The 72,089-nt window shown below is 50.4% G+C and overlaps 2 protein-coding genes and 1 long non-coding RNA gene across 6 annotated transcripts in view; all 3 read left to right on the top strand.

The window, feature by feature from the left end:
* The window catches only part of LOC142905906 (U3 small nucleolar ribonucleoprotein IMP4-like), an 11,826-nt gene extending 7,330 nt beyond the window's left edge, over window positions 1–4,496 (top strand). Inside the window, exons 1-5 of one of the 3 annotated variants that reach the window (XM_076053137.1) lie at window positions 804–864; window positions 1,145–1,228; window positions 2,139–2,200; window positions 3,501–3,624; window positions 4,144–4,496. In XM_076053137.1, the coding sequence (XP_075909252.1) occupies window positions 2,198–2,200; window positions 3,501–3,624; window positions 4,144–4,265 (249 nt within the window). In that variant the 5' untranslated portion in view covers window positions 804–864; window positions 1,145–1,228; window positions 2,139–2,197 and the 3' untranslated portion in view covers window positions 4,266–4,496. Of the gene's footprint in view, window positions 1–803; window positions 865–1,144; window positions 1,229–1,284; window positions 1,414–2,138; window positions 2,201–3,500; window positions 3,625–4,143 lie in introns of those variants that run through there. The other 2 variants (XM_076053139.1, XM_076053138.1) reach the window with 2 other exon arrangements.
* Window positions 4,497–34,507: 30,011 nt separating this feature from the next.
* LOC142905905 (uncharacterized) lies at window positions 34,508–38,666 on the top strand. Of its 2 annotated transcripts, XR_012929917.1 has the most exons (4): window positions 34,508–34,627; window positions 35,164–35,259; window positions 36,092–36,162; window positions 36,595–38,666. It is a non-coding gene; the product is annotated as an uncharacterized LOC142905905 (long non-coding RNA). The 2 variants fall into 2 exon arrangements; XR_012929916.1 differs by lacking the exon at window positions 34,508–34,627 and having other exon boundaries at window positions 34,635–35,259.
* A 28,852-nt stretch (window positions 38,667–67,518) lies between these two features.
* LOC142905904 (U3 small nucleolar ribonucleoprotein IMP4-like) overlaps window positions 67,519–72,089 on the top strand; it is a 6,543-nt gene continuing 1,972 nt past the window's right edge. The window contains exons 1-3 of the mRNA XM_076053136.1: window positions 67,519–67,865; window positions 68,168–69,267; window positions 70,524–71,278. Coding sequence (XP_075909251.1) covers window positions 69,217–69,267; window positions 70,524–70,697 — 225 coding nt within the window. The 5' untranslated portion in view covers window positions 67,519–67,865; window positions 68,168–69,216 and the 3' untranslated portion in view covers window positions 70,698–71,278. The remainder of the gene's footprint in view (window positions 67,866–68,167; window positions 69,268–70,523; window positions 71,279–72,089) is intronic.

The raw sequence follows: 72,089 nt of genomic DNA, 5'->3' as shown, positions 1-72,089 counted from the left end.
CTCCCCTCCCCATACCCCCCCCCCTCTATCTCTCCTCCCTGGCTCCTCCCCCCTTCTCTTACCTATATAGTCTCTTGCTTACAGCAGCTCTTTTGCCCACTTCAGCAATTGTTTCTTGCTGTGGTTTGTCCCACCTGATGATGGACGCTTGTGTTGTGCCCGAAGCATCGTGATTTAATTTATTTTATATTTTATGCCTATGTGACTTTACCGAAAGAACCAAAGAGTATAGCCCAAGGGAGTTTGTGTAGGTGGGAGCGGTGGTGTAGCACAGTAGGGGGCACAGGTGGTGCATCGGCCAGTCATCTCAGTCAAGCAACCAATGGCAACCTGGGTCTGTCTGTCTGTGACCTCCTGCTGCCAGCGGGCGTTCGACGCTTCATGTGACCTTAACCTGCACGTAGCCTGGCACGAGCGCCGTGGTGACATCACCACTTCGTGGCGAATGGCGGTTGTTGTTTATGGTCGTCTCACGGTTAGCGCTACGCTGCACTACGAACCCAGCGACCCGAGTTCAATTCCCGCTCACGGCCAACACTGGTGACGATTCCGTTCCTGGGCCTCCCCTTGGTCGACTCAGCCTCAAATGAGTACCTGGTGCATTGTGTAAACATCGCCACTGGGGAGATAAAGGCGGACGGATGTGGTGCTGGCCACACACCCCCCTTCGTGTATCAAAGGTGCTGCTCGTTAACAGCACTTGCACCCGACAGTCCTGTCGAAGGCTACATGGGGGATCTTTGTCTTTGTTTGGTGGTGCAGCTGAGCAGGCGCAACTGCACAGCGAGTACCTCTACCGCAAAGCGCACGAGGCCAAGAAGATTTTCATGGAGGAGAAGGCACGGCTCAAGAGGGCGCTCGATGGTAACGGGCAGCGAGAAGGATCTAGAGATGGGCTCACGACGACAAGACGGACGAGAGACAGCGAGACAGACTAGAGACGGATCTAGAGACAATGAGACACACAAGATGGACTAAGATGGGACAAGACGGTCTGACAATACAGGCGAGAAGAAAACCGCGCTTGGAAAGTGTTTCCGAATGAATCCATGCGTGCGCATGATTTTCCTTCCTTGTTAATTCTCCTCCGCCCGACCCACACCCACTGCCCCCCCTCCCCCGTCCCCTGACGTCGTCACCGTAGAAAACCTGGTGCTGCCTATGGACCTGCGGTGGGAGGCGCTTGAACTCCAGAAGGCCGTGGAGTTCGACGACCAGAGAGGGGAGGGTGAGCTCACATCCCTCACCATCGGGTCTCCTCGCATCTCTCTCTCTCTTCCTTCCTGCGAGACTCTCGAGGCAGGGGGATAAGCGTCGCGCGTCTCCGCCCGCTAGACACGCCGAGTCGGCGCGCATCCCCGGCTCGCCGTCGGTCCTTCCTGCCAAGCGGTGGCACCGTGTTTTGCCGCAGAGGTTCGCGGTTCGAGAACGGTGGGCCCTCAACCCCCCCCCCCCCCACCGGTTTAATGGGTTTAATGCCGCAGTTGCGTTGACCATAAATACCGCACGGCGATTGCTTCCCAAGTGGACTTTGAAAAATCCCGTGGCGTGAACGCGGAAAAGAGTCCGCCGTGTGTGTGTGGTGGCTGGCGTAAATTTTGGTCGAATGTCGAATGAAGGCGGTGGTCACCACATAACGTGTGCTTCTGGAGCAGTCTTCCTTCTGCAGCGGTCTTCCTTACAATATTAGGAAGCCATTGGAGCTTTGCACTTTTAAATCATCGACTAGATTGACAAACTCATTTCTTGAGAACTGCTTTTTGTGGTTAGTTTGTCACACTTCCGATTACCACGGTTGGCTATGTGCTGTAACAAAGAGGTTTAACATACACTGACCCACTCATTCACTCACTCATCATCTTACTCAATTTACCCACTCAACCGCCATATCAATCACCTACTCTTGCAATTGGGACTCTTCCAGGTCTCATTAGTGCTCAGCTGGCTACACAAAATCAACGTGATCACTGCAGAGTGATATTCTAAAACATTCCTGGTCGCTCCTTCCATCCACCCATACACACACCTTCACTCACCCGCACGGGGAAGTATGACAAATGATCACCTACCTTCTCTGTCCCCCCTGCCCCATCTACACCCTCTTTCTATCCACACCCCCCCCCCCCCCGTGTCAGTAGGAGTGAGCAGCCACATGGATGACGAATACCGCTGAGCTGGCGTGAAGGACCCACACATCATGGTGACGACCTCTCGCGACCCCGGCTCCCTCCTCAAGCAGTTCATCAAGATGCGGGCACGGGGTCACAGGGGCTACAGGGTTTGGGGTCACATGAGGAATGTGGGTCCTCGTGTATTGCATGTGTACAAACGCGCAAAGACAGAGGTCCCCCATATAGCCTTAACAGGCTCTTGGGGCAGGTGCTGTTTGCGAGGGTTTGGGTGGCCAGCATCACGACTGGCCGCCTTTATCTCTCTAGTGATGATGTTTACACACAGCACTAGGTACTCATTTGAGGCTGAGTCGATCTAGGGGAGGCCCAGGACCAGTTCATATAATCGCCACTGGTGTTGGCTATAAACAGAAATCAACCTCGGATTACCAGGTTTGTGGGGCAGCATGCTAACTGCTAAATTATCGCACACACACACATGTTCTCTATCGGCTTTAGAATCAGTTCCTTGCACCTCACACGAGCCGTGTCGACCAATCATCGGGCTTGTGCAGTGTGAGACAACTCGCATCCGTTGAGTTAACCTGAAGAAATCTAGTTATTGGTGAAAGGTGGAGGCTGTGTGGGGAGGTGGGGGGTCGTCAGTGGTGGAGCGTTGGACACTTTGGTTTGGTGCATGCAGCTTTTGTCAACTTCATTCCTCGCGATTCAGTCCGCCTTTATCCTATGATCGATCCTTTCCATTGATCGAAAAATGTATCTACTGTAGCACTGTACGCACGGTCGGTGGTCACGGGAAAGATGTACCATTGGGGGCACCACTGTGGCGAGATGTTAACTTCCTCACGTGGTATACAGGAGATCGTAGGTTCAATCCTGACCCTGATGCCTGCTGTATATTTGGAGCTGCGTGTCTCTCTTTTTGACGAGTCACGTGGATTTCTGTCCAGGTCTTCCTGTTTTTCCCTCTGCATTTAGAATCAACGTCCGTTTAAGAGTATTTGGCTGCTATAAATTTCCACATGACGATAAGCCACTTAGTTGAGCTATGATTTGTGGCCAGGTCGCTTCTGGAAAAGAGCTGCATAGCTCAGTGGGCCTTACCTGGTAAAATAAAAATAGTAAAGTTTTTCCAATGGCGCATCCCAGTTGTGCCAACACGGGGTTTGGCGACCGCGTATACCGGTACGGCTCGGCTTCCGCAATGGAAAAAACAAACAACACAACCCGAGTCGGATGCAGTGGGGGGGCGGGGAGGTGGGGGGGGCGAAAGCAGCGTGGCCGGGACGGACGCCGGTGGGAAGAGCGGACTTGGCGTGTGACCGCTTGCTGTCATGTTACCACACCACCCTCCCACCACCACCGCAGGAGATGAAGCTGATCCTGCCGAACGCTCAGCCGATGAACCGCGGAGGCCACAAGCTGGAGGCGCTGGTGCGGGCGTGCTGCGCCAACACCGTCACCGACTTCATCATCCTGCATGAGCACCGCGGTATGCCAGGCACGCGCACGCACCGCAGTCGACAAAGCTCCCCCGTGTAGCCTTTAACAGGCTGTCAGGGCAAGTGCTGTTTGTCGAGTGACCTACGAAGGCCGGCAGAGCACACAGCGGGGTGGGTGGTGTGGTCATTACCGCATCTGGCCCCTTTTGTCTCCCCACTGTCGATGCTTGGACACACCGGAAATCGAAGTCAGGTCACCGGATTTGTAGTGTAATGAGATAGCCACTCCGCTCCCGCTCCCCGGTGTGATGCATGGTGTGACGTGTGTGATGCGGTGCAACAGACAGGGGATGGAGGTGTATTTAACTGTGTGTACGATGTGCGGTGTGTAGTATGATGCTGCAGACGGGGGATTGCGGTGTCTTAACTGTCTGTGCAGTGTTATGTGGTGTGATGCCGCAGATGGTATGGCAGTGTGTCTAACTCTCCAGTACACTGTCTGTGTGACACCTGTGGTGTGTCTAACTCTCCGGCGTGCTGTCCATGTGACACGTGGTACGATGCCACAGACGGGATAGTGATGTGCCACCTGCCGCTGGGCCCCACGGCGTACTTGACGCTGTCTATCGTGGTGATGCGGCACGACATCCGGACGTGGACACGATGTCCAAGGCATTGCCACACCTCGTGATGCACAACTTCACGTCACGACTCGGAAAGAGGGTGCGTGCGGGCACCGTGCCAGTCTCACCCACATCTTCCTCGCCAATCCCCCAAGCACAAGATCCCTCGTATAGCCTATAACCCTTTCTCATTTCCATGATGTACATATACGTCATCGAAACGGAACCGTAAGAAAAACTCAAGTATGTCTTCTGAACCCTGAAGACATACCGAGGCTCCCATAAGGCCATGCGGGAGGGCGTGTGACATTGTTTTGTTCCATACAGTGCCGGTCGTGTCACTATGGTTCTCTGCGGTGAGGGCAATGTATTTTTAAAACAGCAGAGCTACACCTCTATAAATAAAATAAACGCCGAGCCGCTCGCGCGTACCGAGATTCAGCGGTGAACGTGACACCTACCACCCGGCAATTTGCAGATGTCTCGGAATGGGAAAGAGTGAGCAGACTTTTGGGCCAGGTACTGTGTGTCCGCCTGTATATTCGGAGTTTGCATGTTCTCCTCCTGGTCACTTTGATTTTTCTCCGGGTCCTCCGGGTTTTTCCCTACACATTTAGAAACTTGAATTTCGAGTATTTGGCTGCTAAACATTTTTTTGTGAAAAAGAGCTACATAGCTCAGTGGTAAAATAAAAATAGTTTCGTTTTACTTTAGTTTTTGAGTAACGGGACAGAGTTTTTATTTAACGCCATCTCTGAAGCTGAAGGCGCGTAATGTTGTTCATTTGTTAATGCATCCGCAGTTTTAAACAGGGTGGCCGCTGGCCTCTAACTGGCAAACGTCTGCGAGGACGCTTAATGAGAGTCCAGCGCAGTCCGTGTAACTTGCCGCATCCCCTCCCGTGACTTCTGTGCCCCCCCCCCCCCTCCCAACAGGTACAACGTCTACAAGCGCGACGGCAAGGACATCGAGTTGAAGGAGGTGGGACCGTGATTCGAGATGGAGCGCAAGTCTGCCTGACACATTGTTACTCGTCTCCACTTTACACCCCTGCAGAGGCGGTGGAAATTCCACATTCCTTGTGGACTTCCCTACGAAGTGGTTGTAAATTTTATCGACCCCTGAGAGGATGATGGGCTGAATGTAAGAGTCTAGCCTCGGGCTAGGTGGCCCGCGGGTGACTTGTAGAGCGGATCGGAACTTGAGTCGGTGGGGTCGCTGCTCTGGTCGCATTCGCTGTACCGTGACCCGACTCGCATTCCCCCACCCCGGATGCGATGTGTAAATTCAAAGATGATCGGACGTAATGCTGGCCACCCACACCCACCCCTTGGTGTGCCGTGCTGGCTTTCCTACATGCTAACACACGAACAGCGCTTTTCCCACGCCGTCTGTTAAAGGCTGCATGGGGGGGATCTTTGCTTTTGTGTGTCGCGCAGTCTACGAGATTAAACTGGGCACGCTGGACAACGCAGCCACCGCCGAGGTGGAGTGGCCTTGGCGACCGTACATGAACACGGCGAAGAAGAGGAAGTTCCTGAGCGTGGAGTGAGGGAGTGGGGCGACTTCCCCCCCCCCCACGGGCCTGGGGGGAGGGGCATTGGGGGGGGGTTTGTCCCTGCAAAGCCGGAGTTGGAGTCGAACCTCGCGGCGCTCTCCGCCGAGGCTCGAGACGTTGAGGAGAGGTCGCCGCGTGGATAGGGCACTGCGTGAATCGCTGTTCCAACCCTCGTCACACACGCGCATCATACGCGTCACACACACATTGCGGATGTACATTTATCAAACACAAACATGCACATCGTCGCATGCGTCGCACACAGAAGCACACAATTGCACAAAAAGACAAAGGTACTCCGTATCGCCGTTAACAGATTGCTGGGGCAAGTGCTGTTAACGGGTAGCACCTATGATGGCCGGCATGGCACAGAAGTGGTTGTGTGGCCAGCCCCACGTCTGGCTGCCTTTGTCCTCCCCAGTTTTGCGATGTTAAACACACCACACCATGTACTCAGATGGCTGAGTTCGTAGTGCGCTAACTGCTGCACCACCGCTCCCCAAACGGTATACATACACACGTACACAAAACGAAACATTAACATTTATTTAAGTAACAAAAAAGAAAATACCAAGTCAGGCAGATGGAGAAAGTCGCGTGTCGCCGTGCACAGCACCGCTCTCGTAGCTACTCACCTAGGGTGGGAGCTCTTGGCTTCAATGCCACCCGGGATGTTTAGATGTGAAAACCTGCCATAAATAATATTTTTGGGAAGTCACAAGCGCCTTAAGTTGCATCTCATCTCGACCATTTTAATGGGCACCCCCCCCCCCCCCCCCATAGCTGTCCCCCTGTGGACAAAATAAAGTAACAAAACTAATCTATTTTTATTTAACCAGGTAAGGCCCACTCAGCTGTATAGCTCTCTTTCAGGAACGACCGGGCCACAAATGAAAGCGCTATAAAGTGGCTTGTCACGCAGAAATATATAGCAGCCAAATACTTTTAAACGCATGTTTCTAAATGTGGAGGGAAAAACCGAAGGACCCAGAGAAAAATCCACGCGGTCACGGGGAGAACATGCAAACTCCAGATGTACAGGCGTCGGGATTTAACCCACGACCTCTATACCAGGCGAGGCCCCAAGGTGAATCAGCACTTGGCCTGCGAGCGGGTATTATTAGTCTGTCAGTAGGGGGTAATGATTCCGGATTTCAGTCTCAATTGAAACTGAAATCTGGAACACTTTTGTCATGTTTTGCTCGTATAAGTGTGTTCATAAAATACAAGTTTGGTCATTGAGAGAGTTATAAATGTCCTATACGCATTTCATGTTTATTGTGTTTATTGTATTTAATGTATGAAGAAAATAAAATTTTGTATATGCTACAGTATGTTTCACACGTTATTCAGTGACACTGCATATGACGGGCAATGTTTGGGGCAATCGGCCTTCAACATGGAAAATAGATCGAGGCCAAATGACCCGTGGCCACCGCCACTTCAACCGTGGCCCCACCACTTCAACCGTGGCCCCATTGGCACGTTGATGTGTGGCTCTGCCTTCACCTGTGGTGAGAATGAGGCCAGAAAAATTACAGGAGGTCGACTCCATATGAGTCTGTCACGCTCTGGATCTCGCTAATGGGACGTCGGATGAAAATAAAACATGGAAGCGACAAGTTTCTTCTCTGGCGAGGACATTCCCACAAGATTGGCGCCTTTCCCAATTAATGGAATTTAATGCCCCAACATCACCCTGATCCAAACCAGCGGGAGCTGAAATCTTCCAGAAGGTTCAGGATTTATTGGTACAATCGTTCGGATGTTGGTGTCCGCATGGACTTGCATTTTAAACCCCTGGTCCGCTTGACGTCTTTTAAACAATACCTGTGGTCGGGTCTGCTCCCCCACTTTTCTATCCCCTGCTGTTTTTTTTTATAACCGGTGTAGTATATGTTGACGGTGTGTGATCACATCGTGATGTTACCGGGCCCTCGAATTGCCTCAAGAAATGAATAAACAACACCTGTCGCTTTGCTGTTGTGATGTCACCACGAGGCGCCGAATGACGTGGGACGGCGTCGTCGCACTCGTCGAGTGGACAAGGGCTCCGTGAAATGACGGTGCGGATTGCGCCAAGCGTATAGAGGTCGCCGATTGCGCGCCCCTGTGGCTCGACCACTCGTGGGTCCACCTCAAAGTTCCTGTGCCCATTTGAACCTCATTGCCTGCGATGATGCTGCTGCTGCCATGGAAGAACACACGTGGCGCCCTCTTGTCTCTACATGTTGTCTTTCACGTCCCATCGCAGTTTTCAGGTCACTTGATGTTTACAGCCTCCGGTAAGGAGGCAGTGAGGTTCAGCCGCTCGATTTTTCTTCCTTTAGTGCACAGTACCGTACACGGATACGGGCACAGTACGACACCGTAGCTTTATTGATTGTTCAACGAAAAAGACCATCCCTCGCCCAATCTAGTTACCTATACGGTGTAATATATCGCGAGACATTTGTTAACGTAAAAAAAATGGAACTGTAATGCTGAAAATTATACTCCATGAAACTCGGGGTTTTATGGAGTATCTGAGGGCTTCTCAACGCTTCATGCCTCGCCCCCACTGATGCCCTCTTCTCCCCACTCCAACTACTGACGATTGTATGTAGGGTGTGTAGGCATTTACTTCCGACTGTTGTATGTAGGGTGTGTAGGGTGGTGGTGGTGGGAGTAAATGAGATTTAAAACTGGGTGCTCAACTTGAACTCACCACCACTCACATCATGTATGCACTCATCCGCCATCTCGCTCACTGACCCTGTGTTTCCGTGTTGATGGTGTGAGTCCGTATTGATGCTGTGAGTCTGTTTATCGTGTGAGTCTGTTGATGCTGTGAGTCTGTGTTGATCGTGGGAGTCTGTGTTGATCATGTGAGTCTGTGTTGATGCTGTGAGTCCGTGTTGATGGCTCGGGGGCACGGTACAGAAGGGCAGTACAACTGTAGAGTAATAGTTGTTGTCCAGCAGCGGCAACTGCGGTGGACGGGGAGTACACACGCCAGTGAGCCTCACGCGGGTTTGTCAGCAGGGCGGAGGCACTGGGGCAAGGATCACAGAGACCCTGTCTGGAAGACCCTGGAACCCGCTCGTGGGTTGAAGGGAGGCGCGGCCAGGGCGGAGCCAGGCCGCGCCGAGTCGGATAAAAGTAGCGGAGAGCGAGAGCTCGTGGTTGCAGGTTCTGGGAAGTGGAGTCGTCTCGTTGGCACTGTCTTTGCCGACTTGGTCGCTGCCGTCTTCACTAGATAATTGGGCGGCCGGATAGTTGTTGGCTGTCTCGGTCGATGCCGTCAGTGTAACATGGTGAGGGTTGTGTCTAAGCTAGGCTATTTGACTTGGGAGAAGCGAGGGCGAGTCTGTGAACCTGATGGTGTTAAATAAGGAAGGTGCGGAAGGTACGGGAGAGGATGAGGAAGATCGTGGGATGGATGGGGGAGGATGAGAAGATAGTGGGAGGGACGGGGGAGGAAGGAAGTGGTAGGGATGGGAGAGAAAGAAGGAGATATCGGGGGGGACGGGAGAGGAAGAGGGAGATAGTGGGAGGGAAGGGGGCGGAAGAGGGAGATAGTGGCAGGAAAGGGGAATGAAGAGGGAGATAGTTGGAGCGACTGAGGAAGTAGAGGGAGATAGTTAGGGGTTATTTGGGAGGATTAGGCAGATCGGTTAGAGAAAGAAGGTGATAGTGGGAAGGAAGGGGAAGGAAGAGGGAGAGAGTGCGAGGGATTGGAGATGCAGAGGGAGATAGTGGGAAGGATGGGGGAAGAAAAGGGAGATAGTGCGAAGGACGGGAGAAGAGGGAGATAGTAGAGCCAAGTGGGAGGAAGAGGGAGATAGTGGAAGGTACTGGGGAGGAAGTGGGAGATGGTGGGAGGGACGAGGGAGGAAGAGGGAGATGGTGGGACGGATTGGAGAGGTAGATAGTGGGAGGGACGCGGGAAGAAGAGGGAGATAATAGCAGGGACGAGAGAGGAAGAGGGAGATAGCCACTGATGTTCGCCGTGGCCAGAAATTTAAACTCGGTTCACAAAGGTCATGGTGTAGTGGGTGTTGAGGTGGCATATCCTGGCTGGCCAGGAGAAGGCAGTACAGCAAGTGGGATAAGCACCATCTCTGTCTGCATGGGATAGAGGGTTGCCCCCTTGCACGAGTGGGTTTTCTCTAAGTACTCCTGTATCCCCTCACGTTTATGAACGCTCAGTAATTGCCCAATTGAATTATTGCTATGCACCGCGACGTTCGTTTTGCTATGTCATGTGATCAGAATTTGGCGCCACGGTGGCGAGATGTTAACTATTTTGTAGGGTATCCAGGAGGTCGTGTATTAAATGCTTACCCTGACACCTTTGTATTTGGAGTTTGTATGTTATCTCCCCGTGGTCGCGTGTATTTTTCTCCGGATCCTCCGCGTTTTCCCTCCACATTTATTAAAACATTTTTAGAGTATTTGGCTACTAATGTCCACGTAATAAGCCAATTTGTTGAGCTGTAATTGACAAGGCAATGGCCCACCCGTTGATTTGCTCCATGAGGAACTTTTAGGGGGCTCGGGACCGTGGCGCCAAGAAGACCAGCTATTGGACCATGGAGGCACCGAAGGGGGCGGTGTCTCCCCCACACGTAACGCTCGCTATCTGGTCGATAAAAACGTATCAATAGGGTCACAGAGCTTGGGCAATCGTTGGTGCCAGCTTACCAAGTGGCTTCCTTCATGATTGTCTGTGGTTCCTCGCACCTCTAAGGCCTGCTTGATCACGTTATACGTATAAATATTGTTGTTATCAAGTTCTAAGTGTAAATAATAATTGTTGTTATTACTCGCCTGTTCTAAACATACGCCTGTTGTTATCATTCGCCTGTTATCATTCGCCTGTTTTCATTTGCCTGTTATCATTCGCCTGTTTTAATTGGCCTGTTATAATTTGCCTGTTGTTTTCTACCAAGTAATAAGTATAGTTATTGTTGTTGTTATCATTCGCCTGGTGTTAGTGGTGCACGTCTCAAATCCAGCACTGGGGAAGGCAGCGAGGGTTCGTAAATCACCGCACAATGATGTTGTGAAATCCTCTTCCCGTGGGCGTCGAGGTGCATAACCTGCCTCGCCAGGAGAAGGCAGTACAGCAAGTGGACTCATCGCCATCGTCACCTGTACGGTTTAAAATGCTGCCCCTTCACACACGTGGCTTTTCTCTGGGTGCTCCGATTTCCCCCACTTGTACAAACACTCGTTATTAATTAGCCAATAATGCCTCCATACAGAGTACCGTAGAGCCTGGACAATCGTTGGTGCTGGCTCACCACGTGGCTTCCTTCCTGCATGTCTGTGGCTCCTCACGCCTCTTGAGTCGTTCTTGTGAGCGCTATATAGCTTTAAATAATAACTACAAATACTCGCCAGAAGGTGGTGACGCAAGCCTGCGATCCAGCACTGTAGAAGGCAGCAAGGGTTGGTGGATCACACAGTAAATATTGTGAAACCCCCTTCTCGTGGACATTGAGGTGCCTTCTCCTGGCTGGCCAGGAGAAAGCATCTGACTGGCCAGGAGAAGGCATTATAGCAAGTGGGATCATCGCCATCGTCACCTGTACGGTTTAAAATGCTGCCCCTTCACATACGTTTGTTTTCTCCGGGTGCTCCGGTTTCCCCCCACTTGTGTAAGCATTCGTTATTCATTGATTGAAAACATCTTACAATAAAAACCAAATTCAGGACCTTACTATGACTCAGCGTGGCTTTCCTGGAGTAAGTCTAATTATTATTATAAAGAATTACAGGGGCTGTATGATGACACGACTAGAGAGCTGGCTTGCACTGCGGGGAGCTTAATAGTCAACTTGGATTCCGCACCCCTCAATGCCCTTTTTAAGTTCAGTTTGTGCACTTAAGACTCGCACAAACAACCATACTCAGAGAACCATAGATTCCCACTCAGACCCAGAACCAGAAACCCATAGACTCCAACAGAGACCCATACATTCCTTCAGACACTCAGACTCATACGGCGACCCTATATACTGACACAGGGATCCATAGACTCAGACAGAGACCCATACACTCACAGAGGCCCACAAACTCAGAAATCCATAGACTCGCACAGAGGTCAATAGAATTTAAATCTGAATATTTATTTACAATGGATGAATCCGATGAGCTACAAAGATCTGTTTTCACAGCCGTCCAATCGGGCAGGTCAGAACATAACAAAAAAATACAAAAAATGACAGGAAAGACAAACTGTTCAAAAATAAACAAATTAAACTAAACTATTTTAATCTTATTTGAAGCTTTCGTGAATGCAGGAATCCATACTCTTTGGTTCTTTCGGTAAAGTCACGTAGGTATAAATTAAATAAAATTAAACAAATCACGACGTTTCGATCGCAACACAAGCGATATTTTCAGGTGGGACAACCACAGCAAGAAAATGCTGAAGTCGGCGGGAGAGCTGCCTTGGCAAGAGGTTATACAGGTATGAGATGGGGGAGGAGGCAAGGGGGGAGAGAGAGAGGGGAGGGTGTGGGGTAGGGAGAGGAAGGGGGGCCGCGTGAGCGCTAGGAGAAGAGGACGTGAGGCTGGGGTGGGGGGGACGTGGGCGGGGCTAGCAGTAATCGGCAGGTAATGATGGAAACAACAACACAAGTTAAGGCATTACCTGGTTGATAACATCCTTCCAGTGATTGTTTAATTTGTATCCATCTTCTCGATTGCAGTTTTGTCCTTGGCCTCGGAAAATAACAATATCATGCGAGCCCACAGCGTTATAACAATGGCCACTACAGCAGAGGTATTGGTTCTGCCATGTTTCAGATCCGCCTTGTGTTCGCGAACACGGTCCGAGACGTGTCGTTTTATTTCTCCAACGTAACTGCGGCCGAAGTTACAACTCAGTTTGTAGACTCCAGGGTATAGACAAAACTTCAACCGAGAATATGGATACAAATTAAACAATCACTGGAAGGATGCTATCAACCAGGTAATGCCTTAACTTGTGTTGTTGTTTCCATCATTACCTGCCGGTTTTACTGCTGCCCCACCCATGTCCCCCCACCAGCCTAACGTCCTCTTCCTCTAGCGCTTACGTGCCCCCCCCCCTCTTCCTACCCCACACCCCTCCCCTTTTCTCTCTGTCCCCTTGCCTCTTCCCCCCTCTCTTAACTATATAACCTCTTGCCATGGCAGCTCTCCCGCCGACTTCAGCATTTCTTGCTGTGGTTGTCCCACCTGATGAAGATCGCTTGTGTTGCGATCAAAACGTCGCGATTTGTTTTATTTTATTTCTACCTACGTGACTTTACCGAAAGAACCAAAGAGTATGGATCCCTGCAGTCACGAAAACTTCAAATCTACTTTTAACACCCATACCCTCTAAAGAACTAACCCTCAAGACACCTAACCCTTAAAACACCTATACCCCTAAAACGCTAACCCTCTAAACACATAACACTCTAAGCCCCTAACCCTCTAAACCCATAATAAATATATTTTCGGGTTAGATCGTGTAAATATAAATGTGTCGTTAAACCAGACACCACCCGACACAGCCAATTAGTAAAGTTTGTCATGACAATAAAAAGTGCCATTAAGTGTTGGAGAGAAATCCAAAACACCTTTAGTATAAATAATATTAGTTGTCAAAGTCTTGGTGTTAAACCCTCTAAACTCCCAAATCCCAAAACCCCTAACCCTCTAAACCGCTAAACCCCATTACCCTATAAACCCCTAACCCTCAAAACCCCCATACCTCTAAACCCCTAAACACATACAATTATAACCTCCTCAACTCCTAACCATCTAAACCATTCAACCTCTAACAATCGAAACCCATACATCTCTAAACACCTAACTCTCTAAACCCCCAACCCTCTAACCCCAAAATCTTCTAAACTCTAACATTCTAAACACCTAATCCTCTAAACGACCTTACCCTTAAAACCCTAACTGTCTAAAAACCTCTCCCTCGAAAACCCCACCCATAAACCCCCAAAACTCTAACTGTCTAAACCCCAAACCCTCTAAACTCCGCAACCCCTAAAACCGTAACCCTCTCGGCACCTAACCTGCTAAACCCCTCACCCTCTAAACTCCTACACCACTAATAGCCCAATCCTCTAAACACCGAACACTATAAAGCCCTTTAACCTTAAAACCCTAACCCTCTAAACCCCTAACCCTTGAATCCCCTCAAGCGCTAACACTCTCAACCCCTAAACCCTCGAAGTCTATAAACCACGAAACCCCTTATCCCCGAAACACCCCAAAACTTCTAAGCTCCTAACCCTCTAAACCACTTAACCTATAACAATTGAAACCCATAAACCCATTAAACAGCTACTTCTCTAAACCCATAACACTCTAAACCCCTTTATCCTTAAAACCCTCACCCTCTAACCCCCTAAACCTCTAAACCCCTAAACCCATAACCCTGTAAACCTCTAAACGGCTCAACTTATAATCCTCTAAATCTCTAACCCTCTAAACGCCTTTACCCATTAAATCAAATCCTTTCTAAACTCCTCACCCTTTGAAACCAGAACCCAAATACCCTGAAACCCCAAACCCCCTAACACTCTAAACCCCTTTACCATTAAAATCAGAATTCTCAAAAGCCCTAGATCTCTGCACCCCTAACCCTCTAAACACCAACCCTCTAAACACCTAACCCTTAAAATCATCAACCCCTAAAACGCTCAACCCCTAAACACCATAACCATAAAAAACCCCAAAACATCGAAGACGCTTATCCCCTAAAAAACCCCAAAACCTCTAAACCCTTAACACGTAACCTTATAAACTCCTAGCCCTCTAAACCACTAACCCTTTAACAATCGAAACCCATAAACCTTCTAAACCTCAGGACACCAAACTCCTTACAATTATAACCCTATAAACCCATAACCTTCTAAACTGTACCCCTCTAAAACCCTAACCCTCTAAGCTAATCACCCTCTAAACCGCTAAACCTCTAAAACATTTTACCCTTAAAACCCTCAGCCTCTAAACCCCTAAACCTCTAAACCACAAACCCTCTAAATACCTAACCCTCTAAAGCCCTAAACCCATCACCCTGTAAACCTCTAAACCCTTAACTTATAATCCTCTAAATCCCTAGCCCTTTAAACCGATTTACCCATAAAACCCTATCCATCTAAACTCCTCACCTTTTGAAACCATAACCCAAATACAACAAAAAATCCCAAACCCCCTAACACTCTATACCCCTTTACTGTTAAAACCATAATTCTATAAACCCCTAGATCTCTCCACCCCTAATCCTTTAAACACCTAACCCTCAAAACCCTTAACCCTTTGTGTGGAGTGTGGTGTGTGGTGGTTGTCACGGGGTAGGTGGGTGCAGGGTGTGTGTGGAGTGTGGTGGGTGGTGGGTGTCACGGAGTGGGTGGGTGCAGGGGGTGTGTGGAATGTGGTGGCTGGTGGGTGTCACGGGGTGGGTGCAGGGTGTGTGTGGAGTATGGTTGGTGTCACAGGGTGGGTGGGTGCAGGGTGTGTGTGGAGTGTGGTTGGTGTCACAGGGTGAGTGGGTGCAGGGTGTGTGGAGTGTGGTGGGTGATGGGTGTCACGGGGTGGGTGGGTGCAGGGTGTGTGTGGAGTGTGGTGGGTGGTGGGTGTTATGGGGTGGGTGGGTACAGGGTGTGTGGTGGGTGATGGGTGCCACGGGGTGGGTGGGTGCAGGGTGTGTGGTGGGTGATGGGTGTCACGGGGTGGGTGGGTGCAGGTTGTGTGTGGAATGTGGTGGATGGTGGGTGTCACGGGGTGGATGGGTGCAGGGTGTGTGTGGTGTGTGATGGGTGGTTGGTGCCACGGGGTGGGTGGGTGCAGGGTGTGTGTGTGGAGTGTGGTGGGTGGCGGGTGTCACGGGGTGGGTGGGTGCAGGGTGTGTGTGTGGAGTGTGGTGGAAGGTGGGTGTCACGGGGTGGGTGGGTGCAGGGTGTGTGTGGAGTGTGGTGGGTGTCACGGGGTGGGTGGGTGCAGGGTGTGTGTGGTAGGTGTGGTGATAGTGGTCGTGGATCAGACCGATCAACGACCACCACCATCTCTACTGTGCGGTGGACCGGCCACCACACAGCAGCACGCGTCGGAGGAGTGAGCGGATGACTCTCCCCATGCGGGCCAGGCCCCCTGGCTTCCTCTTCTCCTGCATCACCATCACTTGATCCTCTTTCCTTGTTTTCTCCTCCACCACCATCTCTTCCACAACGATCTCCTCCACCAGGGTGTCCTCCTCCTGCACCACCAGCTCCTCCACCAGTGTCTCCTCCTCCTGCACCACCAGCTCCTCCACCAGAGTCTCCTCCTCTGGCAAAACCAGCTCCTCCACTAAGGTCTCCTCCTCCTGCAAAACCAGCTCCTCCACCAAGGTCTCCTCCTCCTGCAAAACCAGCTCCTCCACCAAGGTCTCCTCCTCCTGCACCACCAGTTCCTCCACCCGAGTCTCCTCCTCCTGCACCACCAGCTCCTCCACCAAGGCCTCCTCCTCCTGCAAAACCAGCTCCTCAACCAAGGTCTGCTCCTCCTGCACCACCAGCTCTTCCACCAGAGTCTCCTCCTCTTGCAGCACCAGCTCCTCCACCAGGGTCTCTTCCTCCTGCAACACCAGCTCCTCCACCAGGGTTTCCTCTTCCTCCACAACCTTCAGCCTCCCTTCAGAGGCCCAGGCGAGCGAAGAGAATGGGGGCAGCGCCGGCTCCGCTCTGTGAAGAGATGCGCACGACATTGTTCCAACTTACTGCTACAGCAGAGATCGCAGCCATCCCCTCCCCCACCATCGGGGGGGGGGGGGAGGGGGGGAGCTGGCGATGTCACAGTGGATGAAGGGTTACCTACATGGCAAAGATATGGCCACTTCATTATTTGTCCTCACCCAGAAAGCAATTATAAAAATACATCCGTATATAACCGAATGTACAGGTGAGATTTGAACTCTCCGTGTGTTAGTTTGTGGGCGGCAGGGCTGGAACTCACAGCCAAAGAGGGACCTGGGTTTGATGCCCATACTTGGGCCACTTTCTCCATGTGGGAGTTGTGACTTGCCCTGGGCCCCACACCTCTCTATGGACTGCCTAGAAATTTGGTCAGCAGAATGTGGGTTACCGTCGTTCAGCAGCTCCAAAGCACTGGACACGGCCAGGAGTAGCAGTGGTGGTGGCATTGCTGGTGGTGCTGGTGGCCGCGGTCCGGAGCCAGCTGTGATCCAGTGCCTGCACTGGCGTCATACGAGAATCCGGAACCCATCTGTTGAGAGACGCGTGGGAGACACACGCGCCACACGTAGTGAGAGAAGCGTGGTGAGAGCATTGAAGTTGCTTCCCTTCTCCTACAAGGTCAGGAATGCACGGCAGCAGCGGAAGCAGCAGGAACAGTGGCAATCCTCTGATGCCCAGTAGACTAAAAATGCCCCGAGCATCGCATTGGCCAGCAGCATCTTGCACGGACCTCCCCATCCTCCACAGAGGGCGATCTTGACACCGGTGGTACTGCACATCGGCAGTCCCACTCAGCTCCACATTTTCCTGGCGATCGGTGGAGAGTGATCGCCGATCAATTGGAGGGGGGGGGATCCTCATTGGGAGGGGGTGGTGGGTGTGTCTTACCGCAGACAGAAGCTGACGAATTCCACAAACGCCGGTTCGTGGCTTTTGAGCACCCTTTCAAGTGGGAAGCTCCCCGGTACCCTTTTCTTGCCTGGGCACAACATCTTCCCTTGACGGTCTGCGGGAGCCATGCACAGCGGGACAGATGCAGTCACCAACCACCATGTCACCTACTTACCCACTTACCGACCCATCCATCAACCTACTCACCCACCCACCCACTCTTCCACCTACACAATCACTCACTCACCTACCCACCTACCCAATCACCGAACCACCCCCCACTCACCCGCCCACCCACTTACCCACTGACCAATTCGCCCACTTACCCTACAACCTACTTGCCCACACACCGACTTACCCACCCACTCACCGAAGGAATTTAAAATAAAAAGAGGCCATTCCCCCCCCCTCCCACCAAAAAAATAACAACAGCCGCAGGCCTCTTCTTAAAACTGAATCCGGTCCGTCACTCGCACCACCCTTTAACTCACCAAAAAACTGCCTTCTGTCGGGAGCTGAATTCACCATGTATCGTGGAGGCATTCCCAGAATCTGCACATGGTTGAGACAAAGACAAAGGTCACCCGTGTATCCTCGGCTGACTGTAGGGGCAAGTGCTGTTAGTATAGCGTAACAACAGCAGCAGCGCTTGTTGAGGGCAAGCATTATGGCACACAGAGACAGGGGGTGGTGGGCCACATTGACCCAGGTATTTTACACACTGCACTAGGTACTCATTTAAGGCTGAGTCTAACTAAGGGAGGCCCAGGACCGGTTCAGATAATCATCACTAGTGTGGGCCATGAGCGCAGCATGCTAACCGCTACACTACTGCTCCCCTCACACGTACAAGATGGACACGTGTACACTCATACACAACATACGACGGCCGCTATTTGCAAGATCACTAAGTGGCCACCTCCCCTCTTGCCACCCCCAAAACCCACGACTCCAAGGAAAGAGAGGGGCATCACGAGCGGATGGACGCCCAGTGGGAAATACCTCAATGCAGCGCGGGAGGTAATCTTTGTCCCTGTCGGACTGAAATAATTGCCTGCCCGTCGCCAACTCCGCCACCGTGCAACCCAGCGCCCACATGTCTACGCCACAGGTCAAGCTGTAGCCCAAGTGCAGCTCTGGAGCCGAGTATTCCAGAGTCCCACCAACATTCATAGCTGCACACCAATCACAAGAACAACACATATATGTGTCTGTGTACTCACTGTTTCTTAAACAGCATCTTCATCACACACATGAACAGTCACATGTACAGACACGCAGATACTCACACATATACACAATCAGACAAACACCCACACGCAGACACTCACACACCCAGGAGAGGTCACTCACGTTGACTTTCCACAAAAAAGCTCGTGCCAAAGTCCGTGACCCTCACAGTGCCGGTCACGGTGTCCTTGATGAGAACATTTTCCTGCAGGAGAAGGGGCAGAATGAATTCAAATGCAGAGGTTATGCCGATAACATTCAGCCAGCAGTGGAACGATCACGTACCACCACCTACGCTAAACAGGGGAACTAGACGAGGCGTAGTGCCGTCAACGAGCGTCAGTCAAGTGCAACATTTGATGTTTGTTGACAGCTATTACTGGGGGTTGCCCCTTTCAATTGCATCTAGAAAAGAGATTTGATTTGAGGCTCATGTTCAAAGCACTCTAAGGGACCATCGAAGTAAAGGAGGGCAGCTCTATTGACAACTGATCATGGTTCCTCTGACAGGAGAGTCGCATTGAGCTCACAGCTGCAAGAGTGCCCTTTAACGGGTTACGGACCAAAAGCTACACATGAGAGCTCGCGTATTCCATGACGCTATCCACCGCGCGTTTGTCTTCGGAAGTTTTCCATTCGCAGTGTGGAAGCCGACAACGGGCAGCTGTCAGGTCAAAATACACGTTTGGCACACTTAGGAAATAGTCTTTATTTGCTCCAGCTTCTGTCTCCGAAGGACTGGGGCAACGCTGTGATCAACGTTGCCAGTTTTGTCTATGGTGAGTCCCCAATACCGACACGACTCTACACTACAGTTTAATTTATACCGCATTATCTTCACCAGGGGTACAATGACCCTGCCTCCTTCCAGTTAGATGGAAACAGCGAACGCATAGACCTTGTGACTAATGTGGCCGGTTTTCTCCGTGGAACGATTCCCTACTAACAATACGCCTCTGCAACAAAATCATACTGAATGCTGTGTCCACTCACTGGCTTGATGTCCGCGTGAACTATGTTCCTGGAAGAGATGTGGGACAGGAACATGAGGATTCCCCTGGTATAACTTTTCACCATTTCCATGTCCAACCGGAACCCCGATTCTCTCATCACATCATAAAGGCTCTCCCTGTGAGAGAGACAAAAGCAGAAACAACACCAACACAGTGTCAGTGTTATCTCCTTAAATGCTGTGCTGATTCTGCTAACAACAATCTTAATATTGTTCGTGCATGTTCACGACCAATATTCAGAGTCATAGTTCAGTGTAGGTTCAGGTCGTTGGTTTGTCGATAAACCAAATTAGTTGGCTCATTTGCCCACTTGACAACTTGATTTCATTGGCATTTTTGCCAGGTGGTAGAGGGTTATCCATGGGGAGAAGATAACAACTCCGCCTGGTAAGGTCGTGGGGTTTGATCCCGAACCTGACGCATGTACATTTGGAGTTTGCATGTTCTCCCTGTGATCATGTGGATTATTCTGTAGGTCCTCTGGTTTTCCCCTCCACATTTTGAATCGACATGCATTAATAGTATTTGGCTGCTATACATTTCCACGTGATAAGTTACTTTGTTAAGCTATCATTTGTGGGCAGGTCGCTTACAAAAAAATAACTAATAGGTCAGTGGACTTTTCCACGAAAACAAAAAAGTTTGTTTAGTTAATCAGTTAACCACGCTATTAGCGGAGGGAGGGGGAGATGGAACACGCGGTACATACTTCAACAGCTCCAGGACAAGGCAGTGGTGTCCCCTGAAATCAAAGCTGTTTAGGACTTTGATGACGTTGTAATCTTCATTGCTGTCCTCACTCTGAAGTTCCAGAGCTATCTGGAGCTCCATCCTCTGCAATGTTTCTTCCTTGGAGCTGCGCAGAGGAAGTCCACAAATTAATAACTTACACTTGCTTAAGGGACACCCAGAGGCAAATGCTATTCAGAATTAATAATTAAATATACTTTCACCAGGTCTAACGGCATTGTGAGCTAGAGTAGCGTTCTCGACTCTCATTGGTACCATACGGGGCGCAGAAGCTGGCGTGGGGTACCCAATAGGATTTGAAGGTGAAGAGCCATTCAAATCGGATTGGTCATTCGGGAAAACTAAATGCAAACGCCCGTTAAAACAACGCGTTTTTGTTATAACGTGGTTCTTCAACACTTTTTACACAATGCAGAATGTGTCCGTTGTAACAAGAAACGCGACCATTACAACATGGAACACGCACATTCTAACAAGATACGCACCCATTATAACACGGAATAAGCCCATCATAACGTGGTTTGTGAGTAGTCGACAACAAAATACTTTTTTGAGCTGCACTGTTGAGCGGTATGATACAGTACTCGGAATGATAAAAGTAACGTGACAGCATAGCCTCATTATGAGACCTCCTTTGCCAGTAACAAGATATAGTAATAGGTTTTACCCTTTTAACTGGCACAAAAACTGACACCTTTATTCAAGGCATCATGTTTGCAATAACCACAACACAAGCAGTCAAAATGCAAACAAAAGAGACAACTCTGATAATAATATGCACTGTCCTTGAATTTGATTGGTCCACACCCGAGATGGCTTTTCTTAGAGCCTAGTCTCCACTCTTCTGGTCCAACACCAGTGGAGACTAAGCTCTAAGAAAAGCCGTCTCGGGTGTGTTGAGCTCTGTCGTCCCGACAGGTCTGTAACTTTCACCTGAAGACGGCCGCTTGCGTTGTGGCCGAAACGTCGTGAGAATTTTATTGTATTATTTTATTATTTTATTCTCATTCTACGTGACATTACCGAAAGAACCAAAGAAGGTGTCAGTTTTTGTGCCAGTTAAAAGGGTAAAACCTATTACTATAGCATAGCCTCAGTTATTGGTCTCATCATCTCACAGTGTATGCATACATTGCATCTCGCCAAACTTTATTGTTACATTATTTATGGAGAGATTCTTTTCGCTCAATGCTTTTTCGCTTAACGCGGAACTTTTCATGAATGTATCTACAGCATTAAATGATGCCTTACTGTAATGTGGAGGTAATCTTGTAGCAATGGGATGTTTTGGCCGATACCAGTTCACACTGTGTGTGTATGTATTTTAAGCTTTAGAGATGAAAAACCAGAGTACCTAGAAGGAACCGATGCAGAACAGGGGTAGAAGGTACACACTCCACACACGATGGTGCCCGAGTCAGGAGCCGAACCAAGGCCCCCCTTCTCGCTGTGAAGCATGAGTGTCACCACCGCATTGCACGGCAATGGACTTAACAACGTCGGCCTCGTGATGGCACGTCTCTGAAGTCTTACCTCGACGGTGACACCAGGATCTTTACAGCTACCAGGGTGTTCCTCTTGTGGTCAAGGCACTGGATCACCTGGCCTTGACCTCCTTCCCCAATCATTTTGAGCACCTCATAGCGGTAGTGGAGGTGATCATGTCGGAACTGAACAAAAGGTACAATCATTTAAACTGACTATTGTTAAAATCACAACGTTTAAGAAGTGCGAATGTAATTTTAACAAAAACATTTGCTTGGAATTATGAAGTAATTTTTAACCATAATTTGGAATGCTCAGATGTCTGCTGGCTGAGGCACCCTTAAAAAGAGCTTCTGAGCTCAATGGGCTTTACTCGGGAAATAAACTTCTGATTCAGATGTGTGCGGGGGAGTGCATTGGTGAGTGGGCGAGTGGGTCGGTGAGTGATTGAGTGGGTGAATGAGTGAGTGAGTCAGCAAATGAGTGCGTCTGGGGGTGGGTGAGTAATTGTGTGAGTGGGTGTAATTGTCGAATGCTTTGATACTGTCTGCTGGCGAAGATTCCCTTGAAGAATTGCTTCTTATCTAAAAGGGCTTTACTCGGGATTAAACATTCTGATTTTGAAGCGCGTTGGTGTGTGCCCTGGTTGGTAATTCAGGTGCAATAATAAGAAGCCACAAACCCCGCTACCTCTGGGCCCTGTGACCGCCCCCAAGGCTGTAGTTTTGTGGTGAGCCTCACCAGAATGTAATTACGTTCGTCGTCATCATATCCATGCATGTTGCATCCCTTGGGTTTGTTGTCGAGGGCAAAGTACCACACTTCTTGCATGGCTGCGAGCTCCAGCTTTTCGCGGTCGGTCAAGTGAGGGCCAAAGTGAGCCAGGATTTCTGTAGGCACGAGGAGAATAACAACAACAGGTGTGTGAACCAAAATTTTGAGCAATTTATAGGGTAAATATTTCAGGATTGGGATGTTTTTGCCAATCCCAGCTATGTATGTTGAAATTCTTTTGCACCGCATGTAGCCAATGGTGCTAATCAACAGTGTGGGGGAAGGTTAATAAACTAACCACGCAAATAGGTTCCACACATCTGTTAGAACCTTTTACAGACTGCGAGACAAGAAGGCTCACATGATCGAGTCACTCACCTTTCTGAAGAGATGCCGCGACAACAAGATAATACCGACCACATTTAAACTCACATCTGCTTCTGTCACTTAACCCAACTCTAAACGGATCTTATTCAGAGCTAGCATTTCTCTAATCTCAGAGAGGATAAGACTACTCCGGCTTGAACTTGATAATTTAGACAAATGTCTCCTACAATCACACTTAACATTAACAGATAAAATGTCCGCATCTGATTGGAACCTTGTAGATAACATGACTGCTTCTTCTGCCACAACAATGTCTTCCAAATGCAAGGTTAACCTTATTGCTAAATTCAATAACTTGTCAAAAAAGAAACCAGATCCACACATAAAAAAGACTGCTATTAATCAGAGTAACAGCACAATCTCCGATAGTCTAAAATCGGTACTAGCTAGAGGGCTGAATTTTGCTGTCACCCTCAAACACATCCCAGTGGATGATATAAAAACCCAGGTAGATGTAGCCCTCAAAGGCTTGGGACACATCCCGACAGACGTGGCAAGATTTAAAATTGCCACCATCTTTAAAAATGCTAAGAATCCTATTAATAACATCAGCAAGGACGAGCGCTCTGAACTCACCAAATTAAAAAATAGAGAGGACAATGCTACTGTCATCATGGATAAAACCACATTGAGCAACATAATCCAGGACCTTCTTAATGATAGCAATTACACCAAAATCAACAAAGATCCGACCAACTGCCTGGCTTTAAAAACAAACAATATCATTACCAATTCGACTTCTCTAATCGAACCATTCAAGCAGTTCTCCCTAAAACCTTCTGCTAATAGACCACCCAGATTATATGGTCTTCCAAAAATCCATAAAGAAGATACTCCACTTCGACCCATCGTTTCCACTATCAACTCACCTCCCTACAAACTGGCCCAATTTCTGTCTGAGACCTTGCTTCCATTCACGGGCAAGACTACCTCAGCAGTATGAAACTCAGCTCACTTTATCTCTCTAATCAAAGGCATTTCATTGTCCCCAGATGATTTGCTCGTCAGCTTTGATGTAGTCTCTCTGTTCACCAAGGTTCCTGTACCTGACACCTTAGCAATAATTGAAGACTTGGTCCAACATGGACTGAATGCTGATGTACCAACTTTGGTTAGGAACTGCCTTACTAACACTTCCTCTTTGTTTTTTTCGGTAAAGTCACATATGGATAAAATAAAATAAATGACGACGTTTCGATCGCAACACAAGCGGTCGTCCTCAGGCGGAAAAAAAATTCATGCAGCAGTAGAAACGCTGAACCAGCACTTACTTCACCAGGAATGGTACTTTCTACAAACAAAATGAAGGTACCCACATGGGTCCCCCCTTATCACCAGTGATAGCGAATGTTTTCATGGAGAAATTTGAAACTGATGTCATCCAGACATGCACCCAACGTCCTTCCTTGTGGAAGAGATACGTAGATCACACTTTCGTCATTTGGCCACATGGCCTGCCAACATTGAATCAATTTCTCAACAACATAAATTCCATACACCCATCCATCAAATTCACCATGGAAGTGGAGAATGATGGTAAGCTACTAATTCCTGGATGTTTTGTTTGAGAAGAGACCTATCTAAAACCTAATTCCCACCACCATCCGGTGCAGAAGAATTCCCTCATCAAACCACTACACCATAGGGCCACTGCATTTGCAACCAACACCACCAAGCCAGTGAACTGGAACACGTACACCAGACTCTTAAGATGAATGGGTACTGGGACAGCATTATTCGCAAAGCTGTTTCTCCAACCATGTAGAAACAATCCACTGAGACGCCTATGAAAACCATCACTTTACCATACATAGCAGGTGTTACCAAAAATATTTCCAAAATCTTAAACAAACACAAGATCCAAGTCCGATTCAATACAGTACACAAAATCCGTGATCTAATCCCATCCTGACATGCAATATCCTGGAGTCGACAAACTGAGTTGTACCTGCGGTAGCAGTTACATTGGGAAAACGAATTGACATGTCGAGGACCGTGTTAGCGAACACAAGGCAGATCTGAAACACTGCAGAACCAATACCTCTGCCGTGTCTGACCATTGTTATAACGCTGTGGGCTCGCGTGATATTGTTTTTTTCCGAGACCAAGGTACTCTGCAAACCTTCAGGTAACTATCAAAAGTTTTTTCATGAAGCCATCCAGATATACAAACATAGACATAACTTCAACCGAGAAGATGGATACAAATTGAGCAATCATTCGATGGATGTTATTAACTAGGTAAAGCCTTAACTGGTTGTGGTTGTTTCCATCACACGCGCCAGGTACTAGTAGATTTTTCAGATTTACTTTCCCACCATGTCCCATACTCAGCTTACCACTTCTACCTCCGCCTACGTCCCCCCCCAGCCTCACTTCTTCTCCCCCTAGCGCTCACGCAGCTCCCCTCTCTCTCCCCCCCTTGCTCCTCCCCCCTTTCTTACCGATAACCTCTTGCCACAGCAGCTCTCTCACCTACTTCAGCATTTTATTATTGCTGTGGTTGTTCCACCTGATGAAGATTGATTGTGTTGCGATAGAAACGTCGTGATTTGTTTTATTTTATTTCTACCTAGGTGACATTACCGAAAGAGCGAATGAGTATAGATATTAGTTGTCAAACTTGATGATTTAAACGCGCATAGCTTCAGTGGTTTCCTAATATTGGAAGAGCATTCAAGATGGCCGCAGAAGCAATTCTGAAAGCGTTTGATGTTGTTTCAGTACTGAGGCCAGAGCACAGATAATTATCCCCATGCAACATGGCCACCATGAAGTCCCCCATGTAACATGGCAACCATGATGCAGTCTCTAATGCAACATGATTACCATATTCTTGGTTCTTTCGGTAAAGTCACGTAGAAGGGAAACAATAAAATAATAAAATAATACAATTCTCACGACGTTTCGACTGCAACACAAGCAATCATCATCAGGTGTGAAAACCACAGCAAGAAAATTTCAATTTTTCTTGCTGTGGTTCTTGCTGTGGTTTTCACACCTGATGATGATTACTTGTGTTGCAGTCGAAACGTCGTGAGAATTTTATTGTTTTATATTTTTATAATTTTATTGTTGCCCTTCTACGTGAGTTTACCGAAAGAACCAAGAATATGAATCCCTGCAGCCACGAAAGCTTTAAATCAAAACATGATTACCATTAAGTCCCCCATGTAGCATTGCTATCTTGACATCACCCATACAATCACCATAAAATCTCTCATACACCAAAGGCACTGTGACGTCCCCCATGCAACATGGCCATCGTGATGTCCCACTATTTACCGTTGCCACTGTGACGTCCCTCATTACTGTTCTTACCTTTCGGCGATTTGCTACAGATGGAGCCGGTGCCGTCTGAGGACAGCGCACTCCACGTGGTGCAAGACGTGTCGTTACTCCGAGCCTTTCCAGCTCGGCTCATCTACACACACACAAAGACAAAGGTCCACCACATAGGCTTGATTAAGATGTTGGAGCAAGTGCAGAAGGCGAGCACTGAGCCAGCATCTCTGAGATCCTGGGCTCCACATTCAGGAGGGTCCTGCCGAGATGTTGTCATTTCTCAGCATTGGGATATTTGGCCAATATCAGATGCCATGCTTGGATTCACAATGAAAGATGCGTGGATTTTGAGGTCACACGCAGGGATTGTTCAAATTGTTAAAGAGTGATTGGGGATCGAGCATGACGAGCCATGGCAAGGAGGGACAACAATGGCTGATAGTGAAGAAAAATAACGGAGCGGCAGCCAAGGAAGGAAACACATCGGAGAGGAGAGCCACCAGAGAGATGGTGCGACAAAATCGGCGCTTGGCGGATTATTCCATCACAGCATTTGAGGGGTAGCAAGGTCTCAGGGAGGAAGGCATTCTCATTCATCAGTGGATAGATAATAGTGCTGTAAATGCTCATGCGTAGACAGGCAGGCACACCAACAGGATCTCAGAGACACACTCTGATAGACATACACATACTCAGGCGGACAAGGAGAAGCACATCCAGGTATACAGGTAGGTGACAGGTAGGCACAAGTCGAGGGGAAAACACACGTCCACCCATATTTTACCACACGAGTTGAAGAGCCACACGTACCTCCATGGCAGCAACTTGCAGAGTAGGGTGCTCAGAGCTCACTGCGTTTCTCGCACGGTCCGGGTCTCTGCGTGGAGAGCCGGAGACGCAGGTGAGGGTCACACAAAACCGATGGTGTGCGACAATACTCATGTCTAAACACGCGTCATGTCACAATGCGGACTCTCATCATCAACACGGACTCACATCATCATCACAGACTCACAACCTCACCACTCACCCACAACACGAAACACAATAAAAACAACAAAGACCGCCATTTGCCACTAAGTAGCGGCAAATGCCAGGCCAGGTGCACTTTGAGACCACGTGAAATGCTGAAGGCTCACTGACAGGTCACAGGTCAGACCCAGGTGCCAAGAGTTGACTGACTGAGATGACTGTACCAACGTGCTACATTTCAGCCGCCCAGGTCAAAGGTCGTTGTTGTGAGCATCGCTCCTTTGTTCGGACACCAGCAACACCGCGACAAACACCACCACTAGCACCACCACTAACACCACTACTAACACCACCACCACTAACAAAGACAGATCCCCCGTATAGCCTGAATATACTGTAGGGGCAATTTCTGCTAGCGAGCACCTATAAAGGTCGGCATGGCACACGAGGGGGTGGGTGGCTAACACCACGCCTGGCCGCCTTTGTCTCCCTAGCGGCGATGTTTACGCATCGTACCAGGTATTCATTTGAGGCTGAGTCTACCTAGGGGAGGCCCAGGACCGGTTCAGATAATCGTTACTGGTGTTGGCCGTGAGCGGAAATCGAACCCGGGTCGCCAGGTTTGTAGCGCAGCACGTTAACCGCTACACTACCGCTCCCCTCAACTAACACCACAACTAACACCAGCACTAACACCACTCCTAACACCACCACTAACACTACGAACCCTAAAAACACCACCACCAACATCAACTCCACCACCACCACCAGTAACACCACCACCACTAACACTACCACCAATAATACCACCAATAATACCACCATCACTAACACGACCACCACTAATACCACCAACACCACCATCACTAACACCAGCAACAATACCTCGAACAACCACCACCACTAACACCACCATCACTAACACCAACACCACCATTATTAACACCACAAACACCACCACTAATACCACCATCACTAACACCACCACCACTAATACCACCAACATTAACACCACCACTCCTCCTCCTGCTAATACAGGACACCAAAGACAACGATCCTCATAGAGCCTTAACAGGCAGTAGGGGTAAGTTCCTGTTAGCCAGCAGTACGTATGAAGGCCGGCACGGTACACGAAGGGGTGGGTGGTTAGCACCACGCCCGACCGCCTTTGTCTCCCCAATGGCGATGTTTATGTATCGCACCAGCTACTCATTTGAGACCGGGTCACTGCTACACACAGACTCACACAGACCCACACACACGTACACAGACTCACACAGAGAGACTCACACACAGACTCACTTAGAGAGACTCACACACAGACTCACATAGAAAGACTCACACCACCACCGCCACCACTCACCCACAGCTCGGTTCCACGCCTAACGGCCAAACTGCCAGGGGAAGCACGTGGCGCGAGACGCGGCGTGGTGTAAAAGCCATTAGCTCCTCCCCCTCACCTAAGCTCCTCCCCCATGCTCCCCCTTTCCCCCCCTGCCCCTCCCCCCTGGCAAACCCCCCCCCAAGCATCCCCCCCCCTCTCGCGACCCCCCTTGCCCCCCCTGGCAACCCCCGCCCATGCTCCCCCTCAACCCCCCCCTCACGCCCCCATTGCCCACCCCCCTCCCCCGCTGCTACTTCCGGTCAGGCAGGGGGCGATTGGAGGCGGCGCGCGTTGTGAATTGTGGGTGGCGAGCGGCTGATTTGGTTTCCCGCTCACGGCCACCGTCAGTGGGTCGCGAAATCTTCTGAAGCGGCGGCTCGCTGGGCCTCCTCTACGTCGACTCAGCCTGAAGGTGAGAACCTCGCGCGGTGTGCACACATCAGCAGTGGCGGCGGTGGTGGGGGGAGACAGAGGAGGAGGCGCCTGGCCCACAGCCGTCACGTCCTAGACGCCTGCTGAGTTCACGGCGCTGCTTCAAGCAGAGCCCGGCCCTGCTGCTGCTGCTGATGAGGCGCTGACGGTGGAAACCGGCCCCAGAGTGGCCCTCGTGTTGAGCCATAGCTGATGAGAGGCACTCCCAGACTACCGTGTGTTTTTATCCCTGGAGGGACGGGTTTGTTGTGGAGGCGAATCGCCTGCTGTTGGAAAAGGCATCCACTAGAGGCCGCTATATAGAGGTATTTGGTCTACTCTTCCACGCTGGTCCGGACGTGTTGGAGCAAAGTGGCCATGCCCACACTTTACCCCACCACACGCAGGGCGTTAGCTCGCTGGACTTGCAATGCAGAGGTGCAGGTTAGATTTCATTCCCACTCACACACCCACCGACACTCACTCAGCCACCTACTCAGCCACTCTCTGGGCATCTCTGAAAAAGAGCTTCATAGCTAATCGGATTCCTCCAGCAAAAACATACTGATTCTCACCCACCCACTCAGCCATTCACCCACCCACTCTGGCACTCATCCACTCACCAATTCACTCAGCCACCCACTCGGCCACCCACTCAGCAACCCACTCTCGCACCCACTTCTTCACCGGTCGCCCACTGCCACCGGTCACTCACTCTGCCACCGGTCACACACTCTGCCACCCACCCACTCTCTCACCAACCCACCGACTCTCTTGCCAACCCATCGACTCTCTCGCCAACCCATCCACTCACCCACAGGGAGACACAAGGAGACAAGGGGACCCACATGGTGTGAGAGTGTATCAGCATCATTGTGGTTGTTGTGGTGGTTATGTTGGTTGTTATGGTTGTGGTGGTTATGGTTATATTTGTGGCAGTAGTGTTTATACTTGTGGTTATGTAGCTCGTGGTTATGGTTATATTTGTGGTTATGGCGATTATGGTCGCAGTGATTGTGATTATATTTGTTGTGGTTATAACCCGCGATGTATTTCGTCGAGGATGGATGCCGCCGCGTGCAGGAGTTGGGCGAGGCGGGAGTGAGCCACCTGAAGCGCCCTCTCCGACGGTGGTGAGCCGCCGGGCGGCCGGGCAGTGAGCAGCTCGGCCGTCGTCGCTTCTCCTCCCCCTTCCGGGGCTGCTAACCCCGGTGGTGTTGAGTCGTCCTCCTCTTCCACTGGAGCCCTGGTACGAGTTTTTCTTCGCGTCTCCATTATAGCGATTCATCTTACTATTTGGCTACTTCTGACGCCAGTTGTAGTGGGTGGAACAGAGAGCGAGACTTCGTACCGAAAGAACCAAAGAGTATGAACTTATATGGTTTATTTAACCTATTTTTAGTGGTTTGCTACCATTCCCTTTGCACTCCTATCGTTTTTGTATTGTTTGTTGTGACGTTATGACCCCGTGCCCCCTACTGGCACGTCTGTGATCAAAGAGCTTTATAGCTCATTGGATACCTCCAGCACAGAATCAATACCGATTCTGATGAGACCGGAACGAACACGTTTGAATCGAATCGCGTACTTCGCTTTACTAAAATAGTTGTGGAATCGATTCTTGTGGAATCTGTTCTCGTGGAATCGAATCATCGATATTAATTACAGAGATTCACCATCGATATTACAGACATTAATCAACGACGTCGCTAGGAGTATCGTGGTGCCGCTCTGCAAACCTTCGGGCTACTATCAAAGGTTTGTTCATGAAGCCATCCAGATATATAAACACAGACATAACTTCAACCGAGAAGATGGATACAAATTGAGTAATCATTGGAAGAATGTTATTAACCAGGTAAAACCTTAACTGCTTTATGGTGTTGCCTTAACTTTCCGCATCTCTAATTTCTTAAGCTTCCCACTCCCAGCCCCGCTCTCTTCAGCACTCCCCTCCTCATACCCCCCCCCCCCTCTCTATCTCTCCTCCCTGATCTTCCCCCCTTCTCTTACCTATATAGTCTCTTGTTTACAGCAGCTCTTTTGCCCACGTCGGCAATTGTTTCTTGCTGTGGTTTGTCCCACCTGATGATGGACGCTTGTGTTGCGCCCGAAACGTCGTGATTTAATTTATTGTATATTTTATGCCTATATGACTTTACCGAAAGAACCAAAGAGTATAGCCCAAGAGAGTTTGTGTAGGTGGGAGCGGTGGTGTAGCACAGTCGGGGGCACAGGTGGTGCATCGGCCAGTCATCTCAGTCAAGCAACCAATGGCAACCTGGGTCTGTCTGTCTGTGACCTCCTGCTGCCAGCGGGCGTTCGACGCTTCATGTGGCCTTAACCTGCACATAGCCTGGCACGAGCGCCGTGGTGACATCTCCACCACTTCGTGGCGAATGGCGGTTGTTGTTTATGGTCGTCTCGCGATTAGCACTACGCTGCACTACGAACCCAGCGACCCGAGTTCAATTCCCGCTCATGGCCAACACTGGTGACGATTCCGTTCCTGGGCCTCCCCTTGGTCAACTCAGCCTCAAATGAGTACCTGGTGCGTTGTGTAAACATCGCCACTGGGGAGATTAAGGCGGCCGGATGTGGTGCTGGCCACCTACCCCCCTTCGTGTATCAAAGGTGCTGCTCGTTAACAGCACTTGTACCCGACAGTCCTGTCGAAGGCTACATGGGGGATCTTTGTTTGGTGGTGCAGCTGAGGAGGCGCAACTGCACGGCGAGTACCTCTACCGCAAGGCGCAGGAGGCCAAGAAGATCCTCGTAGAGGAGAAGGCGCGGCTCAAGAGGGCGCTCGATGGTAACGGGCGGCGAGACGGATCTAGAGATGGGCTCGCGGCGACAAGACGAACGAGAGACAGCGAGACAGACTAGAGACATTGAGACACGCAAGACAGACTAGAGACGGATCTAGAGACAATGAGACACGCAAGACGGACTAAGATGGGACAAAACGGTCTGACAATACAGGCGAGAAGACAACCGCGCGTGGAAAGCGTTTCCAAATGAATCCATGCGTGCGCATGATTTTTCTTCCTTGTTAATTCTCCCCTGCCCGCCCCCTACCCACTGCCCCCTGTCCCCCTGACGTCGTCACCGAAGAAAACCTGGTGCTGCCTACGGACCTGCGGTGGGAGGCGCTTGAACTCCAGAAGGCCGTGGAATTCGACCAGGGAGGGGAGGGTGATCTCACATCCCTCACCATCACGTCTCCTCGCATCTCTCTCTCTCTTCCTTCCCGCGAGACTCTTGAGGCAGGGGGATAAGCGTCGCGCGTCTCCGCCCGCTAGACACGCCGAGTCGGCGCGCATCCCCGGCTCGCCGTCGGTCCTTCCTGCCAAGCGGTGGCACCGTATTTTGCCGCGGAGGTTCGCGGTTCGAGAACGGCGGGCCCTCAACCCCCCCCCCCCCCCACCGGTTTAATGGGTTTAATGCAGCAGTTGCGTTGACCGTAAATACTGCACGGCGATTGCTTCCCAAGTGGACTTTGAAAAATCCCATGGCGTGAACGCGGCCGTGTGTGTGTGTGGTGGCTGGCGTAAATTTTGGTGGAATGTCGAATGAAGGCCGTGGTCACCACATAACGTGTGCTTCTGGAGCAGTCTTCCTTCTGCAGCGGTCTTCCTTACAATATTAGGAAGCCACTGGAGCTTTGCACTTTTAAATCGTCTAGATTGACAAACTCATTTCTTGAGAACTTCTTTTTGTGGTTAGTTTGTCACACTTCCGATTACCACGGTTGGTTACGTGCTGTAACAAAGAGGTTTAACATGCACTGACCCACTCATTCACTCACTCATCATTTTACTCAATTTACCCACTCACCTGCCATATCACCCACCCACTCTTGCAATTGGGACTCATCCAGGTCTCATTAGTGCTCAGCTCGCTACACAAAATCAACGCGATCACTGCAGAGTGATATTCTAAACCATTCCTGGTCGCTCCTTCCATCCACCCACACACACACCTTCACTCACCTGCACGGGGAAGTATGGCAAATGATAACCTACCCTCTCCGTCCCCCCTGCCCCATCTACCACCTCTTTCTATCCACCCCCCCCCCCCCGTGTCAGTAGGAGTGAGCAGCCACATGGATGACGAGTACCGCTGAGCCGGCATGAAGGACCCACACATCATGGCGACGACCTCACGCGACCCCAGCTCCCTCCTCAAGCAGTTCATCAAGGTGCGGGCACGCGGTCACAGGGGCTACAGGGTTTGGGGTCACATGAGGAATGTGGGTCCTCGTGTATTGCATGTGTACAAGCGCGCAAAGACAGAGGTCCCCCATATAGCCTTAACAGGCTTTTGGGACAGGTGCTGTTTGCGAGGGTGTTGGTGGCTAGCACCACAACTGGCCACCTTTATCTCTCTGGTAATGTTTACACACCGCACTAGGTACTCATTTGAGGCTGAATTGATCTAGGGGAGGCCCAGGACCAGTTCAGATAATCGCCACTGGTGTTGGCCATGAACGGAAATCAACCTCGGGTCACTAGGTTTGTGGAGCAGCATGCTAACTGCTAAATTACCGCACACACACACATGTTCTCTATCGGCTTTAGAATCAGTTCCTTGCACCTCACACGAGCCGTGTCGACCAATCATCGGGCTTGTGCAGTGTGAGATAACTCGCATCCGTTGAGTTAACCAGAAGAAATCTGGTTGTTGATGAAAGGTGGAGGCTGTGTGGGGGGGGGGGTGGTCGTAAGTGGTGGAGCGTTGGACACTTTGGTTTGGTGCATGCAGCTTTTGTCAACTTCATTCCTCGCGATTCAGTCCGCCTTTTCCCGATGACCGATCCCTTCCATTCATCGAAAATGTATCTACTGTAGCACTACGCACGGTCGGTGGTCACGGAAAGATGTACCATTGGGGGCGCCACTGTGGCGAGATGTTAACTCCCACACCTGGTATACAGGAGGTCGCAGGTTCAATCCTGACCCTGATGCCTGCTGTATATTTGGAGTTGCGTGCCTCTTTCCGAGGAGTCGCGTGGATTTCTCTCCAGGTCCTCCGGTTTTTCCCTCCGCATTTAGAATCGACGTCCGTTTAAGAGTATTTGGCTGCTATAAATTTCCACATGACGATAAGCCACTTAGTTGAACTATGATTTGTGGCCAGGTCGCTTCTGGAAAAGAGCTGCATAGCTCAGTGGGCCTTACCTGGTAAAATATAAATAGTAAAGTTTTTCCAATGGTGCATCCCAGTTGTGCCAACACGGGGTTTGGCGACCCCGTATACCGGTATGGCTCGGCTCGGCTTCCGCAATGGAAAAAACAAACAACACAACCCGAGTCGGATACAGTGGGAGGGCGGGGAGGTGGGGGGGCGAACGCAGCGTGGCCGGGACGGACGCCGGTGGGAAGAGCGGACTCGGCGTGTGACCGCTTGCTGTCATGTTACCACACCACCACCACCATCCCACCACCACCGCAGGAGAAGAAGCTGATCCTGCCGAACGCTCAGCCGATGAACCACGGAGGCCACAAGCTGCAGGCGCTGGTGTGGGCGTGCTGCGCCAATGCCGTCAACGACTTCATCGTCCTGCATGAGCACCGCGGTATGCCAGGCACGCGCACGCACCACAGTCGACAAAGCTCCCCCGTGTAGCCTTTAACAGGCTGTCAGGGCAAGTGCTGTTTGTCGAGCGACCTACGAAGGCCGGCAGGGCACACGGCGGGGTGGGTGGTGTGGTCATTACCGCATCTGGCCCCTTTTGTCTCCCCACTGTCGATGCTTGGACACACCGGAAGTCGAAGTCAGGTCACCGGATTTGTAGTGTAATGAGATAGCCACTCCGCTCCCGCTCCCCAGTGTGATGCATGATGTGACGTGTGTGATGCGGTGCAACAGACGGGGGATGGAGGTGTATTTAGCTGTGCGTACGATGTGCGGTGTGTAGTATGATGCTGCAGACGGGGAATTGTGGTGTCTTAACTGTGTATGTGGTGTGATGTGGTATGATGCCGCTGATGGAAGGGCAGTGTGTTTAACTCTCCAGTACAGTCTGTGTGACACCTGTGGTGTGTCTAACTTTCCGGCGTGCTGTTCATGTGACACGTGGTACGATGCCACGGTGTACTTGACACTCTCGAGCGTGGTGATGCGGCACGACATCCGGACGTGGACATGATGTCCGAGGCATTCCAACACCTCGTGATGCACAACTTCACGTCGCGACTCGGAAAGAGGGTGCGTGCGGGCACCGTGCCAGTCTCACCCACATCTTCCTCCCCCATCCCCAAAGCACAAAGATCCCTCGTATAGGCTATAACCCTTTCTCATTTCCATGATGTACATATACGTCGTCGAAACGGAACCGTAAGAAAAACTCAAGTACGTCTTCTGACCTGAAGACATACCGAGGCTCCCATAAGACCATGCGGGAGGGCGTGCGGCACACTTTTGTTCCATAGAGTGCCGGTCGTGTCACTACGGTTCTCTGCGGTGAGGGCAACGCCTTTTAAAAACAGCAGCGCTACGCCTCTATAAATAAAATTAACACCGAGCCGCTCGCGCGTACCGAGATTCAGCGGTGGACGTGACACCTACCACCCGGCAACTTGCAGATGTCTCGGAATGGGAAAGAGTGAGCAGACTTTTGGGCCAGGTGCTGTGTGTCCGCCTGTATATTCGGAGTTTGCATGTTCTCCTCCTGGTCACTTTGATTTTTCTCCGGGTCCTCCGGGTTTTTCCCTACACATTTAGAAACTTGAATTTCGAGTATTTTGCTGCTATACATTTTTATGTGAAAAAGAGCTACATAGCTCAGTGGTAAAATAAAAATAGTTTCGTTTTACTTTAGTTTTTGAGCAACAGCACAGAGTTTTTATTTAACACCATCTCTGAAGCTGAAGGCGCGTAATGTTGTTCATTTGTTAATGCATCCGCAGTTTTAAAAAGGGTGGCCGCTGGCCTCTAACTGGCAAACGTCTGCGAGGACGCGTAATGAGAGTCCAGCGCCGTCCGTGTAACTTGCCGCGACCCCTCCCGTGACGTCTCTGCCCCCCCCCCCTCCTAACAGGCACAACGTCTACAAGCGCGACGGCAAGGACATCGAGTTGAAGGAGGTGGGACCGTGATTCGAGATGGAGCGTAAGTCTGCCTGACACATTGTTACTCGTCTCCACTTTACACCCCTGCAGAGGCGGTGGAAATTCCACATTCCTTGTGGACTTCCCTGCGAAGTGGTTGTAAATTTTATCGACCCCTGAGAGGATGATGGGCTGAATGTAAGAGTCTAGCCTCGGGCTAGGTGGCCCGCGGGTGACTTGTAGAGCGGATCGGAACTTGAGTCGGTGGGGTCGCTGCTCTAGTCGCATTCGCTGTACCGTGACCCGACTCGCATTCCCCCACCCCGGATGCGATACGTAAATTCAAAGATGATCGGACGTAATGCTGGCCACCCACACCCACCCCTTGGTGTGCCGTGCTGGCTTTCCTACATGCTAACACACGAACAGCGCTTTTCCCACGCCGTCTGTTAAAGGCTGCATGGGGGGATCTTTGCTTTTGTGTGTCGCGCAGTCTACGAGATTAAACTGGGCACGCTGGACAACGCGGCCACCGCCGAGGTGGAGTGACCTTGGCGACCGTACATGAACACGGCGAAGAAGAGGAAGTTCCTGAGCGTGGAGTGAGGGAGGGGGGCGACTTCCCCCCCCCCATGGGCCTGGGGGGAGGGGCATTGGGGGGAGGGTTTGTCCCTGGAAAGCCGGAGTTGGAGTCGAACCTCGCGGCGCTCTCCGCCGAGGCTCGAGACGTTGAGGAGAGGTCGCCGCGTGGATAGGGCAGTGCGTGAATCGCTGTTCCAACCCTCGTCACACACGCGCATTATACGCGTCACACACACATTGCGGATGTACATTTATCAAACACAAACATGCACATCGTCGCATGCGTCGCACACAGAAGCACACAATTGCACAAAAAGACAAAGGTACTCCGTATCGCCGTTAACAGATTGCTGGAGCAAGTGCTGTTAACGGGTAGCACCTATGATGGCCGGCATGGCACAGAAGTGGTTGTGTGGCCAGCCCCACGTCTGGTTGCCTTTGTCCTCCCCAGTTTTGCGATGTTATACACACCACACCATGTACTCAGATGGCTGAGTTCGTAGTGCGCTAACTGCTGCACCACCGCTCCCCAAACGGTGTACATACACGCGTACACAAAACGAAACATTAACATTTATTTAAGTAACAAAAAAGAAAATACCAAGTCAGGCAGATGGAGAAAGTGGCGTGTCGCCGTGCACAGCACCGCTCTCGTAGCTACTCACCTAGGGTGGGAGCTCTTGGCTTCAATGCCACCTGGGATGTTTAGATGTGAAAACCTGCCATAAATAATATTTTGGGAAGTCACAAGCGCCTTAAGTTGCATCTCATCTCGACCATTTTAATGGGCACCCCCCTCCCCCCCCCGTAGCTGTCCCCCTGTGGCACAAAATAAACTAACCTATTTTATTTTACCAGGTAAGGCCCACTCAGCTGTATAGCTCTCTTTCAGGAACGACCGGGCCACAAATGAAAGCGCTATAAAGTGGCTTGTCACGCAGAAATATATAGCAGCCAAATACTTTTAAACGCATGTTTCTAAATGTGGAGGGAAAAACCGAAGAACCCAGAGAAAAATCCACGCGGTCACGGGGAGAACATGCAAACTCCAGATATACAGGCGTCAGGATTTAACCCACGACCTCTATACCAGGCGAGGCCCCAAGGCGAATCAGCACTTGGCCTGCGAGCGGGTATTATTAGTCTGTCAGTAGGGGGTAATGATTCCGGATTTCAGTCTCAATTGAAACTGAAATCTGGAACACTTTTGTCATATTTTGCTCGTATAAGTGTGTTCATAAAATACAAGTTTGGTCATTGAGAGAGTTATAAATGTCCTATACGCATTTCATGTTTATTGTGTTTATTGTATTTAATGTATGAAGAAAATACAAGTTTGTATATGCTACAGTATGTTTCACACGTTATTCAGTGACACTGCATATGACGGGCAATGTTTGGGGCAATCGGCCTTCAACATGGAAAATACATCGAGGCCACATGACCCGTGGCCACCGCCACTTCAACCGTGGCCCCACCACTTCAACCGTGGCCCCATTGGCACGTTGATGTGTGGCTCTGCCTTCACCTGTGGTGAGAATGAGACCAGAAAATTTACAGGAGGCCGACTCCATATGAGTCCGTCACGCTCTGGATCTCGCTAATGGGACGTCGGATGAAAATAAAACATGGAAGCGACAAGTTTCTTCTCTGGCGAGGACATTCCCACAAGATTGGCGCCTTTCCCAATTAATGGAATTTAATGCCCCAACATCACCCTGATCCAAACCAGCGGGAGCTGAAATCTTCCAGAAGGTTCAGGATTTATTGGTACAATCGTTCGGATGTTGGTGTCCGCATGGACTTGCATGACGTCTTTTAAACAATACCTGTGGTCGGGTCCGCTCCCCCACCTTTCTATCCCCTGCTTTTTTTTTTATAACCGGTGTAGTATATGTTGACGGTGTGTGCGTGTATCACAACGCGATGTAACCGGGCCCTCGAATTGCCTCAAGAAATGAATAAATAAACACCTGTCGCTTTGCTGTTGTGATGTCACCACGAGGTGCCGAATGACGGTGGGACGGCGTCGTCGCACTCGTCGAGTGGACAAGGGCTCCGTGAAATGACGGTGCGGATTGCGGCAAGCGTATAGAGGTCGCCGATTGCGCGCCCCTGTGGCTCGACCACTCGTGGGTCCACCTCAAAGTTCCTGTGCCCATTTGAACCTCATTGCCTGCGATGATGCTGCTGCTGGCATGGAAGAACACACGTGGCGCCCTCTTGTCTCTCCATGTTGTCTTTCACGTCCCATCGCAGTTTTCAAGTCACTTGATGTTTACAGCCTCCGGTAAGGAGGCAGTGAGGTTCAGCCGCTCGATTTTTCTTCCTTTAGTGCACAGTACCGTACACGGATACGGGCACAGTACGACACCGTAGCTTTATTGATTGTTCAACAAAAAAGACCATCCCTCGCCCAATCTAGTTACCTATACGGTGTAATATATCGTGAGACATTTGTTAACGTAAAACAATTGGAACTGTAATGCTGAAAATTATACTCCATGAAACTCGGGGTTTTATGGAGTATCTGAGGGCTTCTCAACGCTTCATGCCTCGCCCCCACTGATGCCCTCTTCTCCTCACTCCTACTACTGACGATTGTATGTAGGGTGTGTAGGCATTTACTTCCGACTGTTGTATGTAGGGTGTGTAGGGTGGTGGTGGTGGTGGGAGTAAATGAGATTTAAAACTGGGTGCTCAACTTGAACTCACCACCACTCACATCATGTATGCACTCATCCGCCATCTCGCTCACTGACCCTGTGTTTCCGTGTTGATGGTGTGAGTCCGTATTGATGCTGTGAGTGTTGATCGTGGGAGTCTGTGTTGATCATGTGAGTCTGTGTTGATGCTGTGAGTCCGTGTTGATGGCTCGGGGGCACGGTACAGAAGGGCAGTACAACTGTAGAGTAATAGTTGTTGTCCAGCAGCGGCAACTGCGGTGGACGGGGAGTACACACGCCAGTGAGCCTCACGCGGGTTTGTCAGCAGGGCGGAGGCACTGGGGCAAGGATCACAGAGACCCTCTCTGGAAGACACTGGAACCCGCTCGTGGGTTGGAGAAGGGAGGCGCGGCCAAGGTGGAGCCAGGCCGCGCCGAGTCGGATAAAAGCAGCGGAGAGCGAGAGCTCGTGGTTGCAGGTTCTGGGAAGTGGAGTCGTCTCGTCGGCACTGTCGTCTTTGCCGACTTGGTCGCTGCCGTCTTCACTAGATAATTGGGCGGCCGGATAGTTGTTGGCTGTCTCGGTCGATGCCGTCAGTGTAACATGGTGAGGGTTGTGTCTAAGCTAGGCTATTTGACTTGGGAGAAGCGAGGGCGAGTCTGTGAACCTGATGGTGTTAAATAAGGAAGGTGCGGAAGGTACGGGAGAGGATGAGGAAGATCGTGGGATGGATGGGGGAGGATGAGAAGATAGTGGGAGGGACGGGGGAGGAAGGAAGTGGGAGGGATGGGAGAGAAAGAAGGAGATAGCGGGGGGGACGGGAGAGGAAGAGGGAGATAGTGGGAGGGAAGGGGGCGGAAGAGGGAGATAGTGGCAGGAAAGGGGAATGAAGAGGGAGATAGTTGGAGCGACTGGGGAAGTAGAGGGAGATAGTGGGAGTTATTTGGGAGGATTAGGCAGATCGGTTAGAGTAAGAAGGTGATAGTGGGAAGGAAGGGGAAGGAAGAGGGAGAGAGTGCGAGGGATTGGAGATGCAGAGGGAGATAGTGGGAAGGATGGGGGAAGAAAAGGGAGATAGTGCGAGGGACGGGAGAAGAGGGAGATAGTAGAGCCAAGTGGGAGGAAGAGGGAGATAGTGGAAGGTACTGGGGAGGAAGTGGGAGATGGTGGGAGGGACGAGGGAGGAAGAGGGAGATGGTGGGACGGATTGGAGAGGTAGATAGTGGGAGGGACGCAGGAAGAAGAGGGAGATAATAGCAGGGACGAGAGAGGAAGAGGGAGATAGCCACTGATGTTCGCCGTGGCCAGAAATTTAAACTCGGTTCACAAAGTTCATGGTGTAGTGGGTGTTGAGGTGGCATATTCTGGCTGGCCAGGAGAAGGCAGTACAGCAAGTGGGATAAGCAACATCTCTGTCTGCATGGGATAGAGGGTTGCCCTTTTGCACGAGTGGGTTTTCTCTGGGTACTCCTGTATCCCCTCATGTTTATGAACGCTCAGTAATTGCCCAATTGAATTATTGCTATGCACCGCGACGTTCGTTTTGCTATGTCATGTGATCAGAATTGGGCGCCACGGTGGCGAGATGTTAACTATTTTGTAGGGTATACAGGAGGTCGTGTATTAAATCCTTACCCTGACACCTTTGTATTTGGAGTTTGTATGTTATCTCCCCGTGGTCGCGTGTATTTTTCTCCGGATCCTCCGGGTTTTCCCTCCACATTTATTAACACATGTTTAGAGTATTTGGCTACTAATGTCCACGTAATAAGCCAATTTGTTGAGCTGTAATTGTGTGGCCGCTTCTGAAAGAGAGCTGTATAGATTTCGATTTAAAGCTTTCGTGACTGCAATGATTCATCTTCTTTGGTTCTTTCGGTAAAGTCACGTAGAATGAGAATAAAATAATAAATTGATAAAATAAAATAACACAATGATATTCTCACGACGTTTCGGCCACAACACAAGCGGCCTTCATCAGGTGAAGGGAGCGAGACTGTCTGGTAGGACAGCGCTGGAGTGAGAGAGCCACGTTCAGATCACGGCTTTTAAGCTGTGTGAGAGGAACAAAGAGCCTTGACGAAGGAATTATCATAAAATGTAGCATTGAAAAGGCTGAATGATTAGCTTGTGACTGGTCACAGAAATAGCTATGTTAAAAGTTAAAGCATACACATCCGCAGAGGCACCCATTGTTAAAAGGAATTAGCATAGAATTTAGCATTGAAATAGCTAAATTAAGGCATTCGCTTGTAACTGCTACAGAAATAGTTACGTTGAAGTCAGAGCATACACATTCACCGAGGCACTTAGTACAAATCAAAACAGGAGAATTTAGCATTGAAATAACTAGGCGAATTTAGCATTGAAATAACTGGGTGATTTGCTAGTGACTGGTCACAGAAATGACTACACATCTGAGCTATTCACAGTACTATATAGTGAACCAATAAAAACTAAAATATAAATTACCTTCATGTTATCAATAAACTCTATATTCTCCAATCAGCTAAGCTACCAACCATAAGTCGTTATATATCACAATGCTATATGGCGAAAAAATGGGTGGATTCTTACCCTCAAATTTTCCGTACCACGGATAGCTACGGGCCCCGTTCAGACGGACGAGTTCGTCCATGGTCGGAACAGAGGAGGGGGAGAGAGACAGCTGCGAAGCCCTAGTATACTCCATGTTGTAAACCATACCATTAACCGTGGTGTGAGAGGTATTAAGAGGCAATGCTGGCGAAAGAGCTGCGGTCTGAAGGTCATCGTAAAATTACAATTAATTAAGAACAGAAATGATTTAACACATCTTTCCAGTGGTTACTAAGCCTGAATCCATCTTCTCGGTTGAAATTGTCTCTGTGCTTGTATATGTGAATGGCCTCATGAACGAATCTCTCATGGTAGCCAGTTGGTTTGCAAAGAACCTCCGTCTTGGAGAAGTCAATGTCATGTGAGCCCACTGAATTGTAACAGTGATCTGCCACGGCAGAGGAGTTCGTCTTACCGTGTTTCAAGTCTGCTTTATGTTCGCGGATGCGGTCCGAGATATGTCTTTTGGTTTCTCCAATGTAGCTACTACCACAGAGGCACTTTAGTTTGTAAACGCCCGGGTACTGTATGTCTGGAAGAGCATCTTTTACAGATGGAACTAAATCACGGATTTTGTGTACTGTGTTGAATCGGACCTGGATCTTGTGTTTATTCAGGATTTTGGAGATCTTTTTAGTGACCCCTGCAATGTAGGGTAAGGTGATGGTTTTGAGTGGCTCCACAAGAGGATCCTTCTTCATGACTGGAGTGATGGCTTTCCGGATTGTGTAGTCGGAGTAGCCATTAGCCCTGAGAGCCTGGTGTACGTGCTTGAGTTCACTGGTAATGTGTTCCTGGTCGGAAATGCATTGGGCTCTATGGTATAGAGTCTTGATGAGGCAGTTCTTCTGGGATGGATGGTGGTGGGAATCCGGTTTCAAGTAAGCATCTGTATGGGTAGCTTTCCTGTAGACAGAGTGGCTCATTGAACCATCATGTCTCCTTTTAATTAAGACATCCAGAAAGGGTAGTTTGCCATCTTTTTCGACCTCCATGGTAAATCTGATGGCTGGGTGTATGGAATTGATGTGGTCGCGGAATTGGTCTAGAGCAGGCTGGCCATGTGGCCAGATGACAAAGGTGTCATCAACGTACCTCTTCCATAAGGTCGGGCGTAGAGTGGCAGTCTGGATGGCGTCAGTTTCAAATTTTTCCATGAATACGTTGGCTACAACCGGAGATAGGGGGGAGCCCATTGGGGTGCCCTCAGTTTGTTTGTAGAGAGTTCCATTCCAGGTGAAGTATGTGTTGGTTAAGCAATGTCTCACCAGGGGGGGTACATCAGTATGCAGTCCTTGATGAACCAGGTCTTCAATGATAGCGATGGTGTCAGGTACCGGGCCACATGGCCAGCCTGCTCTAGACCAATTCCGTGGCTTTAATGATGTGGGGATCTGCACCTGGCATTTTCAGGTGGAATCCGGAGCAATGAATGAGCCCTGACAAGGCAATGGCCCACCCGTTGATTTGCTCCATGAGGAACATTTAGAGGGCTCGGGACCGTGGCGCCAAGAAGACCAGCTATTGGACCATGGAGGCACCGAAGGGAGCGGTTTCCCCCCCACACGTAACGCTCCCTATCTGGTCGATAAAAACGTATCAATAGGGTCACAGGGCTTGGGCAATCGTTGGTGCCAGCTTACCAAGTGGCTTCCTTCCTGATTGTCTGTGGTTCCTCGCACCTCTGAGGCCTGCTTGATCACGTTATAAGTATAAATATTGTTGTTATCAAGTTCTAAGTGTAAATAATAATTGTTGTTATTACTCGCCTGTTCTAAACATACGCCTGTTGTTATCATTCGCCTGTTATCATTCGCCTGTTTTCATTTGCCTGTTATCATTCGCCTGTTTTAATTGGCCTGTTATAATTTGCCTGTTGTTTTCTTTCGCCTGTTGCTACCAAGTAATAAGTATAGTTATTGTTGTTGTTATCATTCGCCTGGTGTTAGTGGTGCACGTCTCAAATCCAGCACTGGGGAAGGCAGCGAGGGTTCGTAAATCACCGCACAATGATGTTGTGAAATCCTACTGCCTTCTCCTCGCCAGGAGAAGGCAGTACAGCAAGTGGACTCATCGCCATCGTCACCTGTACGGTTTAAAATGCTGCCCCTTCACACACGTGGCTTTTCTCTGGGTGCTCCGATTTCCCCCACTTGTACAAACACTCGTTATTAATTAGCCAATAATGCCTCCATACATAGAGTACCGTAGAGCCTGGACAATCGTTGGTGCTGGCTCACCACGTGGCTTCCTTCTTGCATGTCTGTGGCTCCTCGCGCCTCTTGAGTCGTTCTTGTGAGCGCTATATAGCTTTAAATAATAACTACAAATACTCGCCAGAAGGTGGTGACGCAAGCCTGCGATCCAGCACTGTAGAAGGCAGCAAGGGTTGGTGGATCACACAGTAAATATTGTGAAACCCCCTTCCCGTGGACATTGAGGTGCCTTCTCCTGGCTGGCCAGGAGAAAGCATCTGACTGGCCAGGAGAAGGCATTATAGCAAGTGGGATCATCGCCATCGTCACCTGTACGGTTTAAAATGCTGCCTGCTGCCCCTTCACATACGTTTGTTTTCTCCGGGTGCTCCGGTTTCCCCCCACTTGTGTAAGCATTCGTTATTCATTGATTGAAAACATCTTACAATAAAAACCAAATTCAGGACCTTACTATGACTCAGCGTGGCTTTCCTGGAGTAAGTCTAATTATTATTATAAAGAATTACAGGGGCTGTATGATGACACGACTAGAGAGCTGGCTTGCACTGCGGGGAGCTTAATAGTCAACTTGGATTCCGCACCCCTCAATGCCCTTTTTAAGTTCAGTTTGTGCACTTAAGACTCGCACAAATAACCATACTCAGAGAACCATAGATTCCCACTCAGACCCAGAACCAGAAACCCATAGACTCCAACAGAGAACCATACATTCCTTCAGACACTCAGACTCATACGGCGACCCTATATACTGACACAGGGATCCATAGACTCAGACAGAGACCCATACACTCACAGAGGCCCACAAACTCAGAAATCCATAGACTCGCACAGAGGTCAATATAATTTAAATCTGAATATTTATTTACACTGGATGAAATCGATGAGCTACAAAGATCTGTTTTCACAGCTGTCCAATCGGGCAGGTCAGAACATAACTAAAAAAATACAAAAAATGACAGGAAAAACAAACTGTTCAAAAATAAACAAATTAAACTAAACTATTTTAATCTTTATTTGAAGCTTTCGTGACTTCAGGAATCCATACTCTTTGCTTCTTTCGGAAAAGTCACGTAGGTATAAATTAAATAAAATTAAACAAATCACGACGTTTCGATCGCAACATAAGTGATATTTTCAGGTGGGACAACCACAGCAAGAAAATGCTGAAGTCGGCGGGAGAGCTGCCATGGCAAGAGGTTATACAGGTATGAGATGGGGGAGGATGCAAGGGGGGAGAGAGAGAGGGGAGGGTGTGGGGTAGGGAGAGGAAGGGGGCCCGCGTGAGCGCTAGGAGAAGAGGACGTGAGGCTCGGGTGGGGGGATGTGGGCGGGGCTAGCAGTAATCGGCAGGTAATGATGGAAACAACAACACAAGTTAAGGCATTACCTGGTTGATAACATCCTTCCAGTGATTGTTTAATTTGTATCCATCTTCTCGATTGAAGTTTTGTCCTTGGCCCCCGAAAATAACAATATCATGCGGGCCCACAGCGTTATAACAATGGCCACTACGGCAGAGGTATTGGTTCTGCCATGTTTCAGATCCGCCTTGTGTTCGCGAACACGGTCCGAGACGTGTCGTTTTATTTCTCCAACGTAACTGCGGCCGAAGTTACAACTCAGTTTGTAGACTCCAGGGTATAGACAAAACTTCAACCGAGAAGATGGATGCAAATTAAACAATCACTGGAAGGATGTTATCAACCAGGTAATGCCTTAACTTGTGTTGTTGTTTCCATCATTACCTGCCGGTTTTACTGCTGCCCCGCCCATGTCCCCCCACCAGCCTAACGTCCTCTTCCCCTAGCGCTTACGTGCCCCCCCCCTCTTCCTACCTCACACCCCCCCTTTTCTCTCTGTCCCCTTGCCTCTTCCCCCCTCTCTTAACTATATAACCTCTTGCCATGGCAGCTCTCCCACTGACTTCAGCATTTCTTGCTGTGGTTTTCCCACCTGATGAAGATCGCTTGTGTTTTGTCCCACCTGATGAAGATCGCTTGTGTTGCGATCAAAACGTCGCGATTTGTTTTATTTTATTTCTACCTATGTGACTTTACCGAAAGAGCCAAAGAGTATGGATCCCTGCAGTCACGAAAACTTCAAATCTACATTCAACACCCATACCCTCTAAAGAACTAACCCTCAAGACACCTAACCCTTAAAACACCTATACCCCTAAAACGCTAACCCTCTAAACACATAACACTCTAAGCCCCTAACCCTCTAAACCCATATTAAATATATTTTCGGGTTAGATCGTGAAAATATAAATGTGTCGTTAAACCAGACACCACCCGACACAGCCAATTAGTAAAGTTTGTCATGACAATAAAAAAGTGCCATTAAGTGTTGGAGAGAAATCCAAAACACCTTTAGTATAAATAATATTAGTTGTCAAAGTCTTGGTGTTAAACCCTCTAAACTCCCAAATCCCAAAACCCATAACCCTCTAAACCGCTAAACCCCATTACCCTATAAATCCCTAACCCTCAAAACCCCCATACCTCTAAACCCCTAAACACATACAATTATAACCTCCTCAACTCCTAACCATCTAAACCATTCAACCTCTAACAATCGAAACCCATACATCTCTAAACACCTAACTCTCTAAACCCCCAACCCTCTAACCGCAAAATCTTCTAAACTCTAACATTCTAAACACCTAATCCTCTAAACAACCTTACCCTTAAAACCCTAACTGTCTAAAAACCTCTCCCTCGAAAACCCCACCCATAAACCCCCAAAACTCTAACTGTCTAAACCCCAAACCCTCTAAACTCCGCAACCCCTAAAACCGTAACCCTCTCGGCACCTAACCTGCTAAACCCCTCACCCTCTAAACTCCTACACCACTAATAGCCCAATCCTCTAAACACCTAACACTATAAAGCCCTTCAAGCTTAAAACCCTAACCCTCTAAACCCCTAACCCTTGAATCCCCTCAAGCGCTAACACTCTCAACCCCTAAACCCTCGAAGTCTATAAACCACGAAACCCCTTATCCCCGAAACACCCCGATACTTCTAAGCTCCTAACCCTCTAAACCACTTAACCTATAACAATCGAAACCCATAAACCCTTTAACAGCTACTTCTCGAAACCCATAACACTCTAAACCCCTTTATCCTTAAAACCCTCACCCTCTAACCCCCTAAACCTCTAAACCCCTAAACCCATAACCCTGTAAACCTCTAAACGGCTCAACTTATAATCCTCTAAATCCCTAACCCTCTAAACGCCTTTACCCATTAAATCAAATCCTTTCTAAACTCCTCACCCTTTGAAACCAGAACCCAAATACCCTGAAACCCCAAACCCCCTAACACTCTAAACCCCTTTACCGTTAAAATCCGAATTCTCAAAAGCCCTAGATCTCTGCACCCCTAACCATCTAAACACCAACCCTCTAAACCCCTAACCCTTAAAATCCTCAACCCCTAAAACGCTCAAACCCTAAACACCATAACCCTAGAAACCCCCAAAACATCGAAGACGCTTATCCCCTAAAAAAACCCAAAACCTCTAAACCCTTAACACGTAACCTTATAAACTCCTACCCTCTAAACCACTAACCCTTTAACAATCGAAACCCATAAACCTTCTAAACCTCAGGACACCAAACTCCTTACAATTATAACCCTATAAACCCATAACCTTCTAAACTGTACCCCTCTAAAACCCTAACCCTCTAAGCTAATCACCCTCTAAACCGCTAAACCTCTAAAACATTTTACCCTTAAAACCCTCAGCCTCTAAACCCCTAAACCTCTAAACCACACACCCTCTAAATACCTAACCCTCTAAACCCCTCACCCTGTAAACCTCTAAACCCTTAACTTATAATCCTCTAAATCCCTAACCCTTTAAACCGATTTACCCATAAAACCCTATCCATCTAAACTCCTCACCTTTTGAAACCATAACCCAAATACAACAAAAAATCCCAAACCCCCTAACACTCTATACCCCTTTACTGTTAAAACCATAATTCTATAAACCCCTAGATCTCTCCACCCCTAATCCTTTAAACACGTAACCCTCAAAACCCTTAACCCTTTGTGTGGAGTGTGATGTGTGGTGGTTGTCACGGGGTAGGTGGGTGCAGGGTGTGTGTGGAGTGTGGTGGGTGGTGGGTGTCACGGAGTGGGTGGGTGCAGGGGGTGTGTGGAGTGTGGTGGCTGGTGGGTGTCACGGGGTGGGTGCAGGGTGTGTGTGGAGTGTGGTTGGTGTCACAGGGTGAGTGGGTGCAGGGTGTGTGGAGGGTGGTGGGTGGTGCGTGTCACGGGGTGGGTGGGTACAGGGTATGTGGTGGGTGTCACGGGGTGGGTGGGTGCAGGGTGTGTGTGGAGTGTGGTGGGTGGTGGGTGTCATGGGGTGGGTGGGTACAGGGTGTGTGGTGGGTGATGGGTGCCACGGGGTGGGTGGGTGCAGGGTGTGTGGTGAGTGGTGGGTGTCATGGGGTGGGTGAGTGCAGGGTGTGTGGAGTGTGGTGGGTGTCACAGGGTGGGTGGGTGCAGGGTGTGAGTGGATTGTGGTGGGTGGTGGGTGTCAAGGGGGTGGGTGGGTGCAGGGTGTGTGGTGTGTGGTGGGTGTCATGGGGTGGGTGGTTGCTGGGTGTTGTTGTGTGGTGGGTGTCACGGGGTGGGTGGGTGCAGGGTGTGTGGTGTGTGGAGTGTGGTGGGTGTCACGGGGTGGGTGGGTGCAGGGTGTGTTGTGTGTGGTGGGTGTCACGGGGTGGGTGGGTGCAGGGTGTGTGGTGGGTGATGGGTGTCACGGGGTGGGTGGGTGCAGGGTGTGTGTGGAATGTGGTGGATGGTGGGTGTCACGGGGTGGGTGGGTGCAGGGTGTGTGTGTGGAGTGTGGTGGATGGTGTGTCACGGGGTGGGTGCAGGGTGTGTGTGGAGTGTGGTTGGTGTCACAGGGTGAGTGGGTGAGTGCAGCGTGTGTGGAGTGTGGTGGGTGGTGCGTGTCACGGGGTGGGTGGGTGCAGGGTATGTGGTGGGTGATGGGTGTCACGGGTTGGGTGGGTGCAGGGTGTGTGTGGAGTGTGGTGGGTGGTGGGTGTCATGGGGTGGGTGGGTACAGGGTGTGTGGTGGGTGATGGGTGCCACGGGGTGGGTGGGTGCAGGGTGTGTGGTGAGTGGTGGGTGTCATGGGGTGGGTGAGTGCAGGGTGTGTGGAGTGTGGTGGGTGTCACAGGGTGGGTGGGTGCAGGGTGTGAGTGGATTGTGGTGGGTGGTGGGTGTCAAGGGGGTGGGTGGGTGCAGGGTGTGTGGTGTGTAGTGGGTGTCACGGGGTGGGTGGTTGCAGGGTGTGTGGTGTGTGGTGGGTGTCACGGGGTGGGTGGGTGCAGGGTGTGTGGTGTGTGGAGTGTGGTGGGTGTCACGGGGTGGGTGGGTGCTGGGTGTTGTTGTGTGGTGGGTGTCACGGGGTGGGTGGGTGCAGGGTGTGAGTGGATTGTGGTGGGTGGTGGGTGTCAAGGGGGTGGGTGGGTGCAGGGTGTGTGGTGTGTAGTGGGTGCCACGGGGTGGGTGGTTGCAGGGTGTGTGGTGTGTGGTGGGTGTCACGGGGTGGGTGGGTGCAGGGTGTGTGGTGTGTGGTGTGTGGTGGGTGTCATGGGGTGGGTGGTTGCTGGGTGTTGTTGTGTGGTGGGTGTCACGGGGTGGGTGGGTGCAGGGTGTGTGGTGTGTGGAGTGTGGTGGGTGTCACGGGGTGGGTGCAGGGTGTGTGGAGTGTGGTGTGTGGTGGGTGTCACGGGGTGGGTGGGTGCAGGGTGTGTTGTGTGTGGTGGGTGTCACGGGGTGGGTGGGTGCAGGGTGTGTGGTGGGTGATGGGTGTCACGGGGTGGGTGGGTGCAGGGTGTGAGTGGATTGTGGTGGGTGGTGGGTGTCAAGGGGGTGGGTGGGTGCAGGGTGTGTGGTGTGTAGTGGGTGTCACGGGGTGGGTGGTTGCAGGGTGTGTGGTGGGTGTCACGGGGTGGGTGGGTGCAGGGTGTGTGGTGTGTGGAGTGTGGTGGGTGTCACGGGGTGGGTGGGTGCAGGGTGTGTGGAGTGTGGTGTGTGGTGGGTGTCACGGGGTGGGTGCAGGGTGTGTGGAGTGTGGTGGGTGTCACGGGGTGGGTGGGTGCAGGGTGTGTGTGGAATGTGGTGGATGGTGGGTGTCACGGGGTGGATGGATGCAGGGTGTGTGTGGTGTGTGATGGGTGGTTGGTGCCACGGGGTGGGTGGGTGCAGGGTGTGTGTGTGGAGTGTGGTGGGTGTCACGGGGTGGGTGCAGGGTGTGTGTGTGGAGTGTGGTGGATGGTGGGTGTCACGGGGTGGGTGGGTGCAGGGTGTGTGTGGAGTGTGGTGGGTGGTGGGTGTCACAGTGTGGGTAGGTGCAGGGTGTGTGTGGAGTGTGGTGGGTGTCACGGGGTGGGTGGGTGCAGGGTGTGTGGTGGGTGATGGGTGTCACGGGGTGGGTGGGTGCAGGGTGTGAGTGGATTGTGGTGGGTGGTGGGTGTCAAGGGGGTGGGTGGGTGCAGGGTGTGTGGTGTGTAGTGAGTGTCACGGGGTGGGTGGTTGCAGGGTGTGTGGTGGGTGTCACGGGGTGGGTGGGTGCAGGGTGTGTGGTGTGTGGAGTGTGGTGGGTGTCATGGGGTGGGTGGGTGCAGGGTGTGTGGAGTGTGGTGTGTGGTGGGTGTCACGGGGTGGGTGCAGGGTGTGTGGAGTGTGGTGGGTGTCACCGGGTGGGTGGGTGCAGGGTGTGTGTGGAATGTGGTGGATGGTGGGTGTCACAGGGTGGATGGGTGCAGGGTGTGTGTGGTGTGTGATGGGTGGTTGGTGCCACGGGGTGGGTGGGTGCAGGGTATGTGTGTGGTGTGTGGTGGGTGTCACGGGGTGGGTGCAGGGTGTGTGTGTGGAGTGTGGTGGATGGTGGGTGTCACGGGGTGGGTGGGTGCAGGGTGTGTGTGGAGTGTGGTGGGTGGTGGGTGTCACAGTGTGGGTAGGTGCAGGGTGTGTGTGGAGTGTGGCGGGTGTCATGGGGTGGGTGGGTGCAGGGTGTGTGTGTGGAGTGTGGTGGATGGTGGGTGTCACGGGGTGGGTGGGTGCAGGGTGTGTGTGGAGTGTGGTGGGTGTCACGGGGTGGGTGGGTACAGGGTGTGTGTGTGGAGTGTGGTGGATGGTGGGTGTCACGGGGTGGGTAGGTGCAGGGTGTGTGTGGAGTGTGGCGGGTGTCATGGGGTGGGTGGGTGCAGGGTGTGTGTGTGGAGTGTGGTGGATGGTGGGTGTCACGGGGTGGGTGGGTGCAGGGTGTGTGTGGAGTGTGGTGGGTGTCACGGGGTGGGTGGGTACAGGGTGTGTGTGTGGAGTGTGGTGGATGGTGGGTGTCACGGGGTGGGTGGGTGCAGGGTGTGTGTGGAGTGTGGTGGGTGGTGGGTGTCACAGTGTGGGTAGGTGCAGGGTGTGTGTGGAGTGTGGCGGGTGTCATGGGGTGGGTGGGTGCAGGGTGTGTGTGTGGAGTGTGGTGGATGGTGGGTGTCACGGGGTGGGTGGGTGCAGGGTGTGTGTGGAGTGTGGTGGGTGCCACGGGGTGGGTGGGTGCAGGGTGTGTGTGGTAGGTGTGGTGATAGTGGTCATGGATCAGACCGATCAACGACCACCACCATCTCTACTGTGCGGTGGACCGGCCACCACACAGCAGCACGCGTCGGAGGAGTGAGCGGATGACTCTCCCCATGCGGGCCAGGCCCCCTGGCTTCCTCTTCTCCTGCATCACCATCACTTGATCCTCTTTCCTTGTTTTCTCCTTCTCCTCCACCACCATCTCTTCCACAACGATCTCCTCCACCAGAGTGTCCTCCTCCTGCACCACCAGCTCCTCCACCAGTGTCTCCTCCTCCTGCACCACCAGCTCCTCCACCAGAGTCTCCTCCTCTGGCAAAACCAGCTCCTCCACTAAGGTCTCCTCCTCCTGCAAAACCAGCTCCTCCACCAAGGTCTCCTCCTCCTGCAAAACCAGCTCCTCCACCAGAGTCGCCTCCTCCTGCACCACCAGCTCCTCCACCAAGGCCTCCTCCTCCTGCAAAACCAGCTCCTCAACCAAGGTCTCCTCCTCCTGCACCACCAGCTCTTCCACCAGAGTCTCCTCCTCTTGCACCACCAGCTCCTCCACCAGGGTCTCTTCCTCCTGCAACACCAGCTCCTCCACCAGGGTTTCCTCTTCCTCCACAACCTTCAGCCTCCATTCAGAGGCCCAGGCGAGCAAAGAGAATGGGGGCAGCGCCGGCTCCGCTCTGTGAAGAGATGCGCACGACATTGTTCCAACTTACTGCTACAGCAGAGATCGCAGCCATCCCCTCCCCCACCATCGGGGGGGAGGGGGGGAGCTGGCGATGTCACAGTAGATGAAGGGTTACCTACATGACAAAGATATGGCCACTTCATTATTTGTCCTCACCCAGAAAGCAATTATAAAAATACATCCGTATATAACCGAATGTACAGGTGAGATTTGAACTCTCCGTGTGTTAGTTTGTGGGCGGCAGGGCTGGAACTCACAGCCAAAGAGGGACCTGGGTTTGATGCCCATACTTGGGCCACTTTCTCCATGTGGGAGTTGTGACTTGCCCTGGGCCCCACACCTCTCTATGGACTGCCTTGAAAATTGGTCAGCAGAATGTGGGTTACCGTCGTTCAGCAGCTCCAAAGCACTGGACACGGCCAGGAGTAGCAGTGGTGGTGGCATTGCTGGTGGTGCTAGTGGCCGCGGTCCGGAGCCAGCTGTGATCCAGCGCCTGCGCTGGCGTCATACGAGAATCCGGAACCCATCTGTTGAGAGACGCGTGGGAGACACACGCGCCACACGTAGTGAGAGAAGCGTGGTGAGAGCATTGAAGTTGCTTCCCTTCTCCTACAAGGTGAGGAATGCACGGCAGCAGCGGAAGCAGCAGGAACAGTGGCAATCCTCTGATGCCCAGTAGACTAAAAATGCCCCAAGCATCGCATTGGCCAGCAGCATCTTGCACGGACCTCCCCATCCTCCACAGAGGGCGATCTTGACACCGGTGGTACTGCACATCGGCAGTCCCACTCAGCTCCACATTTTCCTGGCGATCGGTGGAGAGTGATCGCCGATGAATTGGAGGGGGGGGGGGGGGGGATCCTCATTGGGAGGGGGTGGTGGGTGTGTCTTACCGCAGACAGAAGCTGACGAATTCCACAAACGCCGGGTCGTGGCTTTTGAGCACCCTTTCAAGTGGGAAGCTCCCCGGTACCCTTTTCTTGCCTGGGCACAACATCTTCCCTTGACGGTCTGCGGGAGCCATGCACAGCGGGACAGATGCAGTCACCAACCACCACGTCACCTACTTACCCACTTACCGACCCATCCATCAACCTACTCACCCACCCACCCACTCTTCCACCTACACAATCACTCACTCACCTACCCACCTACCCAATCACTGAACCACCCCCCCACTCACCCGCCCACCCGCTTACCCACTGACCAATTCGCCCACTTACCCTACAACCTACTTGCCCACACACCGACTTACCCACCCACTCACCCAAGGAATTTAAAATAAAAAGAGGCCATTCCCCCCCCCTCCCACCAAAAAAATAACAACAGCCGCAGGCCTCTTCTTAAAACTGAATCCGGTCCGTCACTCGCACCACCCTTTAACTCACCAAAAAACTGCCTTCTGTCGGGAGCTGAATTCACCATGTATCGTGGAGGCATTCCCAGAATCTGCACATGGTTGAGACAAAGACAAAGGTCACCCGTGTATCCTCGGCTGACTGTAGGGGTAAGTGCTGTTAGTATAGCGTAACAACAGCAGCAGCGCTTGTTGAGGGCAATCATTATGGCACACAGAGACAGGGGGTAGTGGGCCACATTGACCCAGGTATTTTACACACTGCACTAGGTACTCATTTAAGGCTGAGTCTAACTAAGGGAGGCCCAGGACCGGTTCAGATAATCATCACTAGTGTGGGCCATGAGCGCAGCATGCTAACCGCTACACTACTGCTCCCCTCACACGTACAAGATGGACACGTGTCACAACATACGACGGCCGCTATTTGCCAGATCACTAAGTGGCCACCTCCCCTCCTGCCACCCCCAAAACCCACGACTCCAAGGAAAGAGAGGGGCATCACGAGCGGATGGACGCCCAGTGGGAAATACCTCAATGCAGCGCGGGAGGTAATCTTTGTCACTGTCGGACTGAAATAATTGCCTGCCCGTCGCCAACTCCGCCACCGTGCAACCCAGTGCCCACATGTCTACGCCACAGGTCAAGCTGTAGCCCAAGTGCAGCTCCGGAGCCGAGTATTCCAGAGTCCCACCAACATTCATAGCTGCACACCAATCACAAGAACAACACATATATGTGTTTGTGTACTCACTGTTTCTTAAACAGCATCTTCATCACACACATGAACAGTCACATGTACAGACACGCAGATACTCACACATACACAATCAGACAAACACCCACACGCAGACGCTCACACACCCAGGAGAGGTCACTCACGTTGACTTTCCACAAAAAAGCTCGTGCCAAAGTCCGTGACCCTCACAGTGCTGGTCACGGTGTCCTTGATGAGAACATTTTCCTGCAGGAGAAGGGGCAGAATGAATTCAAATGCAGAGGTTATGCCGATAACATTCAGCCAGCAGTGGAACGATCAAGTACCACCACCTACGCTAAACAGGGGAACTAGACGAGGCGTAGTGCCGTCAACGAGCGTCAGTCAAGTGCAACATTTGATGTTTGTTGACAGCTATTACTGGGGGTTGCTCCTTTCAATTGCATCTAGAAAAGAGATTTGATTTGAGGCTCATGTTCAAAGCACTCTAAGGGACCATCGAAGTAAAGGAGGGCAGCTCTATTGACAACTGATCGTGGTTCCTCTGACAGGAGAGTCGCATTGAGCTCACAGCTGCAAGAGTGCCCTTTAACGGGTTACGGACCAAAAGCTACACATGAGAGCTCGCGTATCCCATGACGCTATCCACCGCGCGTTTGTCTTCGGAAGTTTTCCATTCGCAGTGTGGAAGCCGACAACGGGCAGCTGTTAGGTCAAAATACACGTTTCACACACTTAGGAAATAGTCTTTATTTGCTCCAGCTTCTGTCTCCGAAGGACTGGGGCAACGCTGTGATCAACGTTGCCGGTTTTGTCTATGGTGAGTCCCCAATACCGACACGACTCTACACTACAGTTTAATTCATACCGCATTATCTTCACCAGGGGTACAATGACCCTGCCTCCTTCCAGTTAGATGGAAACAGCGAACGCATAGACCTTGTGACTAATGTGGCCGTTTTTCTCTGTGGAACGATTCCCTACTAACAATACGCCTCTGCAACAAAATCATACTAAATGCTGTGTCCACTCACTGGCTTGATGTCCGCGTGAACTATGTTCCTGGAAGAGATGTGGGACAGGAACATCAGGATTCCCCTGGTATAACTTTTCACCATTTCCATGTCCAACCGGAACCCCGATTCTCTCATCACATCATAAAGGCTCTCCCTGTGAGAGAGACAAAAGCAGAAACAACACCAACACAGTGTCAGTGTCATCTCCTTAAATGCTGTGCTGATTCTGCTAACAACAATCTTAATATTGTTCGTGCATGTTCACGACCAATATTCAGAGTCATAGTTCAGTGTAGGTTCAGGTCGTTGGTTTGTCGATAAACCAAATTAGTTGGCTCATTTGCCCACTTGACAACTTGATTTCATTGGCATTTTTGCCAGGTGGTAGAGGGTTATCCATGGGGAGAAGATAACAACTCTGCCTGGTAAGGTCATGGGGTTTGATCCCGAACCTGACGCATGTACATTTGGAGTTTGCATGTTCTCCCTGTGATCATGTGGATTATTCTGTAGGTCCTCTGGTTTTCCCCTCCACATTTCGAATCGACATGCATTCATAGTATTTGGCTGCTATACATTTCCACGTGATAAGTTACTTTGTTAAGCTATCATTTGTGGGCAGGTCGCTTACAAAAAAATAACTAATAGGTCAGTGGACTTTCCCACGAAAACAAAAAAGTTTGTTTAGTTAATCAGTTAACCACGCTATTAGCGGAGGGAGGGGGAGATGGAACACGCGGTACATACTTCAACAGCTCCAGGACAAGGCAGTGGTGTCCCCTGAAATCAAAGCTGTTTAGGACTTTGATGACGTTGTAATCTTCATTGCTGTCCTCACTCTGAAGTTCCAGAGCTATCTGGAGCTCCATCCTCTGCAATGTTTCTTCCTTGGAGCTGCACAGAGGAAGTCCACAAATTAATAACTTACACTTGCTTAAGGGACACCCAGAGGCAAATGCTATTCAGAATTAATAATTAAATATACTTTCACCAGGTCTAACGGCATTGTGAGCTAGAGTAGCGTTCTCGACTCTCATTGGTACCATATGGGGCGCAGGAGCTGGCGTAGGGTACCCAATAGGATTTGAAGGTGAAGAGCCATTCAAATCGGATTGGTCATTCGGGAAAACTAAATGCAAACGCCCGTTAAAACAACGCGTTTTCGTTATAACGTGGTTCTTCAACACTTTTTACACAATGCAGAATGTGTCCGTTGTAACAAGAAACGCGACCATTACAACATGGAACACGCACATTCTAACAAGATACGCACCCATTATAACACGGAATAAGCCCATCATAACGTGGTTTGTGAGTAGTCGACAACAAAATACTTTTTTGAGCTGCACTGTTGAGCGGTATGATACAGTACTCGGAATGATAAAAGTAACGTGACAGCATAGCCTCATTATGAGACCTCCTTTGCCAGTAACAAGATATAGTAATAGGTTTTACCCTTTTAACTGGCACAAAAACTGACACCTTTATTCAAGGCATCATGTTTACAATAACCACAACACAAGCAGTCAAAATGCAAACAAAAGAGACAACTCTGATAATAATATGCACTGTCCTTGAATTTGATTGGTCCACACCCGAGACGGCTTTTCTTAGAGCCTAGTCTCCACTCTTCTGGTCCAACACCAGTGGAGACTAAGCTCTAAGAAAAGCCGTCTCGGGTGTGTTGAGCTCTGTTGTCCCGACAGGTCTGTAACTTTCACCTGAAGACGGCCGCTTGCGTTGTGGCCAAAACGTCGTGAGAATTTTATTGTATTATTTTATTATTTTATTCTCATTCTACGTGACATTACCGAAATAACCAAAGAAGGTGTCAGTTTTTGTGCCAGTTAAAAGGGTAAAACCTATTACAATAGCATAGCCTCAGTTATTGGTCTCATCATCTCACAGTGTATGCATACATTGCATCTCGCCAAACTTTATTGTTACATTATTTATGGAGAGATTCTTTTCGCTCAATGCTTTTTCGCTTAACGCGGAACTTTTCATGAATGTATCTACAGCATTAAATGATGACTTACTGTAATGTGGAGGTAATCTTGTAGCAATGGGATGTTTTGGCCGATACCAGTTCACACTGTGTCTGTATGTATTTTAAGCTTTAGAGACGAAAAACCAGAGTACCTAGAAGGAACCGATGCAGAACAGGGGTAGAAGGTACACACTCCACACACGATGGTGCCCGAGTCAGGAGCCGAACCAAGGCCCCCCTTCTCGCTGTGAAGCATGAGTGTCACCACCGCATTGCACGGCAATGGACTTAACAACGTCGGCCTCGTGATGGCATGTCTCTGAAGTCTTACCTCGACGGTGACACCAGGATCTTTACAGCTACCAGGGTGTTCCTCTTGTGGTCAAGGCACTGCATCACCTGGCCTTGACCTCCTTCCCCAATCATCTTGAGCACCTCATAGCGGTAGTGGAGGTGATCATGTCGGAACTGAACAAAAGGTACAATCATTTAAACTGACTATTGTTAAAATCACAACGTTTAAGAAGTGCGAATGTAATTTTAACAAAAACATTTGCTTGGAATTATGAAGTTATTTTTAACCATAATTTGGAATGCTAAGATGTCTGCTGGCTGAGTCACCCTTAAAAAGAGCTTCTGAGCTCAATGGGCTTTACTCGGGAAATAAACTTCTGATTCAGATGTGTGCGGGTGAGTGCATTGGTGAGTGGGCGAGTGGGTCGGTGAGTGATTCAGTGGGTGAATGAGTGAGTGAGTCAGCAAGTGAGTGCGTCTGGGGGTGGGTGAGTAAGTGTGTGAGTGGGTGTAATTGTCGAATGCTTTGATACTGTCTGCTGGCGAAGATTCCCTTGAAAAATTGCTTCTTATCTAAAAGGGCTTTACTTGGGATTAAACATTCTGATTTTGAAGCGCGTTGGTGTGTGCCCTGGTTGGTAATTCAGGTGCAATAATAAGAAGCCACAAACCCCGCTACCTCTGGGCCCTGTGACCGCCCCCAAGGCTGTAGTTTTGTGGTGAGCCTCACCAGAATGTAATTACGTTCGTCGTCATCATATCCATGCCTGTTGCATCCCTTGGGTTTGTTGTCGAGCGCAAAGTACCACACTTCTTGCATGGCTGCGAGCTCCAGCTTTTCGCGGTCGGTCAAGTGAGGGCCAAAGTGAGCCAGGATTTCTGTAGGCACGAGGAGAATAACAACAGCAGGTGTGTGAACCAAAATTTTGAGCAATTTATAGGGTAAATATTTCAGGATTGGGATGTTTTTGCCAATCCCAGCTATGTATGTTGAAATTATTTTGCACCGCATGTAGCCAATGGTGCTAATCAACAGTGTGGGGAAAGGTTAATAAACTAACCACGCAAATAGGTTCCACACATCTGTTAGAACCTTTAACAGACTGCGAGACAAGAAGGCTCACATGATCGAGTCACTCACCTTTCTGAAGAGATGCCGCGACAACAAGATAATACCGACCACATTTAAACTCACATCTGCTTCTGTCACTTAACCCAACTCTAAACGGATCTTATTCAGAGCTAGTCTTTCTCTAATCTCAGAGAGGATAAGACTACTCCGGCTTGAACTTGATAATTTAGACAAATGTCTCCTACAATCACACTTAACATTAACAGATAAAATGTCCGCATCTGATTGGAACCTTGTAGATAACATGACTGCTTCTTCTGCCACAACAATGTCTTCCAAATGCAAGGTTAACCTTATTGCTAAATTCAATAACTTGTCAAAAAAGAAACCAGATCCACACAAAAAAAAGACTGCTATTAATCAGAGTAACAGCACAATCTCCGACAGCCTAAAATCGGTACTAGCTAGAGGGCTGAATTTTGCTGTCATCCTCAAACACATCCCAGTGGATGATATAGAAACCCAGGTAGATGTAGCCCTCAAAGGCTTGGGACACATCCCGACAGACGTGGCAAGATTTAAAATTGCCACCATCTTTAAAAATGCTAAGAATCCTATTAATAACATCAGCAAGGACGAGCGCTCTGAACTCACCAAATTAAAAAATAGAGAGGACAAAGTCATCCTCTCAGCCGACAAGGGCAATGCTACTGTCATCATGAATAAAACCACATTCAGCAACATAATCCAGGACCTTCTTAATGATAGCAATTACACCAAAATCAACAAAGATCCGACCAACTGCCTGGCTATAAAAACAAACAATATCATTACCAATTCGACTTCTCTAATCGAACCATTCAAGCAGTTCTCCCTAAAACCTTTTGCTAATAGACCACCCAGATTATATGGTCTTCCAAAATCCATAAAGAAGATACTCCACTTCGACCCCTCGTTTCCACTATCAACTCACCTCCCTACAAACTGGCCCAATTTCTGTCTGAGACCTTGCTTCCATTCACGGGCAAGACTACCTCAGCAGTATGAAACTCAGCTCGCTTTATCTCTCTAATCAAAGGCATTTCACTGTCCCCAGATGATTTGCTCGTCAGCTTTGATGTAGTCTCTCTGTTCACCAAGGTTCCTGTACCTGGCACCTTAGCAAGAATTGAAGACTTGGTCCAACATGGACTGAATGCTGATGTACCAACTTTGGTTAGGAACTGCCTTACTAACACTTCCTCTTTGTTTTTTTCGGTAAAGTCACATATGGATAAAATAAAATAAATGACGACGTTTCGATCGCAACACAAGCGGTCGTCCTCAGGCGGAAAAAAATTCATGCAGCAGTAAAAACGCTGAACCAGCACTTACTTCACCAGGAATGGTACTTTCTACAAACAAAATGAAGGTACCCACATGGGTCCCCCCTTATCACCAGTGATAGCGAATGTTTTCATGGAGAAATTTGAAACTGATGTCATCCAGATATGCACCCAACGTCCTTCCTTGTGGAAGAGATACGTAGATCACACTTTCGTCATTTGGCCACATGGCCTGCCAACATTGAATCAATTTCTCAACAACATAAATTCCATACACCCATCCATCAAATTCACCATGGAAGTGGAGAATGATGGTAAGCTACTAATTCCTGGATGTTTTGTTTGAGAAGAGACCTATCTAAAACCTAATTCCCACCACCATCCGGTGCAGAAGAATTCCCTCATCAAACCACTACACCATAGGGCCACTGCATTTGCAACCAACACCACCAAGCCAGTGAACTGGAACACGTACACCAGACTCTTAAGATGAATGGGTACTGGGACAGCATTATTCGCAAAGCTGTTTCTCCAACCATGTAGAAACAATCCACTGAGACGCCTATGAAAACCATCACTTTACCATACATAGCAGGTGTTACCAAAAATATTTCCAAAATCTTAAACAAACACAAGATCCAAGTCCGATTCAATACAGTACACAAAATCCGTGATCTAATCCCATCCTGACATGCAATATCCTGGAGTCGACAAACTGAGTTGTACCTGCGGTAGCAGTTACATTGGGAAAACGAATTGACATGTCGAGGACCGTGTTAGCGAACACAAGGCAGATCTGAAACACTGCAGAACCAATACCTCTGCCGTGTCTGACCATTGTTATAACGCTGTGGGCTCGCGTGATATTGTTTTTTTCCGAGACCAAGGTACTCTGCAAACCTTCAGGTAACTATCAAAAGTTTTTTCATGAAGCCATCTAGATATACAAACATAGACATAACTTCAACCGAGAAGATGGATACAAATTGAGCAATCATTCGATGGATGTTATTAACTAGGTAAAGCCTTAACTGGTTGTGGTTGTTTCCATCACACGCGCCAGGTACTAGTAGATTTTTCAGATTTACTTTCCCACCATGTCCCATACTCAGCTTACCACTTCTACCTCCGCCTACGTCCCCCCCCAGCCTCACTTATTCTCCCCCTAGCGCTCACGCAGCTCCCCTCTCTCTCCCCCCCTTGCTCCTCCCCCCTTTCTTACCGATAACCTCTTGCCACAGCAGCTCTCTCACCTACTTCAGCATTTTATTATTGCTGTGGTTGTTCCACCTGATGAAGATTGATTGTGTTGCGATAGAAACGTCGTGATTTGTTTAATTTTATTTCTACCTACGTGACATTGCCAATAGAGCGAATGAGTATAGATATTAGTTGTCAAACTAGATGATTTAAACGCGCATAGCTTCAGTGGTTTCCTAATATTGGAAGAGCATTCAAGATGGCCGCAGAAGCAATTCTGAAAGCGTTTGATCTTGTTTCAGTACTGAGGCCAGAGCACAAATAATTATCCCCATGCAACATGGCCACCATGAAGTCCCCCATGTAACATGGCAACCATGATGCAGTCTCTAATGCAACATGATTACCATATTCTTGGTTCTTTCGGTAAAGTCACGTAGAAGGCAAACAATAAAATAATAAAATAATACAATTCTCACGACGTTTCGACTGCAACACAAGCAATCATCATCAGGTGTGAAAACCACAGCAAGAAAATTTCAATTTTTCTTGCTGTGGTTCTTGCTGTGGTTTTCACACCTGATGATGATTACTTGTGTTGCAGTCGAAACGTCGTGAGAATTTTATTGTTTTATATTTTTATAATTTTATTGTTGCCCTTCTACGTGAGTTTACCGAAAGAACCAAGAATATGAATCCCTGCAGCCACGAAAGCTTTAAATCAAAACATGATTACCATTAAGTCCCCCATGTAGCATTGCTATCTTGACATCACCCATACAATCACCATAAAATCTCTCATACACCAAAGGCACTGTGACATCCCCCATGCAACATGGCCATCGTGATGTCCCACTATTTACCGTGGCCACTGTGACGTCCCTCATTACTGTTCTTACCTTTCGGCGATTTGCTACAGATGGAGCCGGTGCCGTCTGAGGACAGCGCACTCCACGTGGTGCAAGACGTGTCGTTACTCCGAGCCTCTCCAGCTCGGCTCATCTACACACACACACAAAGACAAAGGTCCACCACATAGGCTTGATTAAGATGTTGGAGCAAGTGCAGAAGGCGAGCACTGAGCCAGCATCTCTGAGATCCTGGGCTCCACATTCAGGAGGGTCCTGCCGAGATGTTGTCGTTTCTCAGCATTGGGATATTTGGCCAACATCAGATGCTATGCTTGGATTCACAATGAAAGATGCGTGGATTTTGAGGTCACACGCAGGGATTGTTCAAATTGTTAAAGAGTGATTGGGGATTGGGCATGACGAGCCATGGCAAGGAGGGACAACAATGGCTGATAGTGAAGAATAATAACGGAGCGGCAGCCAAGGAAGGAAACACATCGGAGAGGAGAGCCACCAGAGAGATGGTGCGACAAAATCGGTGCTTGGCGGATTATTCCATCACAGCATTTGAGGGGTAGCAAGGTCTCAGGGAGGAAGGCATTCTCATTCATCAGTGGATAGATAATAGTGCTGTAAATGCTCACGCGTAGACAGGCAGGCACACCAACAGGATCTCGGAGACACACTCTGATAAACATACACATACTCAGGCGGACAAGGAGACGCACATCCAGGTATACAGGTAGGTGACAGGTAGGCACAAGTTGAGGGGAAAACACACGTCCACCCATATTTTACCACACGAGTTGAAGAGCCACACGTACCTCCATGGCAGCAACTTGCAGAGTAGGGTGCTCAGAGCTCACTGCGTTTCTCGCACGGTCCGGGTCTCTGCGTGGAGAGCGGGAGACGCAGGTGAGGGTCACACAAAACCGATGGTGTGCGACAATACTCATGTCTAAACACGCGTCATGTCACAATGCGGACTCTCATCATCAACACGGACTCACATCATCATCACAGACTCACAACCTCACCACTCACCCACAACATGAAACACAACAAAAACAACAAAGACCGCCATTTGCCACTAAGTAGCGGCAAATGCCAGGCCAGGTGCACTTTGAGACCACGTGAAATGCTGAAGGCTCACTGACAGGTCACAGGTCAGACCCAGGTGCCAAGAGTTGACTGACTGAGATGACTGTGCCAACGTGCTACATTTCAGCCGCCCAGGTCAAAGGTCGTTGTTGTGAACGTCGCTCCTTTGTTCGGACACCAGCAACACCGCGACAAACACCACCACTAGCACCACCACTAACACCACTACTAACACCACCACCACTAACAAAGACAGATCCCTCGTATAGCCTGAATATACTGTAGGGGCAATTTCTGCTAGCGAGCACCTATAAAGGTCGGCATGGCACACGAGGGGGTGGGTGGCTAACACCACGCCTGGCCGCCTTTGTCTCCCTAGCGGCGATGTTTACACATCGCACCAGGTATTCATTTGAGGCTGAGTCTACCTAGGGGAGGCCCAGGACCGGTTCAGATAATCGTTACTGGTGTTGGCCGTGAGCAGAAATCGAACCCGGGTCGCCAGGTTTGTAGCGCAGCACGTTAACCGCTACACTACCGCTCCCCTCAACTAACACCACAACTAACACCAGCACTAACACCACCACTAACACTACGAACCCTGAAAACACCACCACCAACATCAACTCCACCACCACCAACACCACCACCACTAACACCACCACCACTAACACTACCACCAATAATACCACCAATAATACCACCATCACTAACACGACCACCACTAATACCACCAACACCACCATCACTAACACCAGCAACAATACCTCGAACAACCACCACCACTAACACCACCATCACTAACACCAACACCACCATTATTAACACCACAAACACCACCACTAACACCACCATCACTAACACCACCACCACTAATACCACCAACATTAACACCACCACTCCTCCTCCTGCTAATACAGGACACCAAAGACAACGATCCTCATAGAGCCTTAACAGGCTGTAGGGGCAAGTGCTGTTAGCCAGCAGTACGTATGAAGGCCGGCACGGTACACGAAGGGGTGGGTGGTTAGCACCACGCCCGACCGCCTTTGTCTCCCCAGTGGCGATGTTTACGCATCACACCAGGTACTCATTTGAGACCGGGTCACTGCTACACACAGACTCACACAGACCCACACACACGTACACAGACTCACACAGAGAGACTCACACACAGACTCACTTAGAGAGACTCACACAGAGACTCACATAGAAAGACTCACACCACCGCCGCCACCACTCACCCACAGCTCGGTTCCACGCCTAACGGCCAAACTGCCAGGGGAAGCACGTGGCGCGAGACGCGGCGTGGTGTAATAGCCATTAGCTCCTCCCCCTCACCTAAGCTCCTCCCCCATGCTCCCTCTTTCCCCCCTGCCCCTCCCCCTTCACAACCCCCCCCCCAAGCATCCCCCCCCTCGCGACCCCCCTTGCCCCCCCTGGCAACCCCCGCCCATGCTCCCCCTCAACCCCCCCTCACGCCCCCATTGCCCACCCCCCTCCCCCCGCTGCTACTTCCGGTCAGGCAGGGGGCGAGTGGAGGCGGCGCGCGCTGTGGATTGTGGGTGGCGAGCGGCTGATTTGGTTTCCCGCTCACGGCCACCGTCAGTGGGTCGCGAAATCTTCTGAAGCGGCGGCTCGCTGGGCCTCCTCTACGTCGACTCAGCCTGAAGGTCAGAACCTCGCGCGGTGTGCACACATCAGCAGTGGCGGCGGTGGTGGGGGGAGACAGAGGAGGAGGCGCCTGGCCCACAGCCGTCACGTCCTAGACGCCTGCTGAGTTCACGGCGCTGCTTCAAGCAGAGCCCGGCCCTGCTGCTGCTGCTGATGAGGCGCTGACGGTGGAAACCGGCCCCAGAGTGGCCCTCGTGTTGAGCCATAGCTGATGAGAGGCACTCCCAGACTGCCGTGTGTTTTTATCCCTGGAGGGACGGGTTTGTTGTGGAGGCGAATCGCCTGCTGCTGGAAAAGGCATCCACTAGAGGCCGCTATATAGAGGTATTTGGTCTACTCTTCCACGCTGGTCCGGACGTGTTGGAGCAAAGTGGCCATGCCCACACTTTACCCCACCACACGCAGGGCGTTAGCTCGCTGGACTTGCAATGCAGAGGTGCAGGTTAGATTTCATTCCCACTCACACCCACCGACACTCACTCAGCCACCCACTCAGCCACTCTCTGGGCATCTATGAAAAAGAGCTTCATAGCTCATCGGATTCCTCCAGCAAAAACATACTGATTCTCACCCACCCACTCAGACATTCACCCACCCACTCTGGCACTCATCCACTCACCAATTCACTCAGCCACCCACTCGGCCACCCACTCAGCCACCCACTCTCGCACCCACTTCGTCACCGGTCGCCCACTGCCACCCACCCACTTAGTCACCGGTCACCCACTGCCACCGGTCACTCACTCTGCCACCAGTCACTCACTCTGCCACCCACCCACTCTCTCACCAACCCACCGACTCTCTTGCCAACCCACCGACTCTCTCGCCAACCCATCCACTCACCCACAGGGAGACACAAGGAGACAAGGGGACCCACATGGTGTGAGAGTGTATCAGCATCATTGTGGTTGTTGTGGTGGTTATGGTTATATTTGTGGCAGTAGTGTTTATACTTGTGGTTATGTAGCTGGTGGTTATGGTTATATTTGTGGTTATGGCGATTATGGTCGCAGTGATTGTGGTTATATTTGTTGTGGTTATAACCCGCGATGTATTTCGTCGAGGATGGATGCCGCCGCGTGCAGGAGTTGGGCGAGGCGGGAGTGAGCCACCTGAAGTGCCCTCTCCGACGGTGAGCCGCCGGGCTGCCGGGCAGTGAGCAGCTCGGCCGGCGTCGCTTCTCCTCCCCCTTCCGGGGCTGCCAACCCCGGTGGTGTTGAGTCGTCCTCCTCTTCCACTGGAGCCCTGGTACGAGTTTTTCTTCGCGTCTCCATTATAGCGATTCATCTTACTATTTGGCTACTTCTGACGCCAGTTGTAGTGGGTGGAACGGAGAGCGAGACTTCTTACCGAAAGAACCAAAGAGTATGAACTTATATGGTTTATTTAACCTATTTTTAGTGGTTTGCTACCATTCCCTTTGCACTCCTATCGTTTTTGTATTGTTTGTTGTTGTGACGTTATGACCCCGTGCCTCCTACTGGCACATCTGTGATCAAAGAGCTTTATAGCTCATTGGATTCCTCCAGCACAGAATCAATACCGATTCTGATGAGACCGTAACGAACACGTTTGAATCGAATCGCGTACTTCGCTTTACTAAAATAGTTGTGGAATCGATTCTTGTGGAATCTGTTCTCGTGGAATCGAATCATCGATATTAATTACAGAGATTCACCATCGATATTAATTACAGACATTAATCAACGACGTCGCTAGGAGTATCGTGGTGCCGCTCTGCAAACCTTCGGGCTACTATCAAAGGTTTGTTCATCAAGCCATCCAGATATATAAACACAGACATAAATTCAACTGAGAAGATGGATACAAATTGAGTAATCATTGGAAGAATGTTATTAACCAGGTAAAACCTTAACTGCTTTATGGTGTTGCCTTAACTTTCCGCATCTCTAATTTCTTAAGCTTCCCACTCCCAGCCCCGCTCTCTTCAGCACTCCCCTCCTCATACCCCCCCCCCCTCTATCTCTCCTCCCTGATCCTCCCCCCTTCTCTTACCTATATAGTCTCTTGTTTACAGCAGCTCTTTTGCCCACGTCGGCAATTGTTTCTTGCTGTGGTTTGTCCCACCTGATGATGGACGCTTGTGTTGCGCCCGAAACGTCGTGATTTAATTTATTTTATATTTTATGCCTATGTGACTTTACCGAAAGAACCAAAGAGTATAGCCCAAGAGAGTTTGTGTAGGTGGGAGCGGTGGTGTAGCACAGTAGGGGGCACAGGTGGTGCATCGGCCAGTCATCTCAGTCAAGCAACCATTGGCAACCTGGGTCTGTCTGTCTGTGACCTCCTGCTGCCAGCGGGCTTTCTACGCTTCATGTGGCCTTAACCTGCACGTAGCCTGGCACGAGCGCCGTGGTGACATCTCCACCACTTCGTGGCGAATGGCGGTTGTTTATGGTCGTCTCGCGATTAGTACTACTCTGCACTACTAACCCAGCGACCCGAGTTCAATTCCCGCTCACGGCCAACACTGGTGACGATTCCGTTCCTGGGCCTCCCCTTGGTCAACTCAGCCTCAAATGAGTACCTGGTGCGTTGTGTAAACATCGCCACTGGGGAGATTAAGGTGGCCGGATGTGGTGCTGGCCACCTACCCCCCTTCGTGTATCAAAGGTGCTGCTCGTTAACAGCACTTTCACCCAACAGTCCTGTCGAAGGCTACATGGGGGATCTTTGTCTTTGTTTGGTGGTGCAGCTGAGGAGGCGCAACTGCACGGCGAGTACCTCTACCGCAAGGCGCAGGAGGCCAAGAAGATCCTCGTAGAGGAGAAGGCGCGGCTCAAGAGGGCGCTCGATGGTAACGGGCGGCGAGACGGATATAGAGATGGGCTCGCGACGACAAGACGGACGAGAGACAGCGAGACAGACTAGAGACGTTGAGACACGCAAGACAGACTAGAGACGGATCTAGAGACAATGAGACACGCAAGACGGACTAAGATGGGACAAGACGGTCTGACAATACAGGCGAGAAGACAACCGCGCGTGGAAAGCGTTTCCGAATGAATCCATGTGTGCGCATGATTTTTCTTCCTTGTTAATTCTCCCCTGCCCGCCCCCCACCCACTGCCCCCTGTCCCCCTGACGTCGTCACCGAAGAAAACCTGGTGCTGCCTACGGACCTGCGGTGGGAGGCGCTTGAACTCCAGAAGGCCGTGGAGTTCGACCAGGGAGGGGAGGGTGATCTCACATCCCTCACCATCACGTCTCCTCGCATCTCTCTCTCTCTTCCTTCCCGCGAGACTCTCGAGGCAGGGGGATAAGCGTCGCGCGTCTCCGCCCGCTAGACACGCCGAGTCGGCGCGCATCCCCGGCTCGCCGTCGGTCCTTCCTGCCAAGCGGTGGCACCGTGTTTTGCCGCGGAGGTTCGCGGATCGAGAACGGCGGGCCCTCAACCCCCCCCCCCCCACCGGTTTAATGGGTTTAATGCAGCAGTTGCGTTGACCGTAAATACTGCACGGCGATTGCTTCCCAAGTGGACTTTGAAAAATCCCATGGCGTGAACGCGGAAAAGAGTCGGCCGTGTGTGTGTGATGGCTGGCGTAAATTTTTGTGGAATGTCAAATGAAGGCCGTGGTCACCACATAACGTGTGCTTCTGGAGCAGTCTTCCTTCTGGAGCGATCTTCCTTACAATATTAGGAAGCCACTGGAGCTTTGCACTTTTAAATCATCGTCTAGATTGACAAACTCATTTCTTGAGAACTACTTTTTGTGGTTAGTTTGTCACACTTCCGATTGCCACGGTTGGCTACGTGCTGTAACAAAGAGGTTTAACATGCACTGACCCACTCATTCACTCATCATTTTACTCAATTTACCCACTCACCTGCCATATCACCCACCCACTCTTGCAATTGGGACTCATCCAGGTCTCATTAGTGCTCAGCTCGCTACACAAAATCAACGCGATCACTGCAGAGTGATATTCTAAACCATTCCTGGTCGCTCCTTCCATCCACCCACACACACACCTTCACTCACCTGCACGGTGAAGTATGGCAAATGATAACCTACCCTCTCCGTCCCCCCTGCCCCATCTACCACCTCTTTCTATCCACACCCCCCCCCCCCCCCCCCGTGTCAGTAGGAGTGAGCAGCCACATGGATGACGAGTACCGCTGAGCCGGCGTGAAGGACCCACACATCATGGCGACGACCTCACGCGACCCCAGCTCCCTCCTCAAGCAGTTCATCAAGGTGCGGGCACGGGGTCACAGGGACTACAGGGTTTGGGGTCACACGAGGAATGTGGGTCCTCGTGTATTGCATGTGTACAAGCGCGCAAAGACAGAGGTCCCCCATATAGCCTTAACAGGTTTTTGGGACAGGTGCTGTTTGCGAGGGTGTAGGTGGCTAGCACCACAACTGGCCACCTTTATCTCTCTGGTAATGATGTTTAAACACCGCACTAGGTACTCGTTTGAGGCTGAGTTGATCTAGGGGAGGCCCAGGACCAGTTCAGATAATCGCCACTGGTGTTGGCCATGAACGGAAATAAACCTCGGGTCACTAGGTTTGTGGGGCATCATGCTAACTGCTAAATTACCGCACACACACACGTGTTCTCTATCGGCTTTAGAATCAGTTCCTTGCACCTCACACGAGTCGTGTCGACCAATCATCGGGCTTGTGCAGTGTGAGACAACTCGCATCCGTTGAGTTAACCAGAAGAAATCTGGTTGTTGATGAAAGGTGGAGGCTGTGTGGGGGGGGGGGGGTCGTAAGTGGTGGAGCGTTGGACACTTTGGTTTGGTGCATGCAGCTTTTGTCAACTTCATTCCTCGCGATTCAGTCCGCCTTTTCGCGATGACCGATCCCTTCCATTCATCGAAAATGTATCTACTGTAGCACTACGCACGGTCGGTGGTCACGGAAAGATGTACCATTGGGGGCGCCACTGTGGCGAGATGTTAACTCCCTCACCTGGTATACAGGAGGTCGCAGGTTCAATCCTGACCCTGATGCCTGCTGTATATTTGGAGTTGCGTGCCACTTTCCGAGGAGTCGCGTGGATTTCTCTCCAGGTCCTCCGGTTTTTCCCTCCGCATTTAGAATCAACGTCCGTTTAAGAGTATTTGGCTGCTATAAATTTCCGCATGGCGATAAGCCACTTAGTTGAGCTATGATTTGTGGCCAGGTCGCTTCTGGAAAAGAGCTGCATAGCTCAGTGGGCCTTACCTGGTAAAATAAAAATAGTAAAGTTTTTCCAATGGTGCATCCCAGTTGTGCCAACACGGGGTTTGGCAACCCCGTATACCGGCACGGCTCGGCTCGGCTTCCGCAATGGAAAAAACAAACAACACAACCCGAGTCGGATACAGTGGGGGGGCGGGGAAGTGGGGGGGGCGAAAGCAGCGTGGCCGGGACGGACGCCGGTGGGAAGAGCGGACTCGGCGTGTGACCGCTTGCTGTCATGTTACCACACCACCACCACCCTCCCACCACCACCGCAGGAGATGAAGCTGATCCTGCCGAACGCTCAGCCGATGAACCACGGAGGCCACAAGCTGCAGGCGCTGGTGTGGGCGTGCTGCGCCAACGCCGTCAACGACTTCATCGTCCTGCATGAGCACCGCGGTATGCCAGGCACGCGCACGCACCGCAGTCGACAAAGCTCCCCCGTGTAGCCTTTAACAGGCTGTCAGGGCAAGTGCTGTTTGTCGAGCGACCTACGAAGGCCGGCAGGGCACACGGCGGGGTGGGTGGTGTGGTCATTACCGCATCTGGCCCCTTTTGTCTCCCCACTGTCGATGCTTGGACACACCGGAAATCGAAGTCAGGTCACCGGATTTGTAGTGTAATGAGATAGCCACTCCGCTCCCGCTCCCCGGTGTGATGCATGGTGTGACGTGTGTGATGCGGTGCAACAGACGGGGATGGAGGTGTATTTAGCTGTGCGTACGATGTGCGGTGTGTAGTATGACGCTGCAGACATGGAATTGTGGTGTTTTAACTGTGTATGTGGTGTGATGTGGTATGATGCCGCAGATGGAAGGGCAGTCTGTTTAACTCTCCAGTACAGTCTGTGTGACACCTGTGGTGTGTCTAACTTTCCGGCATGCTGTTCATGTGACACGTGGTACGATACCACGGTGTACTTGACACTCTCGAGCGTGGTGATGCGGCACGACATCCGGACGTGGACATGATGTCCGAGGCATTCCAACACCTCGTGATGCACAACTTCACGTCGCGACTCGGAAAGAGGGTGCGTGCGGGCACCGTGCCAGTCTCACCCACATCTTCCTCCCCCATCCCCAAAGCACAAAGATCCCTCGTATAGGCTATAACCCTTTCTCATTTCCATGATGTACATATACGTCGTCGAAACGGAACCGTAAGAAAAACTCAAGTACGTCTTCTGACCTGAAGACATACCTTTTGCTCCCATAAGACTATGCGGGAGGGCGTGTGGCACAGTTTTGTTCCATAGAGTGCCGGTCGTGTCACTACGGTTCTCTGCGGTGAGAGCAACGCCTTTTAAAAACAGCAGCGCTACGCCTCTATAAATAAAATTAACGCTGAGCCGCTCGCGCGTACCGAGATTCAGCGGTGAACGTGACACCTACCACCCGGCAACTTGCAGATGTCTCGGAATGGGAAAGAGTGAGCAGACTTTTGGGCCAGGTGCTGTGTGTCCGCCTGTATATTCGGAGTTTGCATGTTCTCCTCCTGGTCACTTTGATTTTTCTCCGGGTCCTCCGGGTTTTTCCCTACACATTTAGAAACTTGAATTTCGAGTATTTTGCTGCTATACATTTTTATGTGAAAAAGAGCTACATAGCTCAGTGGTAAAATAAAAATAGTTTCGTTTTACTTTAGTTTTCGAGCAACAGCACAGAGTTTTTATTTAACGCCATCTCTGAAGCTGAAGGCGCGTAATGTTGTTCATTTGCTAATGCATCCGCAGTTTTAAACAGGTTGGCCGCTGGCCTCTAACTGGCAAACGTCTGCGAGGACACGTAATGAGAGTCCAGCGCCGTCCGTGTGACTTGCCGCGACCCCTCCCGTGACTTCTG

The sequence above is a fragment of the Petromyzon marinus genome, chromosome 59 (assembly GCF_048934315.1).
Source record: "Petromyzon marinus isolate PM22_M1 ecotype Great Lakes invasive population chromosome 59, UKy_Petmar_22M1.pri1.0, whole genome shotgun sequence".
Taxonomy (NCBI): Eukaryota; Metazoa; Chordata; class Hyperoartia; order Petromyzontiformes; family Petromyzontidae; genus Petromyzon; species Petromyzon marinus.
This window is presented reverse-complemented; position numbering and strand designations above follow the sequence as displayed.